We start from the raw sequence: 72,089 nt of genomic DNA on the forward strand, positions 1-72,089 counted from the left end.
TTTAAAGGGGACTATGTACTCTTTCATTCAAGCTAAGATGTGAATATTCTGACCAATATAGAGGTCACTGGAGCTCTTTGAACAGTCAACAACACACATTTCTACACGATTTTCGCCTAAATGATATACTATATTTTAGCCTTGTGTCATCTAGGAGCAACAGGGACACAAAATACTAAATCTACAACACTCTCAGGACCATAAGGATTCAAGAAATGTATAATATGCCTATACTATTTCATTGTTACAGGTCATTGTGAGCCTTAAATTAGAAGAGCAGTATTAGGCTTGTTATGGTTTGTAACCGACCTCAAACGCAACGGCACAGAGAGAATGGTTCAGAGTTAGCCAAAAGCTAGGGCGTATTTATTTACAGTCACAAGATGGAATGAAGTACAGCAATCGAACAAACAGGGAATCTGGCATGTGAAGATTGTTGCGGCTCTGCAGATACTCCCAGTAGGTAGTGGTGAGGAATTGGCTAGTGACGTTGAAGCGGCTCTGCAGATCCTCCCAGCTTTCACTCCCGGTGGAAACGGAGAGAGAGAGAAATCAGAGTTAGCCCAGCGCACACTCAGAGGCAGAGAGGTGACTGATCCAGTATAAATCCAAGTGACTTGATCTTCGGTGTACCACACACAAGTTAGAGTCCAGAGAAAAACAATACGGTAATCCACAGTGTAAATCCAACACAAAAATAGGTGAGTCCAGTACAAACAAAAACGGGATCTCTTCGGTGTTTCACAAACACACAAAAAAACTGATGAACCAAAAAGACTGTATCCAAAAACTCACCAGAGCGCAACGCGTAAAGCGGGCAGATAACGAGGCGCAGCTCCGAACGGGGAACCAGGTTCTCCACAGCGGTCTCTCCACAAAAGGTCCTGGAGAGCAAAATGACAGCAACAGCGACGGGGAAGGCAGGTATATGCAGGTGAAATTCAGAACAGTAGTACACCAAACGACCCGGCATCGAATGACAGAAGGTCAGAGTATATGAAGCCTCTGGGGAGCTGATTAGAACACACATCAGGTGCGTGATGGCAATTGATACTTGACTTAGAAGTGTGCGTTCGGCAACGGACCAATCATCACAGAATCCTCACAGTACCTTAAAGGAACGGAGCGTGTGGCGGGGAACGGACCAATCATCACAGTACTTTAAGAAGCCTGTGGTGGGGAAAGAACCAATCCTCACAGTACCCCCCCCTCCACGGGAGCCACCCGGCGACCCACTCGGCCCCGGCCTGCCCGGACGGGACCGAAGGAAGCCGGCGATCAGGGGCACTGGAGAGGGGGACAAAGACAGAGGCCCGGAGAGGGGGACCGGAGACGGGGACAGAGGACCGGCGAGGGAGGCCGGAGACGGTGCCGGAGGACCAGGCGACGTGGGGCTCATGCAGCGCGAGCCAAGGCCTGCCCAGGACCACAGGGACAAGAGGAGAGCTGGTGATGAAAAACTGGAGTCTCTCAACGTGGTTACCAGCAATGGTGAGAAGGACTGGACAGGTGCGTTGAGTGACGTCAGCCAGGCGGCGATGATCCAGCGCGAAGACCTCCAAGGGCCTCTCGAGGTCCTCAAGTGGAATGTTGGCCCGGGTGGCAAACCCAACGTCCATGAAACTCCCATCAGCACCAGAGTCAATGAGTGCACCCACCGTCGCCCGCTGGTCCGCCCAGGCTAGGGTGATGTCCGCCAGACGGTTAGGTGGTGCACGGGTGGGGGAACAGGAAAAACGGCTCACCAGGATCTCCCGGGGTCCCGGCGAGCCTGGTCTTCTTGGCCGGGTAGGGCAATTGGAGACACGGTGTCCATCCCGGCCGCAGTAGAGGCAAAGGCCGGACCTGAGCCTGGACTCCCGTTCGGCCGGGCTAAGGCGGTTGCGTCCCAGCTGCATGGGTTCCTCCTCGGTCACGGCTCGGGAGGGAAAAAACCCACCAGTCACGGAGGGGGCAGGACGGTCAGCACTGTAGAGGCGGCCGCCGGGAAAGGGAGCCCCTGAGCGGAGGTCGATGGCACAGTCGTAAGGCCGGTGAGGCGGAAAGACCTGAGCCCTGGACTTACTGAAAACCTCCTCGAGGTCGTGGTACCCGGGGGGTACGTCTGGGGGTCCCCGTCGTGCTCGCTCGCGCCTTCTCTCCCGGAGGCGTCCGTCGATGCGGATAGCGAGGCTGATCAGGCCCTCGAGAGAATCGGGCTCCTCTTGGGTCGCGAGCTGGTCCCTTACTGCGTCGTTGAGCCCCCTCAGGAAGGTGAGACGAATCGCTTGATCGTTCCAACCGCTCTCCGTTGCGGCCAGTCTGAACTCCAGCGCGTAGTCTCTGACACTGCCACTGTCCTGCCGGAAGGTGCCCAACCGAGCTCCTGGGTCCTGGCCATGGGCTGGGTGGTGAAAAACCCTGCGGAGCTCTGCCACGAAGTCTGGGTAGGAAAAACAGAAATCAGCCCCCATTGCCCAGGAGGCAGTAACCCACTGTGCTGCTTGGCCCGTGAGCAGGTTAGTCATGTAGGCTACTCGGGATCCCTCTGACGAAAAACGGCTGGGTTGATGAAGGAAGACCAACTCACATTGCATGATGAATGTGGCACAATCCTCGAAGTTACCATTGAACAGACGTGGTTCGGAGAGACGGGGCTCCCGAGGTGCGAGGTCTGCCGCGGGTGGTGAGCTGGCCGAGACTCCTGGGACAGGTGGGGTCAAAAGCAGAGTGTTTAATGATGTACGGAGAGCCTGAAGCTGGTGCAGAGCAACAGCCTGCTGATACTCCTGAGTGCCAATGGCATCCAGAATAAGCTGGACCTCGGCCCGGAGGTCCTGTAAAGCGGCCGCAGCCGCACCCAACTGTTGGGTGTGGTCGTTGACCAACTCGATCTGGACCGCCAACGCTGCCCTAACCCTCTCTGTGTCGGCTGAGGTCGTCATGGCCGGGTCGTAATGTTATGGTTTGTAACCGACCTCAAACGCAACGGCACAGAGAGAATGGTTCAGAGTTAGCCAAAAGCTAGGGCGTATTTATTTACAGTCACAAGATGGAATGAAGTACAGCAATCGAACAAACGGGGAATCTGGCATGTGAAGATTGTTGCGGCTCTGCAGATACTCCCAGTAGGTAGTGGTGAGGAATTGGTCATAAATGTATAGATGTAGCAGTACTGACTATCTGTATGTCATGTATGTCTATATGAATTGAAAATGGGGGACCCTGATGGAAACAAGACAAACGTCTTTCTCAGGTCTGCATCCCCTTAACAATTGTATGTATTGAGCCGTACTGTATTGTACCCATTCTGCAATCTGTTAAATAAAGTTTTCATTCATTCATTCACTCATTGGCTAGTGACGTTGAAGCGGCTCTGCAGATCCTCCCAGCTTTCACTCCCGGTGGAAACGGAGAGAGAGAGAAATCAGAGTTAGCCCAGCGCACACACAGAGGCAGAGAGGTGACTGATCCAGTATAAATCCAAGTGACTTGATCTTCGGTGTACCACACACAAGTTAGCAGAGTCCAGAGAAAAACAATACGGTAATCCACAGTGTAAATCCAACACAAAAATAGGTGAGTCCAGTACAAACAAAAACGCACAAACACACAAAAAAACTGATGATCCAAAAAGACTGTATCCAAAAACTCACCAGAGCGCAACGCGTAAAGCGGGCAGATAACGAGGCGCAGCTCCGAACGGGGAACCAGGTTCTCCACAGCGGTCTCTCCACAAAAGGTCCTGGAGAGCAAAATGACAGCAACAGCGACGGGGAAGGCAGGTATATGCAGGTGAAATTCAGAACAGTAGTACACAAAACGACCCGGCATCGAATGACAGAAGGTCAGAGTATATGAAGCCTCTGGGGCGCTGATTAGAACACACATCAGGTGCGTGATGGCAATTGATACTTGACTTAGAAGTGTGCGTTCGGCAACGGACCAATCATCACAGAATCCTCACAGTACCTTAAAGGAACGGAGCGTGTGGCGGGGAACAGACCAATCATCACAGTACTTTAAGAAGCCTGTGGTGGGGAAAGAACCAATCCTCACAAGGCTCCTATTAAACTATACAGAACAGCCACTATAGTCTAGAATGGAAACATAGGTCCACCTGCATAGGGTGGATTTTTTTTTCACCACCTGTTTTTTATTAATCCTTAAAGTGTCTATTGTAAGATTCTGACAGGTCGGAATAATGTCCCATGGGGTTTATTTTTTAACCCTTTATTACACCTATCCTGAACCAAAACCTGAAAAAGAAGAAAAAGAAAACAGCATAACTTTTGAAGTTAACAACATATGGAGACAAATTAAAACATTTTCCCAAACAAGTTTGACCCAAGGAATTCAGTACAATTGTTATTTTTAAGATTCAAACACATCTTGATAACATTTCAGGACAGAAAAAGCAAAAACCGCTGAAAAAAACCTATATCACATCTCTATTTCCCTTTTTACTGAAATGTAGTGCATTTGGACGAGATCGATTTAGGTTAATATTGGAAATAATATTGTAATAAAGATTGTCTCCATGCTGTTATGCCCTAAATATTATAGTTTTACATAAACAATTATATAGAGACAAATTAACACATTTCCCATGCGATTTTGATCAGTGATTTATTTATTGTTAAGGTTCAAACTATATGTTTTCATATGCACTGGATATCATGGACTGGATATCTTCTTTGTTGACAGAACATTCAAATCTTTTTTCTATTTGTATTTTGTACCCTAAACTACTAATCATCATCATCACTAAAACTATTGTCAAAGTCTATCTCTTCCTCCGCCTCATCACACTCGTACTCTCCATCCTCCTCATCTATGTTATTTTTTGCGTAATCTGCCTCCTTATCAAGAGCTTCTTGCTCTTCTGACTCCACTTTCTGGGCCAGTACCTCAACAAGAGAAGGACAGAGGGTGGGTCCAACCGTCCAGACAGGTTCTAACACCTCCTCATCCATATTTTTTTCCCAGTCCATACTTTGATCATAGGCTTTGGGCCTCTTGAGTATTGGCTGTTCTGCTTTTTTGTAGCAGGCGACTATGAAGTTGGCTCGCTGTACATGTGGGATGAGACAGACCTTGGGGGGAGGCAGGCGTTCAATGTCTACTTTGGAGTTTGCATCCAAGACTTTATCAGCACCCATCATTTTCTGCAGCATCTTGGCTCACACAGCATCAACTTACTTCATCCAACCATGGCCATCTATAATGCATGTGAAGGACTCCATCTCCTGTTGGAGCTCATCTGTTACCAGCAACAATGAGCCAAGCTGACTAAAAGTCTTCTGGAATCTAGGGTTCTTCTGCAGATTATTCAACGGATTCACCTGTCTTTTTCCTTTGAAAGCGCTGGCACAGTCATCCTCAGAAAAGTCATAGTATCCCAGTGTAGCAGGGTGGATTATCCCTGCTTCATGGGAGTGGTTGTACACGGCCACATGATAGCGGGATGCAGCAGAGCTTAGTTTAACTGGACCCCCGTCTTTAGGCCAGGAACGTCGAAATGGAGGTCGAGCAGCAGGAGCGAATGGGGCCTAGGATTCACTGACCTAGGGGTGGTACTCTGGTCATTCTTGCCCTCCAGGGCGATCAGCAGTAGCTCCCCACACACCCCCACTTCCCCAATACTTCTTTAGCCCTCCCACACCTGATGGCAGTAAGATGGATAATGTTTTTCGCTCCCCAAAGCAGTACCCTTCCTTAATGACCTGTAGAGACCTTTAACAATGAAATATGGATGAAGGTGGGGAAAGGGTTAAATAATAATAAGCATTACCCGGGCAAAAAGGGTTAGGACACGGATTCAATAACAGACACACACACAGTGCTCCCATTCCGTATCTGTTTAGTCAGAAGTCTGATTCAAGTTACAATTAAATAGTCTGATACCAGTTAATTACGCCCTAGGCACCCAGTGCTCTCGCTCTGTAACCCAGACTAAAATGCTTCCCACGTCTGGGCTAGACACAGTAACAAGACCTTCCCTTAAGGGTTTACATATACTATTCCACTACTCCAAATGTGGGGGGAGAGGGGAGAAGGGAAGGGATAAAAGGGTGTACAGAATGTGAATTTTATAACGAAAAACACACATGTTATTACACTCAAAAGAAATCAATGGTGGGCCCACATTTAACTCTTAAACCCCTATATAAAGCCGGCTGTAATGGTTGAGGCGCCTCTTTATACTGCGCTCCAGTGTGCATTCAAAGCGCTATTTATCTTCACTCTATAGCGCTTGCTCCACACAGTGCACTGTCTACCAAGCACGTCTCACACTCAGAGCACCTTGATACTTATCCAAGATGGGGGCCCAATTCTTAACACCACTAGTCCGGATGTTAAGATGGCAGATGAAGATCTCACGATAACAGCCAGCAGGACGGCGTGGAGGCTGGAATAGGTGCTGGGCCAACGGCTTGAAGATGCTGGATGGGTGTGCAGTGTAGTGGTGTCCTCTGCTGGGCTGAAGAGGGAGGTTCGTCTTGCGTGCCACTACTGTGAGGCTCGCCTATATATACAGTTACTGCGAGGTGACCACAGAGCTATCACCTGGTCCTCGGCTCTCCTAGCCGGTTATAGCCTTCACGGTGTCCACGGCTCATTAGCCACAAGCTAAAATACCGCATGTAGTTCTGAGATAACCCGTTTGGTAGCAGAGTATCTCTCTTTCTCCGGCACAATTAATACAACGCTCAGCTATCGCATGTATTTCTATAATAACCCGTTTGCAGGGCCGCCTGGGAGAAATGCGAGGCCCTGTGCGAGATTTAACGCGAGATTTTATTTTTATTTTTTTTATACAGTCAACATATTCTTAAATAATAGCGCTGCCCGAGGCGGGGCATGATACAGTCAACATATAGCAAAAGAGAGAGCGAGAGAGAGCTCCCGTTCTACAGTCAATATACAGTGTACAGAGAGAGAGAGAGAGACACATTGGAAAGAAATTGAAATGCTATTTGGCCCTAAACAGAGAGTACACAGTGGCAGAATACCTGAGCACTGTGACTGAAGATCCTTGAGCACAGCCTAGCCATCGAGAAAGGCCGCCATAGGCAGACTGTGTGTGTTAGAAAGAGAGAGAGAGAGAGAGAGAACATGTGTGTTTGTCATGTGTGTGTGTGTTAGAGAGAGACTATAGCATGTATGAGAGATTCAAAAGGACAAAGATCAACACTTAAATCCAACAAGAAGAGGGTCTATACCAGAGAAACCAAAGCAGCAAGGAGCCAATGGCCGACATCAGCTAAATAGGCTAGCCAGGTACTGTGACACCAGGCCACGTGACACACAGCTTTGGCCAACGGCCCAACGCTACCCAAACGACCATTCACACACAGCACATGTCGTATCTCCAAATGTTGTGAAGTAGCATATGTTTTGCCTGGGAAAAAACATCGTTATTAACAAAACATTCGGGAGGGGAAGGAAGGAAGAGTGGGGTAATGTCATGACATCGTACCTGCACGAGGAACGCAGGGCGAAAGGCCGCAACACAGGTCTCCACGTTGACGAAAGGCCTCTCGCTGTCGGGACAAAGCTATGGCCAGAGCCTTGTCATGGTGCAGGCCCGACTACATCTTCTGTCAAAGATGATGTCGTAGTCAGAGTGCCAGGGCCTGCTATTCTCAAGGCTAACTGATAGCATCAAACGAACGTTCCCAGCTGACGCTAAACAGCTAACTGGCTAACAGTTAGCTCAATCAGGCACCTGGCTGTATGTAGTAGCCGCATAGCTTGCTTCTGCGTTAGCTAACAGCTAACAAGCTATGCGGCTACTGTCTACATACAGCCAGGTGCTCTCACCAGGCACACACAGTTAGCTACTAGTAGTACTATATATTAGCTAGTCGACCAGTTTGGCTCCAGAGAGAGAGAAAGATAGATAGGTCAGGTCCACGGCGGGTATATAATCATAGGTTGACTCACCATAACGCAGTATCAATGAATGCGGCGCGGCGGCGCCAATGGTAAAGTTGGAAGGAGACTTGGCCCACGGTGTAATTTCTTCTTCTTCTTCTTCTTCGAGTACTTTCCGGCAGACTGGACACCTTTCGGCGTATTGCTGCCTAACAGATTTATCTGCTCACAAGTTCTCTTCTCCTTCTTTTGAAAAGACATCCACTCGCCTCGCTCCTCTGAATAGCGCTGAATTAGATAATCCCTGTACCTCGTGTAGCCTTTAGCTAAGCTAGCTACTAGCCGACATCATCATGGCTATATCCCGACTGAACCACACGTTAGCACTCAATATTATAACGTAGCTAAAGCTAACTAGCTGTCCCTGTCTTTAGCTGGGATGGCTAGCCTGACTGAACTGTCTAACATGCAACAACTTTCATCTTCAGTCCATCTGCCGAACAATGTCCTCTTCATCTTGGCTGGCATAACCTCCAATGCTGCACGCGCGAAATAGTCAGACTCTACCTTACCTGTGAAGTGGATTCCCAAGCTGTCCTGTTCTGCTCTGCTCAGAACCGGGTTGGTTAGTACTCTCTGCGTTGTGTCTATATCCCTTAAGCTCTGGGAATCACTTCTGTTCAAACTGAGCGGTGCAGGCAGACGGAATTAGGAGGAAAAAGGTTATATAACAGTTGTTTAATCAAAGTTTAAGAGTGTATACAAATTACAATAAGAATGCTATAGTTGTGATCAAAAACACTGTGCCGTAAGTGATACAACTAGACTAAAGAGAATGATAGTTGATTAGTTGTTGAAAGTCTTTGTTCTGTGCTGATAACAAAGAGTTGGTTTTTCCCTCCAAAGAGTTCCTTTGTTTGGCCGCCTGCTGCCTTGTGGATGAGATGGTAGAGAGGTCTTGTCGTGTCGGTTGGGTTGTTCAGAGTCCTTCTTCCCCCCATCACACCCCATTATATCCCCAAGGCCCAGTGCCTCGGAGTGATGACCTCATCACATTCTTTCCTCCAATGCCAGGCCGGCTTAGCTTGCATTTGAAAATAGGGGTTTGGCTTATAGGCCAAACCCCCTTCACATTAACCCAGAGAATATTTTCCCTGTATTTTTACTTAAACACATTACTTGAATACTTTGATGAACCTCAAGATATATTGATTACATAAACACAGATAATCATACTTAAACACATTACTTGTACAAATTACAATAATACAGTTTTAGTATGACTTCATAATTATTACCACAATGTAAAACACTTTTAATTATATTTTGTGTGTGTGTGTGTGTGTGTCCTCTGATTGTGTGAATGTGTGTATGTGTGTCTATGTGTGTGCATGTGTCCTCTGATTGTGTGAATGTGTGTATGTGTGTCTATGTGTGTCTGTGTGTGTGTGTGTGTGTACGTGTGTCTATGTGTGTCTATGTGTCTGTGTGTGTATGTGTGTGTGTGTGTGTGTGTGTGTGTGTGTGTGTCTGTGTGTGTGTGTGTGTATGTGAATGTGTGTGTGTGTGAGTCTATGTGTGTCTGTGTGTGTGTGTGTGTGTGTGTGTGTGTGTGTATGTATGTGAATGTGTGAATGTGTGTGTGTCACAGGAGACTCCAGCCTAATAGTCTCACATTGATGCAATCACTCCCGAAAGGGGAAGAAGATTGACTTGTTCAAACAGTTTAGGTGCATGTCCTTGTGTCCCCCAGGCCGTAAAACAGCTGATAACACTTCATGGGCGCTTTGACCCTTTTAACCTCATCACCTCATTGTGTTTGCTGGGACTTATCTGAAATCCTTCCTGTCCCACCCTAGGAACCAGATGGTTCTATTGTTATAAACATTCTACCTCAGTAAACACACATAAGTTACTACTCATAGGGGAAGATACTCCAGTCCTTCTACTCAGGAGCTGTAGAGAGCATCCTGACCGGAAACATCACTGCCTGGTATGGAAACAGCACGGCACAGGACAAGAAGGCCCTACAGAAAGTGGTGCGCTCAGCCGAGCGTACCACGGGTATTGCACTACCCCCCCTGCAGGTTCTATACAACAAGAGGTGCAAATCCAGAGCCTGCAGGATAATGAAAGACCCTCACCACCCCAATAACAGCCTGTTTCAGCTGCTGAGGTCAGGCAGACGCCTGCAAATCTCAGCTACTAGGACAGAGCGGTTTAGGCTCAGCTTCTTCCCCCAGGCCATCAGAGCCATGAACAATGTACATTGAGTGCTCAGAACATTGAACTGTCCACACACAAGCACACATGAACACACACACGACACGCACACTGTGCACGCTCACACACGAGCAGCCACTTAACACTTTAACATGAGCGGGCACACACTCATGTCGCACACACGCACACTTATGGCCAAAGGAAAGGTCACTTTAAATTAGAATAACAGGAACAGTGTATTGCACTACCAAAGCTAACTAGCATGTCACACATGCGCTGTAAATAACTATGTACAGATACCGAGATGTCACTCCATGTTACCTGCTATCTGTTACTGCACAATGTTGTTTCTTCTTTTGATTCTATTATATGTACCACTGTATTGCACATCGTTGCGGGCAAGACCACCCGCATTTCATTGTATACCTGTATGCCGTGACAATTAAAACTCTTGACTTGACTTGACTTGACTCAGATTTTAGCTTTTACAGCCGGCTATTTTAAGTGGCCCGGGACACAATCTGTTGGGATGATTCTTGTGTTGACTTACTCAGGCAGCTGTTATCCCTAAATATAATACCTTAGTTTGATTGTTGTTCCACTTTGACTGTTTCTTTAAGACTTTTACACAACAGTTTGATTAGATCTTTGATGATCTATGTTGGGATTTTACCACACCTGTAACCCCTCCCCTCATTGAAACCAATTCTGCTGCAAGCCTCAGAGCTGCCTCCAATAGTGTATCTGCAGAGCCAATAGTGTATCTGCAGAGCCGCAGAGCCAGGAACAAGTCAGACACATTCTACAAACGTGTCTAATGTGAAATATATAAGCATATAAGCAAAACTAGATTTTAGTTCTGTGATGAAAAAGGGCCTCGCGGGAAGGGGGGCCTCGCAAAAAAAAAAAAAAAAAAAAAAAATTTAATTTTTATTTTGCGAGGCCCCCCTTCCCGCGAGGCCCTGTGCGACCGCACTGCTCGCACACCCCCTGAGGCGGCCCTGCCCGTTTGATAACAGAGTATATCCCTCGCACGCTGGTTAATACGGGGCTCTCCGATGCTGACGTCCGACCACGTCTGAGTCCCACGTCGAAGAGGAAGCCACACCCCGTTGCACCTTGCAAAGGATGATCTCTTCTTCTCCCGATATCTCCTTCCCGCTCAGCCTTCCACCACCGCCCCCTGCCGGCACTTGTACTCCTGTCCCGTTATGAAACGCCCAAGTCCAGAAGAGAAGGATGAAAGGCAGCAAGTTATGAGTCAATATTCCGGGAGAGGTGATCAAAGAGACCTGCACGTTATTTGTCCATATCTGGGCAGGTATGATCAAGAGTGGACCACTGGTTACAACGTCCTTGTGAACACAGGGAATGCAAAAGATTACGTTAGCAATTCTGAATAATAACCAGACATATTCAGGTTGCTACATTTCCCCCTACTTTAAACTTGCCAAGTCCTCTGCAAGTTACACAAATGGAACACCAGTTTAAAGGGGAACTATCTTATAAATGTCCTTTTTGAGTGTTTAGCATTGTTTCCTAGCTATGTGAACTTATATTAATATGATCTATGTCTCAAAATTCTCATATTGGCGCATTCTTCCAATTCTCCTCTCACAATATTCACCCTCACTGAACTGAGTCATTTGAAAATGTAATGATTTGTGATGTCAGAAAGACACCGCTGCATGTTAATGTTGAGATACAAGATGAGCTGCACACAGTGGCTGGACCTGGACCCCAGGCTCAAAACGGCTCGAGATCTTGAGGTAGAAAAATGCTGTTTTTGAGGACTTGATTAGAAATACAAAACAATGAATAAAAATATATATATATTACAGAGGTGTTCCATAGACTCACAGGAATTGTGTAAAAGTGCCCAAATAGTGAAAGAAATAGTAAAATAGTTCCCCTTTAAATGTACACGGTCCTTAGACCAACAGTTTCACACACTCCTTCATGAATTGCAAACACTGTTCAACGAATACACTCTTTAGCACGTAGTCATGGCGATACCGGACGGGTAGCCGGCCTCTGGTGCTCCTCTGGGGCCGGGTTGGTTCGACCCCTCCAGATGACTGACTCCAGATCTGTACAAGTGAGAATCCAAGATGGCCGCTCGAGGAAGTGTGTTGTGAGGAACCTTGAGACAATCTCTTCAAAATCTTGCTAATCCTCTCTGTTCTATCGACCAAAACCTCACCAGAGGTTTTTTAGGTGTTTATTTTTAAATAGATCAAGTTGAATCTGTGAAATCTAGATTGAGACCAGACTCAGCTTTAACCAAACCAAGCCCAGCAGTGGTCCTACTTCCACCAGGCCAGACCGAGGCTGCAGCAGTGGTCCTATACATCCACCAGGCCAGGCCCATGCCTCAGTAGAGGCCCTACTTCCACCAAGCCCAGGCCTCAGCAGAGGATCTAATTCCATCAGGCCAGGCCCAGGCGTCACCATCAGGCCAGTTGTAACTGTTTAACTGTCTAGAGGGGCATTGACAATCTGATAAAATGCCACCTAAGAAAAATGAAGAAGACCTTATTTCTCTCTCAGTTGTTCGTGAGCTTTTGGACCAACAAAAGTCCTACTATAAAGATCTTATCACGCAACAAGAGAATAGTTTCAAGGGCTTTGTGCAAATGATCAATGACTCAACCAATAAGCGTATTGATGATCTGTCTAGAGAAATGCAGGAGGTTAAAAGGAGCCTTGAATACTCTCAGAGAGAAGTGGATGAATTGAAGATCACTCTTAATTCTGAGACCACTGGTGCTATTAAACACCTTCAATCCAACTCTGAGGCTCTTCAAGCTGAAAACAAACGCTGGCTGGACAAAGTTGAGTATCTAGAAAAACAGTCTAGGAGAAACAACATTGTCATTGACGGCATCCCAGAATCACCTGACGAAAATTGATCGGACTCTGAAAAGAAATTCAGAGAAATCTTAAGTGAAAAAATGAAAATTGATCAAAAGCATATAGAAATAGAACGAGCACACCGTATTGGAAGGCCATCGGCTGATGGTGATGGCAAGAGGCCACAATCTATATTAGTGAAGTTATTCAGGTATAAAGATAGACAGGAAATTCTCTCAAAAGCTAACAATCTAAAAGGCACCAACATTTATATGAATGAAGACTTCTCGGATGCTGTGCGCCAAAAACGTAAAGAACTGCTACCTCAGATGAGAGCAGCAAGAGCAAGGGGAGAATGGGCCTATCTGAAATATGATAGACTCATTGTGCAACCCAGGAGAGAACAGCAAAACAGCTCTAATAAGTAGAAGTAATAAACTGTCGCCCAAGGCTTTACTTTCTCATTTGAATGTGTGTAGTCTGAGGAACACGGTTTTCCAGTTTTGATCTTATTTTGTTTTTATCTTATTTTATTTTTATTTCTTATTTGATCTTGTTCATTTAATTAAACTAAATCATGACAATGTCACTTAAAATACCTAAAAAAGGTCTAAGACTTGCTCATTTGAATATTTGTAGCTTGAAGAATAAGGTGCATGCGCTGAGCTCTATAATGCTAGATAACAGCTTACACATAATGGCTATTTCAGAGACACACCTAGATGAAATAATAGAGGATACACCACTGAATATACAAGGATATAATATTTTTAGATTAGATAGAGACAAATATGGAGGGGGCATTGCTCTCTATGTTCAAAATCATATCCCGGCCAAAGTAAGAAAGGACTTAAGTATTACAGGGGTGGAGGCCTTATGGCTACAAGTTCACATGCCTTATTTGAAACCATTGCTGATATGCTGTTGCTATAGGCCACCAGGCTCTAGCATTGTATACTTAGACAATATATGTACAATGCTGCAGAATGTAACCGACAGAGATAATGAAATCTGTATATTAGGAGATATGAATATTGATTGGTTTTCCAGAAGTTGTACACTGAAGAAGAAACTGAATGATGCGGCCGCTGTATGTAATTTGTTTCAAATTATTGATGTACCAACAAGAATTAATAATAGTGCAGGATCAGTCTCATCGACCTGTATAGACCATTGTTTTACGAATGCCAGGGAAAATTTTTCAAAAGTTGTATCTTAGCCTGTGGGCTTCAGTGACCACAACATTATTGCGTTAACCTTAAAGATGAAGGTTCCTAAGGTAGGACCAAAAATAATTTATAAAAGAATATATAAGACATTTTCTGAGGATGAGTTTATTAATGATGTAAAAAGTTTACTCTGGAATAATGTGCTAGAGACAAGGCATACAGAGGCTGCATTAGAGACGTTTATGGAATTATTTACAGATGTCTGTGACAAACATGCTCATGTAAAGAAGCTCTCCGTCAGAGCAATCAAAACACCCTGGCTGGATCCTGAGTTGAAAAACGGCATGAAAGAAAGAGACAGACTGAAACAAGTAGCTATTGCATTAGAGAATCCAGAAGATTGGAAAGTTTAGCGCCCATTGAGAAACAAAATAACCAAAATGAATAGGCAGAAGAAAAAACATTATTATCAAACCAGATTGGAGGAGTGTAAAGGGGACAGTAAGAGACTATGGAACACATTTCATTCATTCACATTGAATGAAGCTATGGGTAGAAATAAAATGGGCAAAACGCCATAATTTATTGAGTCAGATTCATCACTAAACCATTTGACATTGCAACCCATTTCAACAACTACTTTGTTTCCAAGGTAAACACAATTAGAAATCAAATGTTGCCAATGAGTGGTAAGCTGTCAGACTCTGTAATTAAAAAACATATAATGTATGACAAGAAATGCCGATTTAAATTCAGGAGCACAAGTCCAAATGATATTGAAAAGCTCCTCCTAGCACTTAAACCAGATAAACCTTGCAGTGTTGATAATCTGAATGGAAAACTGCTACAAATGTCTGCTAAATTTGTGGCTAAGCCACTATCACATATATTTAATTTATGTTTTGAAGAGAGGGTCTTTCCACAACACAGTCACTTATAATGTGGCCCACCTGTAGCGGGGAGACACTGAGCGGGGCGGACTAGTCTGTCCAACATAGCCACTGCGGCGGATCTGCGGCGGACTAACATGTGACCTAGCTGGAGTGTGAGCAGAGGGATAAAAGGTCCTATCCTCATGTCGGAGAGTACCAAACGACTGTTGATGAGTTAGCACAAACTCGTCAGCGAGCACTGCAGCCTGAGCCAACGTACCCACTTTTTGCTCATTCAAATATGTAGCCAAACGGTCAGACAGACTACCTTTAAACTCCTCCAGCAACAGTAACTCAGACAGTGCATTAAAATCAGACACGTCACTCGCCTTACACCACCGAAAAAACAGAGACTCCTTCTCACGAGCGAACTGCCAGGCAACTTTTTGTGAGCTCGGAATTTTTGCCTATATGCCTCTGGCACTAGTTCATAGGCTCGAAGTACAGCCGTCTTGATTATGTCATAAGACAAACTGTCGCTGAGAGGGAGGGCAGACAAAATCTCCTGGGCTTTCCCAGTGAGCTTACATTGGAGCAAGAGAGCCCAGACCTCTTTAGGCCACTTTAATGAGGTAGCAACTCGCTCAAAAGCATTAAAATAGGAGTCCCCATTTATGTTACGTACCCCAGTGGGGAGACGCAACACAAGGCCACAGACAGGGTAGGTGAGATTGCAGTGACACAAAACGCAGGAGACAATTTTCAAAATAATAATATTTATTTCACAAAATTCAAATCAGCAACACAGAGAGCAAGGAGGACTTACCAGTGAGGACCAAATTAAATATCAAAAAGAAATAAAAGCCCACCCCCCCTTACAGGCGCGGACGCCCCAAAGTACAGGTGGTGGTGCTCACATCTAAAGCTGGTGTCTTTAACAGTAGGTCACCTACGTGATGCAAAATGTAGACCCAGGGTATTTTCCTGTCCTCAATGTCCCTGTGTGCAAAACAAAAGATTAATAAACAAGAAAAACAATCACCATAGGCTGGGTGACGAGGAATAAATATACACGTTAGAAACAAAACAGAAATGTACAAATACCAAACTAATGCCAAACAGGCCACAGCTCTATACAACACACAAACAGCACAAAACTATACTAAAGTCCTAAACGAACTGACAGCACAAAGTGCCAGAGCCTTCACCAGCTCTATACCAAAGACACACAAAGATGAGCTCCCACACAGACACAGACCAAGTATAGTTACCACACCACAACCAAACGAACCAGGGAGCTCCCTAACACTGAAACAAAATGGGTATATGAAGGGAGAGAGGATGTTGATTGCAGAATCAGCTTCACCTGCCGTTGCACTGGGGTGAGTTGCTGATTGACCAGCTGCTGCTGCAACTGGGACTGGGAGACACCTGAGAGTGGGATATGTTACACAGGAGGGAGACAAAACAACAACAAACAAAACATGCCTATATATACAACAGATAACATACATTACTCCCTCTATATACATACATAAGGACACCGTCCGTAACACCTCCCATGTCTGACTCCGTGTCAGACTCGTCTGTCCCTGCCAACAGGTCATCGGCCGCGGCCTCGCCTTCCGCCTGCAGCGCCCTCCTCGCCCCGTCTCCGCCGTCCTCACCGTCCTCCCCTGAGGGGTCCGATTCCACCTCTCCTCCCTTGTCAGGCACGACTTCAGCGACGACCCGAGGGGACCCGGGTGGGTTACACACCCTGGGACGCGGTTCCCGAGGACAATAGACGGCGCCTCCCACGTCTGTTTCGGAAGAGCTCCACGAGCGCGTAGGGGCCCTCCGGGGAACCCGGGCACGCCTCTCCGGATCGGACGCCGGGAAGGAACAGGTCTTGAGCTGGTCCCGATGTACAGTCCTCTCTGGGCCCCCTCCTTCGGGCCGGACAGTGAACACCGGCGTCCCCTCGTGGCTCTGTGTAACCACCAGGTATGGCGTAGGCTCCCACTTGTCCTGTATCTTATTACGACCCCTGGGTCGGTGGTTGCGCAGCAGGACGCGGTCTCCAGCCCTCACGAGCGCGCCTCTGGACTTCCGGTCATATATCCACTTGCGTCTATGAGACGCGTGCTTCGCCGTGTCTCCCGCGGCCTCCGCGGCAACCTTCAGTCTCTCGTGGTGTCCCTGGACCCATTCGTCCAAGTTCTCCGCATCGGCGTCCACGGCGTCCTAGCCCCCCAGTACGTCCCTGGGCATCCTTGCATCCCTCCCGAAGAGCAAGTAGAAGGGGGAGTACCCCGTGGAGGAGTGCACGTGGCAGTTGTACGTAAGTACCAACTCTGGCAGGTGTTCTTTCCAGTCTCGCTTCTTGTTTGCCGGCAAGCTACGCAGCATCTCGTGCATGGTCCGGTTGAACATTCCGCACTGGCCGTTCCCCTGGGGGTGGTAGGGCGTGGTACGGCTCTTCGAGATCCCGTAGAGTCTACAGAGCTCCTTGATGACACTGGACTCGAAATTTCGCCCTTGGTCGGCATGGAGCCGGGCAGGGCAGCCGTAATACACAAACCAATGCTTGATGATCGCGGCGGCGGTGGTCTTGGCGGTCTGGTCTTTGATCGGGATGGCGATGGTGAAGCGGGTAAACATATCGGTCAGCACCAGAACGTTCTCGTAGCCACCCGTCGACATCTCCAACAGGGTAAAGTCCATGGCTAGGACTTCCATGGGCGCAGTTACGTTGGTGTAGGTCATCTGGGCCTGGGACTTAGGGAATACATCCCGGGCCAGTGCACACCACTTGCACTGTCGTACCCAGCCATTCACCTCTTCTGCCATTCCGATCCAGAAGTAACTTCGCCTCATCAGGTCTATAGTCCCACACCTACCGAAGTGTCCCCCGTCATCGTGCTGGGTCTCATAGACATGTCACCGCAGTACCGTCGGCACCACCAGTTGCAGGACCTCTTCCCCGTCGCGGGGGTTGCTGACGCGTCGAAACAGCACTTGTTTGTGTAAACGGAACCGCTCCCATTGCCCGTATAACTTGCGGAGACCTGGGTCCACATCCTGCAACTGGGCTTTAGTGGGTGGGGTCCCACGGGTCACCGCCTGCCACACCGGTCCCAGTTCGGGGTCTTCCACCTGGAGTTGACGTAGTTCGTCCCAGCTGTACCCGCTGTTCCCCTTCTGCGTCATTCAACCAGCTGGGCGTTCCAACGCTGCTCCTCTGCCCCCAGATTGGCCGTGCCTAGGTACCGCAGAGGGTTGTGGTCGGTGACCACGGCGAATTGGGAGTAGAGCAGGAGGTCTCGGAACTTCTCGGTGATCGCCCACTTCAGGGCGAGGAGCTCCAGCTTGAACACGCTGTAGTTTTGGTCGTTTCTTTCGGACCCTCGTAGACCTCTGCTCGCGAAAGTGATGACGCGCTCCACGCCCTCTTGCTTCTGACTCAGCACGGCTCCCAGCCCCAAGTAGCTTCCGTCCATGGTCACTATGAAGGGGAGTCGGAGGTCCGGATAGGCCAACACCGGTGGCCTCATAAGGCACCCTCGCAGGTGGTCGAAGGCCTCCTGACACTGTGGAGTCCACTTGAAGGCCTTGTCCGTCCTTTAGCGAACCCTTTCTTCTCCTTTTCCATTAGGGCATGCAGAGGCTGCGCCACTTGGGCGAAGTGGGGCACGAACCGCCGGTAGTACGACAGGAATCCGATCACTTGTCGCACTTCTTTCGCCGAGCGTGGCGCCGGCCAGTCCTCCAGGGCCTTTACTTTGTCTGTGTCGACTTGGACACCGGCCGCAGATACAATGTGTCCCAGGAATTTCACCTCCGTCTTGAGGAGGAAACACTTCCGGGGCTTGAGTTTGAGTCCATGCTCACAGAGGCGTCCGAACACCAGGTCCAGCTTTTGGCAGTGACTCTCGAAATCCCTGGCAAACACCAACACATCGTCTAGGTAGACCAACAGGACGTCGAAGGCCAGGTCTCCTAACACCGCGGTCATTAACCGCTGGAACGTCGCCGGCGCATTGCACAGCCCGAAGGGCATACAGGTCCACTGGTAGAGGCCGAAGGGCGTCGTGACGGCCCTCTTTTCTTGGTCCTCCTCCTTCACCGCCACCTGGAAGTAGCCCGCCGTGAGGTCAAGGGAGGAGAAGACTTTGGCCTGCCCAAGGGCGTCTAGGGACTCATCTATACGGGGTAGAGGATACGCATCTCGGTGCGTCACATTGTTTAGTCGACAGTAGTCGCAACAGAATCGCACGGAGCCGTCTTTCTTGATCACTATCACTGCTGGCGACACCCATGGGCTACAGCTCTCCACTAGGACGCCCTGGTCGACCAGGTCTTGCACGTGTCGTTTCATTTCCATAAAGATGTGGGGCGGTATCCGGCGGTGTCGTTGTTTGATTGGGTGTGCGTCCCCGGTGGGGACGTAGTGAGTGACCGTGGTCGTGTAACCGTAGTCTCCGTCGTCAACGGAGAACACGTCTTGTGTTTCTCCAATACTTGGTTCAGTCGGTCCACTTGCGCCTGCGTGAGGTCTTGGAGGTTCGCTTGTACGGGCACGGCTAGCCGTCGGGTCCTCTCGTCGGCCACCGCCGGCGTCGGGTTGTCTCCGGCTTCAATCGCCGTCACCCTAAATCCTCCGTCTACTGCTTCCACGGTCACCCTCTCTTTGGGCCGTATTTGACAGGGGCAGTGGAGTTCCGCCAGTCGGGCCCGGGGCCGGAGCACGATCTCTACGTTGGTCGGGTTTAGGAGTCGCACGGGCACCCTTCCATTTAGGGCGTGCGTTACCACGTTAGCCACCATTAGGCCGGGCGGTAGCCCCTTACGTGACTGCGAGCGAGCCTGGGTCTCTACAGCAGTGACTCTCACCTATACTGCGACCATTTGCAACGTATGGTACCGAGCGTGATCACATGGAGCGCGCTGGGTCAAAAATATATCATATATGAATTTCAAAGATACCCAGCGTACAATATGGGTTTAACACAGCTTTACAGTGGGGTCTGGAAGCTCGGAGTTGCTAATAAACAGTTTAAAATATTGTTACTCGATGAGTGGTACTTACAGACCGAACGTCCATTTCCGCCGTTGGTGTCACAGCGCATGCGCACCAGGCAGCCTAATAGCGGCAGAAGAAGAAGACGCCATCTTGGCAAAGTACGTTTTGTGAGTACCACTCATCGAGTAACAATATTTTAAACTGTTTATTAGCAACTCCGAGCTTCCAGACCCCACTGTAAAGCTGTGTTAAACCCATATTGTACGCTGGGTATCTTTGAAATTCATATATGATATATTTTTGACCCAGCGCGCTCCATGTGATCACGCTCTGTACCATAAGTTGCAAATGGTCGCAGTATAGGTGAGAGTGACTGCGGTAGAGACCCAGGCTCGCTCGCAGTCACGTAAGGGGCTAGCCGGGGGGAGCTCCAGTAGCTCACCACGTACCGCGAGTGCTATTTCAGCGCCGTGGACAACCGTGCTTGTCACGGATCTGGGGCTGAGCGCGTTCGAATCCCAGACGGCAGCCGTGCCTTTCCCAGAGTGTCTTCCCCCCCATCTGAACCCTTTCAGCCTGCTTCTGTCGGTCGAACTTGACCAAGTATGAATGCGATGAAAAAGCGATAAGCGCTAAAAGAACCAGCTGACTGGTCAAAGTTTAAAAAAAAAGGGGCTAGCCGGGCGGCAGGTTGGCACTCGAGGTTGGTGCTCTCGAGCATCACGGGGAGCCGCATCCTCGCCGACGTCTCGCAGCGGCCCGGGACGACCATTTCACTGTGGGGGGGAATGACCACCGGGTCTCGGCCGGACACCTTCACGTACCCCATTTTCCCCAGGGCGGTGCACCCCTGTTCTTCCTGCGCAATGGCAGCGACGATGACCGAGTACGGTCATCCCCAGAAGTCCCTGGACGGCATCTCCCGCGGGGCTGCAGAGGGGGTCGTCTTTCACTATGAACACGCATTTCCCGGGGAACGAAAACAAAATATAGGGCCAAGTTGAGCCTTGAAGATGACATGCGTGTTGCCTTGTCAAAGACTGACAGCAATAAAGACTGTTTGCTTATTTCCTATGTTCGCTTTGTAAATTCCCAGTCACTGAGTGAAGATCTGCTGTTTTGCAAATATGTCAAAAACAGAGCGACAGCTGATGAGCTCTTCAAAATTATTGACAGTTACCTGACAGAACATGGACTGAAATGGGAGAACTGTGTGGGCTTTTGCTCTGACGGTGCGCAGGCCATGGCAGGGAAAAGGAGGGGGCTACAGGCGCTCATCAAGGGGGTCTCGCCAAACGCGCAATGGACGCACTGTAAATTCACAGAGAGGCGCCAGCGTCAAGACAGCTTAGCCCTGAGCTGAATGAGGTTTTGACAGAAGTTATAAACGTGGTAAATTTCATCAAAACCCGACCCCTGAAAGCGCGCCTGTTCTCTGCGCTGTGTGAGGAGATGGGAGCTGACCATTCTGCAGTGCTGTTTCACAGCGAGGCAAGGTGGCTCTCGCGAGGGAAGGTGTTGTCAATTTGAAAGGTCACGATATTGGTGTTATTTCAATAAATTTAAACATGGCCCATTTCATGACTATTTTGTTGGGGCAAGGGGGGGGGGGGGCCCAAGATATTTTGGTCCGCCAAAGGGGGGCCTGACAGAAAAAGTTTGAGAAGCACTGGTCTAGGGGTACCCCAACCATTTTAAGCCGGCTTTAGCTAGGATCTTTTATTTGGTAACATGGGCCCACATGTAATTTATTTTTGAGTGTAATAATTGTGTGACGTTATTGAATTTCCCATTGAACTCCTTAATATGTACCTGGGTCTTCCCCACCGCTAAGCGGGGCAGTAGAATTAATGTAATGAGCACAAGGTGCCTATTTTGGGAATAACGTTCCCCTGTATTGTGAGTGAGAGCACCCGGTGCCTAATGTGAATCTATTGCATATTAACCACATTAAGATATAACCCTGTATTTGATACTTGACCAGGTCTTATATAAAGGAGACGTAGATGGGAGCACGGTGTGTGTGTCTGTTACTATTATCATTACTATTTAACCCTTCTCCACCATATTCGTATTCCATGGTTAAAGGTCTCTGCAGGTCGTTAAGGAAGGGTACTGCTTTGGGGAGCGCAAAATCATTAGTCAACTAACAGTCACCAGGTGTGGGAGGGCTAACGGAGGTACTGGGGGAAGCTACTGCTGACCGCCCTGGAGGGCGAGGAGGACCAGAGTACCACCCCCCAGGTTAGTAAATCCTGGGCCCCATCCGCTCCTGCTGCCCGATCTCCAGTTCGACGTTCCGGGCCCAAAGACGGGGGTTCAGCTAGATTAAACTCTACTGCATCCCGCTACCAGGTGGCCGTGTACAACCACTCCCATAAAGCAGGGATAATCCACCCTGCTACATATAATAGTAATAGAGAGAGAGAGAGAGAGAGAGAGAGAGAGAGAGAGAGAGAGAGAGAGAGAGAGAGAGAGAGAGAGAGAGAGAGAGAGAGAGAGAGAGAGAGAGAGAGAGAGAGAGAGAAAGAAAGAAAGAAAGAAAGAAAGAAAGAAAGAAAGAAAGAAAGAAAGAAAGAAAGAAAGAAAGAAAGAAAGAAAGAAAGAAAGAAAGAAAGAAAGAAAGAAATAAGGAAAGAGAGATAGACAGAGAGAGACATTTATAATAATTATATTATTAATTACAGTTTTTCTCAGTCACTTTGGTGCATTTCTCACATCACTATTTACGTTTGCACAACAGTTTCTCAAAACAATTAGTACAAAGCAAGTATTCATGTCAATGAAAGTGTCAGTGTCATCAAAATGAAAAGTTCTGACATGGGTCTCATTCCCGAATTTTTTTCAAATAGTTATTCTGGAAGACTTATCTTAGAACCACTGAGACAGAATCAATGACAAGTTCATTCTGAGTCCTGAACGTGCTGGTAATATGTCTTAAGTGGCTGAAACGGTCGCACAAATGATATGATCTGGTATCTGCTTGGAGAATGGCATTCTGTCAAAGCGCGTTCCCGTTCAGGTCATTTGCATACAAAACAACGCCTCCAGAGCTCCTTATAAGGCAAAGTAATGATGCAGTGTGTGGAAATGGATGCGGAAGCGCTTTGCGAGTCTTGCGACAGGCAAACGAAACAATTACAACTTTTAAAATATATAAAAGGAGCCAAAATGTATAGTCCATTCAAAAATCTAAATCCAAGCAAAAAATCTTCCATCTTCCAAGTTATCAGTAAGAGTGTATTAGTGAACAGGGGGGGGCAGTGTGTGTATGTGTGTGTTCTATGTAGAAGCCTCGAGCAGCAGACACAACTTTGTGATAGGTCTGCGAAGAGTGGTAGTCTGTGTCTCTAAGCTTTGCACTACCACCTTGTACTCGTCAAGCTTTCCATCCATGGCTTGTGTTTTTTGGGATGGTAAACTTCATGGTGTGGGATATACCCAGTCCTTTTGCTGCTGTCCAGTGAGCCTTTTCCCACCTTTATGGCATAGCCTTTATCCAGGCTGTCGGCCACAAACTTGATGTCATCTTATGGAACTGAGGAGACTTGCTAAGCTTCCTTTTCGGGCCAAGGGCCTGCGGTTGTGCCATGCAGCGATTATTGGGAAATTCAGTGTTCTTCCTAAGTGGTAGGCCTGACTGTTTGGCTGGCTGGGGGACACGCTGTTAGGGTTTGAACCGACCTCAATCGCACCTCAGGAAGTTCAGGGTTAGCCAAATACTAGGGCGTATTTATTTACAGAGTCACAAAGGGGGTAAAGTAACAATTATGAAACAACAAGGGAGACTGCCATCGGCAGAGTTCTCTGCGGCTCTGCAGATCCTCCTGGTGATAGCAGTGGGGAATCGGTATTTGACGTTGTAGCGGCTCTGCAGATACTCCCAGCTTTAACTCGAGGTGGAAAACGGAGAGAGAGAGAGATATCAATAACAGTCCAACGAAACACAGAGGCAGTGTGGTTCCCTCCTCCCTTAGCTGTGTCCAGAACCAATGAACAGTAACAATCTTCAGTGTTCTCCACAACACACAAGTTAGCTGAGTTTAGTGCAAACAGAAATGATATCTTCAGTGTCTCTTCAAAACACACACTTCAACTGAGTCCAGTGCAAGCAAAAATGATAATCTTCGGTGTTCGTCACACACACAGACAGAATAATCCAGAGAGGTTTGGTTCCAACTCACCCAAGCGCAAACGCGTAAAGCGGGTAAACGAGGCGCAGCTCCAAACGGGGAACAAGGTTCTCATCAGCGGATCTCCACAGAAAGTCCTGGAGGGAAAGAAGACGAGGCACAGCAACGGGGAAAAAGCAGGCAAAAGCAGTTGTATTCCAAAACGACCCGACATCGATAGAAAGAAGGTCCAGGTATATAAAGCCCTCTGGGGTGCTAATCACAAACTATGACAGCTGTGTGATGGTAATTGATACTTGACCTAGAAGTGTGCGTTAGGCAACGGACCAATCATCACAGTACTTTAAGAAGCGTGTGGCGGGGAATGAACCAATCCTCACAGTACCCCCCCCTCCACGGGAGCCACCCGGCGACCCACTCGGCCCCGGCCTGCCCGGATGGGACCGAAGGAAGCCGGCGATCAGGGGCACTGGAGAGGGGGACAGAGACAGAGGCCCGGAGAGGGGGACCGGAGACGGGGACAGAGGACCGGTGAGGGAGGCGGGGACGGAGACAGAGGCCCGGAGAGGGGGCTAGAGACAGGGACACAAGGGGAACCCCGGGGCGAAGGACTGGACGCCGCCTGAAGACACTGGGCATGACAGGAGGGGCTCCACCCCCTGATGGTGCCGGAGGACCAGGCGATGTGGGGCTCATGCAGTGCGAGCCAAGGCCTGCCCAGGACTACAGGGACAAGAGGAGAGCTGGTGATGAAAAACTGGAGTCTCTCAACGTGGTTACCAGCAATGGTGAGAAGGACTGGACAGGTGCGTTGAGTGATGTCAGCCAGGCGGCGATGATCCAGCGCGAAGACCTCCAAGGGCCTCTCGAGGTCCTCAAGTGGAATGTTGGCCCGGGTGGCAAACTCAACGTCCAGGAAACTCTCATCAGCACCAGAGTCAATGAGTGCACCCACCGTCGCCCGCTGGTCCGCCCAGGCTAGGGTGACGTTCGTCAGACGGTTAGGTGGTGCACGGGTGGGGGAACAGGAAAAACGGCTCACCAGGATCTCCCGGGGTCCCGGCGAGCCTGGTCTTCTTGGCCGGGTAGGGCAATTGGAGACACGGTGTCCATCCCGGCCGCAGTAGAGGCAAAGGCCGGACCTGAGCCTGGACTCCCGTTCAGCCGGGCTAAGGCGGGTGCGTCCCAGCTGCATGGGTTCCTCCTCGGTCACAGCTCGGGAGGGAAAAACCCCACCAGTCACGGAGGGGGCAGGACGGTCAGCACTGTAGAGGCGGCTGCCGGGAAGGGAAGCCCCTGAGCGGAGGTCGATGGCACAGTCGTAAGGCCGGTGAGGCGGAAGGGCCTGAGCCCGGGACTTACTGAAAACCTCCTCGAGGTCGTGGTACCCGGGGGGTACGTCTGGGGGTCCCAGTCGTGCTTGCTCACGCCTTCTCTCCCGGAGGCGTCCGTCGATGTGGATAGCGAGGCTGATCAGGCCCTCGAGAGAATCGGGGCTCCTCTTGGGTCGCGAGCTGGTCCCTTACTGCGTCGTTGAGCCCCCTCAGGAAGGTGAGACGAAGCGTTTGATCGTTCCAACCGCTCTCCGTTGCGGCCAGTCTGAACTCCAGCGCGTAGTCTCTGACACTGCCACTGTCCTGCCGGAAGGTGCCCAACCGAGCTCCTGGGTCCTGGCCACGGGCTGGGTGGTGGAAAACCCTGCGGAGCTCTGCCACGAAGTCTGGGTAGGAAAAACAGAAATCCGCCCCCATTGCCCAGGAGGCAGTAACCCACTGTGCTGCTCGGCCCGTGAGCAGGTTAGTCATGTAGGCTACTCGGGATCCCTCTGAAGTGAATCGGCTGGGTTGATGACGAAAAACCAACTCACATTGCATGATGAATGTGGCACAATCCTCGAAGTTACCATTGAACAACCGTGGTTCGGAGAGACGGGGCTCCCGAGGTGCGGGATCAGGAGGCGCGGGGCCTGCCACGGCTGCGGATGATGCTCCGGCCGAGGCTCCCTGGGCTGTCTGCAGGCTAGCCAGAGAGCCAAGGGACTCCTGAATAGGCAGGACCTGGTCTTGGAGCTCCTGTACAGCAGCCGCAGCCGCACCTAGCTGTAGGCTGTGGTCGTTGGTTAATTCAATCTGGACCGCCAACGCTGTTCTGACCCTGTCTGTGTCGGCTGAGGTCGTCATGGTCGGGTCGTAATGTTAGGGTTTGAACCGACCTCAATCGCACGGCACAGACAGGAAGTTCAGGGTTAGCCAAATACTAGGGCGTATTTATTTACAGAGTCACAAAGGGGGTAAAGTAACAATTATGAAACAACAAGGGAGACTGCCATCGGCAGAGTTCTCTGCGGCTCTGCAGATCCTCCTGGTGATAGCAGTGGGGAATCGGTATTTGACGTTGTAGCGGCTCTGCAGATACTCCCAGCTTTAACTCGAGGTGGAAAACGGAGAGAGAGAGATATCAATAACAGTCCAACGAAACACAGAGGCAGTGTGGTTCCCTCCTCCCTTAGCTGTGTCCAGAACCAATGAACAGTAACAATCTTCAGTGTTCTCCACAACACACAAGTTAGCTGAGTTTAGTGCAGAAACAGAAATGATATCTTCAGTGTCTCTTCAAAACACACACTTCAACTGAGTCCAGTGCAAGCAAAAATGATAATCTTCTGTGTTCGTCACACACACACACAGAATAATCCAGAGGGGTTTGGTTCCAACTCACCCAAGCGCAAACGCGTAAAGCGGGTAAACGAGGCGCAGCTCCAAACGGGGAACAAGGTTCTCATCAGCGGATCTCCACAGAAAGTCCTGGAGGGAAAGAAGACGAGGCACAGCAACGGGGAAAAAGCAGGCAAAAGCAGTTGTATTCCAAAACGACCCGACATCGATAGAAAGAAGGTCCAGGTATATAAAGCCCTCTGGGGTGCTAATCACAAACTATGACAGCTGTGTGATGGTAATTGATACTTGACCTAATAATAATAATAATAATAATACATCTATTTTATATAGCGCTTTTCCAGGTGCTCAAAGACGCTTTACATGGGCAGGAGAGACAAACTATGGCAAAACAAAAAAACAGAACAAAAATAATACATGACAAAAATAAAATAACACCGACAGAATTAGAGGTCAAAAGCAAGATTGAAAAGGTGAGTTTTGAGGGCTGATTTAAAAGATGTCAGGGTGTTTGCATCACGGATATGGCTGGGGAGGGCATTCCAGAGGGAGGGGGCAGCAGCAGCGAAGGCCCTGTCGCCCCAGGTCCGGAGCCTGGTCGTGGGAGGTGTTAGGAGGTTGGCATCTGCAGACCTAAGGCGACGGGTGGGCGTGTGACGGTGGAGGAGGTCGGACAGGTAGGGAGGGGCAAGGTTGTTGAGGGCTTTGAATGTGATGAGTAGTATTTTAAAATGTATCCTGTATTTGATTGGAAGCCAGTGGAGGTCGTGGAGGACAGGGGTGATGTGATCAGAGCGACGGGTGGAGGTGAGCATGCGGGCAGCAGAGTTTTGGACATATTGGAGTTTATTGAGGATAGTGTTTGGTGAGCCGTAGAGGATGCTGTTGCAGTAATCTAGTCGTGATGATATGAATGCATGAACCAGTGTTTCAGCAGCGGAGAGTGATAGGGAGGGGCGGAGACGAGCAATGTTCCGGAGGTGGTAGAAGGCCGATTTGGTTATGTGGTTCACATGGCGGAGGAAAGAAAGGGTGGGGTCCAGGATGATGCCAAGGTTACGGACGTGAGTGGAGGGGGTGACAATTGTGCGGGAGCTTAGAGGACTGTATATAATTATCACCTTAGGGGGTGTGGTAGGATGCCTTAACTCTTAAACTAATTGTACCAAATACACAACTGAGTGAATAACTTAAAATGGAGTCACCTAAACTAGAAAGAGCGAGGAAACTGTTTGAAACATAATGCTTTTATATAAGCAAAAAAGGGAAAAAGGATACATACAAAATCTTGTTATCACATTACACAAAGCCTAATTAAATACTATTACTTAAATTTAGATGGGCGCCCAAATAGTTCTAATAAAGTGTTCTGGCCAAACGTTGCCGCGGTTACCACTGTGACAGAGGAACAATTCCCTCTGCAGGATGAGAGAGATGGAGGTGATGAGGAGTAGTAGACCGCTGCGTGTTGATGAGGGCGGGAAGACGCTGCCCGGTCCAATAGGCGCCACTAGTCTGCTCCTGCAGACCAGATGCTCCGCTGTGGTGGTCCGAGTGTCTCGCTCCGCTCCGTGGTGCTGCACGGCGCACGCCGACAGCTGCTGCAGACACGCTGGTCCCCTCTGTACCACAGGTTACTGCTATGGCTACTTCTTAGGACTAGTTGTGTCCCTTTACAGCGACACAGACCTTATCTAAATGTTCTCTGGTCTGTGTTATATATCGACTGATATGTCCAGTATAGAGCAGCTATCGAAGCATGAGCCGAAGCTACTTTAGGTATTAGCGCCGAGCTAGCTAGCTTCGGCTAACTGGTAACGATAGATGGGGAATACTATAGTCTGCTGTAATATGCTAATCCCAGACGTTTACTAAACATCAAATTAGCTGGGTACTAAAACTCACTCTCTCTTGGTGGTATAATGTCCGCTTGGTAAGCCACTTTACATACTTGGTCACCGTCAAACTATAACGTTAACGAGAGCAACGCCGTGTGTACGTCCGCTCTCTTCCGTGTCCGGTCAAGTTCAACGTCACAAGCTCATAGAGAGGAAGTGACGCAGATACGAGGGAACACTAAAACCACCTCTGGCCCACTAGATGGCAGCACCGTCATATAACCTGAGATGCAATCAATAGGCAGACAGTGTAACATTATGTGGTAAATAATAACTTAACTCCCACATATTAACTTAAAGGGGGATTATTTTAGGTCTAATTTTACCTAATTGCAGACCCTTCAGCACAGCCGCCCCCTGATTTGCGGCGCTAATCAGTACTGAGGTCTGCTGAATGTCTAGTAGTCACTCAGGCTGGTCAGAGTCAGAGTACGGGGGTAGTCGGATCAGTCGAGCCACTGGTCTGTGGTATGTTCTTCCTCCGACATCCACGATAGCCGAGCGGACTCTTCCGTCTTGCCCTTTTACCACACTCTTCACCCCTCCGGTGAGCCAGCGGGCTCGGGGAAGCGCCTGATCCACGATCATGACTGGGGTTCCTGGTTCTAGGTTGCCTCTTTCAGTGATCCACTTGCGGCGGCCTTGCAGCGATGGGAGATATTCGGTGGTGAACCTCTTCCAGAATTGGTCGGCTAGAGCCTGACTATACCTCCATTGTCTTCTGCCGATGATCTCGGTGGAGGCGTAGACCGCAAAGGGAAGGGCCGCGTCTCGCCGCCCCATCAAAAGGCTGTTGGGTGTTATGGGGTCGAGATCGGCCGCGTCGCTACTGACGTACCCCAGTGGCTTGGAATTCAGAATGGCTTCAATCTCCACCAGCACGGTGTTGAAGACCTCTGCCTTCGGAACCTGTCCTCTGAGCGCGGCTGCTAGAGCAGCCTTTACTGACTTGACCTCTCTCTCCCACGTTCCACCGAAGTGGGGTGCATTTGGAGGGTTGTAGGAGAAGGTGACCTGTTGGGAGGCCAGCTCGTCCCTCAACTCCTCACTCATCTGGTGGTAACTCTTGATGAGTTCAGCTTCTCCTCCCTTGAAATTCGTCCCATGATCAGACCATAAGGTATGGGGTCGCCCTCTCCTTCCAGTAAATCGACGGAATGACTGGAGGAAGCTGTCTGTTGTCATTTCAGCCAGCACCTCGAGATGGACGGCTCTCGTGGTGAGGCACTTGAAGATGATTCCCCATCTCTTAGCAGTTGCTCTCCCGATCTCCGCCTTGATGGTGAAGGGCCCGAAGCAGTCCATGCCCGTGTTGTGGAAGGGCGCTTCTTGGAGACGGAGGCGGCAGGATGGGAGGTCAGCCATTCGTGGCATGATGGGTTGGGCTCTGAGCTTCTGGCAGTCTGTGCATGACCGTTGGTAACGCCGCACAGCCTCCCGGCCGCGAAGTATCCAGAACCTTCTCCTGAGCTCCGCGAAGAGCCGCTCCGCTCCAGGGTGATACAATTTGGTGTCATAGTGACGAATCACCAAGTTAGTCACCGGATGCTTCGAGGGGAGTAGGATGGGGTGTTTGCTGTCCTCAGTGAGGCCCTGAGCCCGTCGTAGGCGGCCTCCGACACGTATGAGGTCTTTCTCGTCCAGTTCGGGGGCCAGTAGCCTCAGCTTGCTGTCTCTTGGTAGCTCCATCTTCCGTCCCAAGCATGCCATCTCGATCTGGAAGACCTCCCGCTGCACCCTCTGCAGCAACATGATCTCAGCTGCGGCGTAGTCGTCAGCGCTGAGAGGGGTCGGGTCTCCGGGACCGGGGTTCCGGTGGTGGAAGGTACGTACTTGGAGCTCTTCTAGGGTCTGGCAATCCTCAACCTTGGGACCGTCAGTATTTGAAGGGTCTTGGAGTCCAGTGAGGCCGCAGAAGATGGACTTCTTAAGTTCCACCTCCACCTCTGCGTTCTCCAAGTTCGGAGGAGAAGGCCAGTCTTCTTCTGGCTTGCGTAGGTAGTCGGGTCCACGGTGGTAGAGGTTGGGACGTGCCAATTCCTCGAGGGTCGCACCTCTGGTGATCACGTCCGCCGGGTTGACATCTGTCGAAACGTATCGCCAGCAGCTGATCCCCACAAGCTCTTGGATCTCTGTCACCCTTGTTCCTACGAATACTTTATATCTGCACGAAGTCGACTGGATCCACTGGATGACTGTTGTGGAGTCAGACCACATCGACACCGCGTGAAGGGGGAGGTGCAGCTCTTCCTTCAGCATCTTTCCCAACTGGGCTCCACTTAGAGCTGCGCAGAGCTCCAGCCGGGGAATGGATTGCTGCTTCTTGGGTGCAACTCTTGAGCGTGCAAGAATGAAGGAGACGTGGACTGTGTCGTCGGGCTCCACCGCGCGCAGGTACGCTACTGCACCATATGCCTTCTCAGACGCGTCACAGAATACATGAAGGGAGAGCTGGCTGCCGGTCAGACTGACGCTCGAGGGAAAGTAGCTCCTGGGAAACTCGATCTGTTGGAGGGTGGGGAGCTCTTCTTCCCACTTCTTCCACTTCGCCCCGAGTGTCTCTGGTAGGGGGTCATCCCATCCCTTCGCCTCAGTCCACAGCTCGCTGACCAGAGCCTTGGCACGAGTCGTGTAGGGGTTGATGTAACCCAACGGGTCATATTGACTCGCCAGAGTACTGTAGATCGACCTCCTGGTTACGTAATGGCGAGTTTCGATTTTCTTTTGCCGGTAACACAGGGTGTCAGACTTGAAACGCCAGAGGAGACCCAGAGTCATTTCCTGGGCATCCTCACTTGACTGGGAGAGCCAGGTCTCGCTGCTGTCAGCCTTCGCTTCGTCTGGGAGGTCTCGGACGACCTCAGGGTTGTTGGTGGCCCACTGGCGGACCTCAAAGCCAGCGGTGGCCAGGAAGGTGCGTATGTCATGCACCAGCTTGTAGGCCTCTTCCGCGGTCTCCACGCTGTGGAGGCAGTTGTCCACATAGAAACTGTGGTGGACAGCATCGGAGACTCCGGGGGGTGCGGCGCCGTCGTCGACATGAAGCTGCAGGGCGTAGGTGGCGCAACACGGGCTGCAGGTCGTCCCGAAGGGCAGCACCTCCCACTGATAGATGGACGGTTTTGGGTCGTCTGGGTTTTCTCTCCACAAAAACCTCATGAGTGGCTTATCTTCGTCGAGCAAACACACCTGATGGAACATGCGTTTGATGTCGCCACTGATGGCGGTCTTCTGTCGTCGGAAGCGCACCATGACTCCGAGGAGAGGAGGGGTCAGAGTCGGACCGGGCAGGAGATAGCGGTTGAGGTTCTGCTGGCGCACTTGAAAGCTGCAATTAAAGACCACTCTGTTCTTTCCGTTGTGCTTAACGTTATGGTGTGGAAGGTACCATGACTCGGTACTCCTTTCCGCCTCCTCAGGCTTCAGCCTCCTGACGAGTCCAGACTCTATGAGCTTGCTCATTTCTGTGGCGTAGGCGGCAGCCGTCTCGGGGTCTCTGCTGAGTCTTCTTTCAGTGCTAAGCAGACACGGCTTCGCTACTCCTGGGGGAACCTTGAAGGTCGGCATGGGCTCTCTTCTCAAGAGCGGTGTGGCGTATCTGAGGACACCGCGCACGCAGACACGCTTGGTCTTGGCTTGGAGAAGATCCATCGCTGCCTTATCTTCTTTGGAGCGAGTGTGTATCTTCTCGTTTTTGTATGGAGCAATGTCTAGCCGCCATAACCTCTGAACATTCTCCAGCAATGCCTCGTCTTCGTGCCCCGCTCCAATGAAGAGGCAGTGGGTCTGACGGGCGTTCAGATTTCTTAGACTGATGGGGCCCTGCAGGGTCCAGCCTAGCGGAGTCTCCAGGGCGACGGGACATCCGGGTGGACCCGGGATGATGTGCTTGGGTAAAGTGAGGTTCACATTATCGGAGCCGAGCAGGAGGGTGGGCTTCACCTCCATTGCAGCGTTGATCCCCAGATTACGGAGATGTGGGTACCTCTTCATGAGGGACTCCATCGGGTAGCCGTAACTGGAGAGGCACAACCCGGCAGCTGTGAATACGCGGCTCACTTTGAAGACTTCCTTCGGCCGTCCGGCCGGTGTGAGGGTGAGGGCCACACTTTCTCCTCGAATAGTGGTGCGCCCTGGTTGGATGGTGAGGAGATCTAGCTCCTCTGCGTCGCCCACGAGTCCAAGGGTGATGGCAGCCTCACGCATCAGCAGCGTGCGCTCCGAGCCATCGTCAATAACCGCGTAGGTCTCCAGAGTCTTGTCGCGGTTCCGCAGGACCACCGGCACAATCTTCAACAGCACGCGGGGAGTGCTGCCTCTCACGGGGCCCACGTAGTAGTTGCGTAGCTCTCTAGAGGGCTCATCACGGACTTCCGCCACATAAGGCTTAGCCTTGTCGTCTCTATTGTTGAGGTCGTGGAGGGCCGTGAGGTGGATCTTCCCGCACCCGCTCTGTCTGCAGGGTCCCTTGAGGGTGCAGTCCTTTGCTCTGTGCTCACGGGCGCACTTCCAGCACCGCTTATTCTCTATTATCCACTGTTTCTTTTCCTCTGTAGTCTTCTCCTTGAACACGGGACAGTTGTCTAGCCAGTGGACCTCTGTGCAGCACTGGCATGGCGGCGGAGTCTTCTTCTCTCCTTTCTTCTGGGAGGAGAAGCCTCGTTGGCCTTTCGGGGGCCCTTGGTGCTCCTTTGATGTGGTTTCATGTACGGTGGTCAGCACCCTAACGGGCCGCCCCGTTCGGTCGGACTTGTCTCGTCCACTGCCTCTCGGCTCTTCCCGCTTGGGGAGGCGGATGTGCCTCATCTCCGACTTCAGGAACTCTGAGAGCTCCATCAGGGTAGACAGTGGCTGTTGGGGGTGGAGACGCTCGTGTTCCCGTCGGAACCTCTCTTCCCTTTCCTTTGGAAGCTTCCTGACGAAGCGTTCTACGTTGGAGCCTGCATAGAGCTCAGTGCGGCCGGCGGCTCCTTGGAACGTCAGGAGGCTCACCAGAGCCTGTACCTTCAAGGAGTATGCGTCCAGGGCGTGGTCGTCCTTTATGTCTGCCATTTCTCCCAGCTCGTGGACCTCCTCCAATATGTGGTCCCACGGGCGTCCCCAGCGCTCGTCCAGGGCCTGGATAGACGAAGTATAGGGGGTGGGGGAGTATGCGTTGGCAGTGCATATGAGCTTGGCCGCAGGCAGCCTACAGTGCATAGACAGCTCGAGGAACTTCTGTTGCTCGCTGTGGTTGGCGGCGCCCAGGAGGAACTCCAGACACATCCTCATGTCATGGTACTGACTTCTAGAATTGTCTTTGAAGAATGGGATGGCGCTCCCTGGTGGGCGCTGTGGGAGCGGGTCGTACCTAGGGGCCGGTGCAGTTACGGGCCAATGTTGTTGGGATCTGGAGGTTGCTTTGTGTGTGGCGGGTAGCCGCTCACATTGAGAGCGGGGTGGCGCCTCTCTTGGTGCCGTATATTCCTCCTGCAGACGAGCCAGTCGCCTTTCCAGGTCTTCGGAGTCGGCCTTGTCCCTTCTTCGGGGTCGGGGATACGTAGCCGGGTGCTCCTCCCTTTCAGGCTGGCGGCGCTGGGGTGAGTTATTCCTAGTGGATGCTCTTGATGATTGCCTGGAGGCAGAGGCCGATTGCAGTTGGGCGGTAGCGAGCCGGGTGTACTCCAAGGCCTGGGCTGCCGCTCTATCGCGCTCCCGCTCCAGTGCTTCCGCGGCTCTTCTCTCTCTCGTTGGAGCCACTCCTCTCTTGCGAGTGCATCTTGGCGTCGTTGAGCCTCTCTTGCGAGCGCATCTTCGCGTTGTTGTTGCATGCATTGGAACATGAATTCTGTTTGGCTTGTAACGCTCCCTCTGCTTTGTGCTCTGCTGGGGGGCCTACTAGTTCTGCGAGTGTCTACGAAGAACTCTCCCGGTTGGAAGTGATTGAAGTCCTGCCTGCCGCGTGGCTCCACTCTGTCTGGGGGATTGATATCCTCTCCAGGTTGCGAGTCGTTTTCAGCGGAGTCACTCTCCTCTTCTTCTTCAGACTCATCTTGCTCATCATACTCATCTTGGTTGGCGGTATCCAGTGGCGAGAAGGTAGTTATGTCTTTACTACACGAGACTGCCACCTGGTGTCTCTTCTTCTCTTCAGGCCGCTGGGGGGTGTCAGTCGGGTCTGACTCTGTTCTCAGAGTCTGATCTAACTGCGGTGTGGCAGCAGCACCCTCTACTAGCTGGGGTGTGCCTGCCGTCTGATCTAACTGTGGTGTGGCAGCAGCACCCTCTACTAGCTGGGGTGTGCCTGCCGTCTGGGTTGTAAAGTCCCCTACTGTCCGGTCAGCTGATGTGTTTAGCATATGCTGATTGCTCTCCGAACTAGGGCTACTGGGTGTACCCAGGACACAGTCATCTAGTCGGGAGGGTAATCTACGCTCCCTAGGAGCACGTGTCTTCCCTTCAGGGAAGGGGGGGGGGGGACCCTTTGAACCTACCTCGCTCTTTTGTGACATCCTATCTGGTTTAAATCCGGCTCGAAGGACCAAATTGTGCGGGAGCTTAGAGGACTGTATATAATTATCACCTTAGGGGGTGTGGTAGGATGCCTTAACTCTTAAACTAATTGTACCAAATACACAACTGAGTGAATAACTTAAAATGGAGTCACCTAAACTAGAAAGAGCGAGGAAACTGTTTGAAACATAATGCTTTTATATAAGCAAAAAAGGGAAAAAGGATACATACAAAATCTTGTTATCACATTACACAAAGCCTAATTAAATACTATTACTTAAATTTAGATGGGCGCCCAAATAGTTCTAATAAAGTGTTCTGGCCAAACGTTGCCGCGGTTACCACTGTGACAGAGGAACAATTCCCTCTGCAGGATGAGAGAGATGGAGGTGATGAGGAGTAGTAGACCGCTGCGTGTTGATGAGGGCGGGAAGACGCTGCCCGGTCCAATAGGCGCCACTAGTCTGCTCCTGCAGACCAGATGCTCCGCTGTGGTGGTCCGAGTGTCTCGCTCCGCTCCGTGGTGCTGCACGGCGCACGCCGACAGCTGCTGCAGACACGCTGGTCCCCTCTGTACCACAGGTTACTGCTATGGCTACTTCTTAGGACTAGTTGTGTCCCTTTACAGCGACACAGACCTTATCTAAATGTTCTCTGGTCTGTGTTATATATCGACTGATATGTCCAGTATAGAGCAGCTATCGAAGCATGAGCCGAAGCTACTTTAGGTATTAGCGCCGAGCTAGCTAGCTTCGGCTAACTGGTAACGATAGATGGGGAATACTATAGTCTGCTGTAATATGCTAATCCCAGACGTTTACTAAACATCAAATTAGCTGGGTACTAAAACTCACTCTCTCTTGGTGGTATAATGTCCGCTTGGTAAGCCACTTTACATACTTGGTCACCGTCAAACTATAACGTTAACGAGAGCAACGCCGTGTGTACGTCCGCTCTCTTCCGTGTCCGGTCAAGTTCAACGTCACAAGCTCATAGAGAGGAAGTGACGCAGATACGAGGGAACACTAAAACCACCTCTGGCCCACTAGATGGCAGCACCGTCATATAACCTGAGATGCAATCAATAGGCAGACAGTGTAACATTATGTGGTAAATAATAACTTAACTCCCACATATTAACTTAAAGGGGGATTATTTTAGGTCTAATTTTACCTAATTGCAGACCCTTCAGCACAACAATGGTACCATCAATATTTAGGGTGAAATCCTGGGTGTGGCTGGTGAGGGATTTTGGACCGATAATGATGATTTCTGATTTATTGCAGTTTAGTTTAAGAAAGTTATTTTGCATCCATGTTTTGATGTCTGTGAGGCAGGTGCTGAGGGTGGAGAGAGTGGCTGGAGTGATAGTCTTGGTGGAGAGGTAGAGCTGAGTGTCGTCTGCATAACAGTGAAAACGCAGGCCATGTTGGCGGAGAATCAGACCAAGTGGAAGGATGTAGAGGATGAAGAGCAGGGGACCAAGTACTGAGCCTTGGGGGACACCATGAGTGATGGGGGCAGTGGGGGATTTGCAGTTGTTGATAGAGATGAATTGGTGCCTGTGTGAGAGGTATGATTGGAGCAAGGTGAGGGGGATTCCGGAGATGCCAACGGAGGACTGGAGACGAGTGATGAGGATGGGGTGACTGATGGTGTCAAAAGCAGCGCTGAGGTCTAGGAGAATGAGGATGGAGAGGGAACCAGAGTCGGCAGAGAGGAGTATGTTGTTGGTGATCTTTAGAAGAGCAGTTTCGGTGCTGTGTTTGGTGCGGAATCCGGATTGAAATGTATCATAAAGGTTATTGTTGTCGAGGTAGGATTTTAACCTAGAAGTGTGCGTTAGGCAACGGACCAATCATCACAGTACTTTAAGAAGCGTGTGGCGGGGAATGAACCAATCCTCACACATGCTTTAAGAAGTGGTCCCTGGACATTTCAAGCTGCTCCTCAGGGAAGCCATGCCTGCTTTGTTGCTGCAGAAGCTCATCCAACTGCAGAACCTGCTCATCCAACTGCGGCCCCTGTGTGGGTCTCGCCATCTCCAGTAATGAATGCACTGGTAACAGTCTGTTCCCTATTTTCTTTGCCGTCGACCTGTTTATGTATGTGGATTATGGTAGGATGCCTATGTGAACACACTCCACAAGTAATTTTCTGTGTGCATCCCTTGCTCATGTGTCCATATGACAGACAGCCAAAGCACACTCCTTTGCTTTTCAAGAAATCCAACTTTTCCTTTTGTGGCTTCTTGTCCAGTTCTTTGCAAAGGTCCCAATTGTGCTCTCTCTGACAGAACAGACATGGCTTGAGGACGGCTGGTGAGGGCCTTCCATTAACCCTTTTAACAGGCCAGACACTGGTAGTAAAACCACTCTTCCTCTCCCTTGGTGTACTTTCCTGATATGGAAGTGGCCCTGATGTTCTTCCTGAAGAGGTGGGTGTTTCCTTTAGGTTCCCAAACAAAGGATGTGACATGATTCTAGCTTGGTGATCAATGCAATGAACTAGATCAATAAATCTAGCTCTCCGTCCGCTTTTCTCTTGTAGGTCACATGCCAAGCCTCTCCACCTCTCTTTCATTCTGTATTCTGTAGGCTCTATACAACAAGAGGTGCAAATCCAGAGCCTGCAGGATAATGAAAGACCCCCACCACCCCAATAACAGCCTGTTCCAGCTGCTGAGGTCAGGCAGACGCCTGCGAATTCTAGAGACTAAGACGGAGAGGCTTAGGCTAAGCTTCTTCCCCCAGGCCATCAGAGCCTTGAACAATGAACATTGAGAGACACAGAAACTGAACTATCCACACACAAGTACATACACGACACGCACGCTGAGCACGCTCACACACTAGCAGCCACTTTAACACTCATGCCGCACACACGCACACTTATGGCCAGAGGAAAGGCCACTTAAAGTAGTATAACATCAGGAACAGTGTATTGCACTACTAAAGCTAACTAGCATGTCCTATATGCTCTGTAAATACTAATGTACAGATACCGAGATGGCACACCATGTACCTGTTTATTGCACTGTTTTATTGGATTCTATTAATATGTTGTACCACTGTATTTTTATTGGATTCTATTATATGTTGTACCACTGTATTGCACATCGTCGCGGGCAAGACCAGCCGCATTTCATTGTATACCTGTATGCTGTGACAATTAAAACTCTTGAATCTTGAATCTTGAATCTATGGCAATTTAGAGAGAATGGCTCTCATTGTGGTTGGGTCATCCATCTCCTCCATGTACTCAATGCTGTCCATCGTTTTACAGCATCCAGTTATAAAAACTGAATATGCTTGTAGGGCTTCAGCATCTTCAGCTTTGACTGCTGGCCAGTTGAGGGCTTTATCAATGTGAGCTGTTGCAATCTGCCATAATATTTCTTTATGAGCCTTTTGGCCTCTGTGTATCCTCTTGAAGCGTCCATATGTTGGCAGCTCCTTACCACTTCTCGGGGGTTGCCCCATGGTAAACTGCTCCAGGAAATACAGTCTGTCCTTGCAGTTTTCAGTTCTATCCTCGATACTGTGTTCGAATGCACGTATAAAGAACCCGTATTGGAATGGATCCCCTTTAAAAGTGGGACAGCTCATTCACTGAGAGACTTACACTGCATCAGGGTAAGACATTTTAAGTCATTTAGTAATATCTTTAAACTGAGACTTGATTGCTGACTTGACCAGCTGACTTGATTAAGACATTTTAAGTAATTTAGTAATATCTTTAAACTGAGACTTGATTGCTGACTTGACCAGCTGACTTGATTAAGGGGCGTGTTTAAAGCGGCCATTTTGTTTCCTTAAGTGACCCATTAAGGGCCAGGTGTTAGAAAGCACTAATTAGTGATAGGGATTTAAAGGCCTGCTGGCTTAGCGTCAGCGAAGCGTCGAGAAACGAAGAGGGACAAAGAGGAGTTTTCCTGGAGTTCTCTGCAGAGGGATCCAGGGATCCACCCAGTGCTAAGTACATCATAATCCTATCTTACACTCCACTCTGAAAAATCTCCCTTTCCCTCCCACTCTGCTATTTCTCTACTTCCTCCCTGCCACTCTTGACACCACAATGTGTCTCATATCCACAATCTGCTCCCCCAGAACAGACTCAACCCACCCACGGCAGTTTGCTAGCAACCCGGCTAATCTATCCTACCCTCCTACAGCCACTAATACACCTGTCACAGTACAGGGAGGCCTATGGAATTGTCAATCAGCAGTCAAGAAAGCTGACTTCATTACTGCCTACGCCCATAGTCAAAATCTGCAGCTCCTGGCTCTAACTGAGACCTGGATAACCCCCAATAACTCATCAACACCTGCAGCATTATCTACAAACTATAACTTCACTCACACACCTCGACCTTCCAGGCGGGGTGGAGGCACTGGCCTCATGACATCTCCTTCATGGACTACAAACGTAACACCCCTCCCAGCACTGTCACTCTCCTCTTTTGAATATCATGCAGTATCTGTCTCTAATCCTTTCAATCTCACCATTGTTACACTCTACCGCCCTCCAGGTCCGCTCGATCACTTCACAGATGAGCTGGACATGCTTCTAAGCTCCTTACCGGAAGATGGTACCCCTCTCCTTCTATTGGGCGACTTCAACCTGCCTGACTCATCTCAGTCAGTCATAGTAGTCTCCCTCCTACAATCATTTGACCTGACTCCCACTGCCATGCCTCCCACCCACAAAGCAGGCAACTCCTTGGATCTCATATTTTCACGTAACTCCAGCATCATTAACACCACGGTAACTCCCCTACATGTATCTGACCATTCCTTCATATCCTTCTCACTAACTCTCATGCTTAACCGAAAGGTCTTCACCCCAACTCAAACCGTCTCACTCAGACGCAACCTGCCCTCCCTATCCCCCTCCACCCTCTCCTCTGACATACTATCCACTCTACCTTTGAGTGACACCTTCTCTGCTCTCTCCACAGAGATGGCAACCTCCACCCTCCTCTCAGCCCTTGCAACCTCCTTCGACAAGCTCTGTCCCCTCGTTGAGAAACCTGCCCGCCGTTCCCCACCCAGTCCATGGCTGACAGATCCAGTGAGAGAACAAAGACAGGTCCTGAGAGCAGCTGAAAGGAAGTATAGAAAGTCACGCCTCACTGCTGACATCGACACATATCACAACCTCTTGTTAACATTCTCCAAAACCATTACTAATGCCAAAGCTTCTTTCTTTCACCATAGGATCGAGGCCTCTGCCAAGAATCTTCGCAAACTGCATGCTACCATGTCCTCCCTCCTCACTCCCCCCCCACCCCCCCCTCCCTCATCTTTCTCTGCCGAAGACTTTGCGATCTTCTTTGAGGAAAAAGTGGAGAACATCCGCAGCTCCTTCTCCCAACCCCCACCCATTCCAAATGCTGAATCGAGAACCTCATCCTTCACTCTGTCATCTTTCTCTCCCATTACAGAAGCCGAGACCCTGACACTGGTAACGTCGAACCGTCCGACTACATGCCAGCTGGACCGGCTACCTTCCCCACTCCTCCAGTCCATAGCACCAGACATCCTCCCATTCCTAACTGCAACCATCAACTCCTCACTCAACTCGGGGGTGGTCCCCACCTCCCTAAAACAAGCCAGAGTCACGCCCCTCATAAAAAAACCATCCCTGAACCCTACCGTCATAGGCAACTACCGTCCTGTCTCTCTTCTCTCCTTCCTTTCTAAAACACTTGAACGTGCTGTATCCAACCAACTTACTGCTTATCTCTTACAGAATGACCTCCTAGACCCTAATCAGTCAGGCTTCAGGACTGGTCACTCCACAGAGACAGCCCTCATTGCGGTCACAGAGGCACTTCACTTAGCAAAAGCGAAAGGCCTCTCCTCTGTCCTGATTCTCCTAGATCTATCTGCAGCCTTCGACACAGTCAACCACCAGATCCTCCTCGCGGCCCTCGCAGGAATGGGAGTGGCTGGCTCTGCGCTGACATGGTTGTCATCATACCTCAATGACCGCTCCTACCAAGTGTCATGGAGAGGGACCCTGTCGGCCACCCGCCCCCTGCGGACGGGTGTCCCCCAGGGCTCGGTTTTAGGACCCCTTCTCTTCTCCCTCTACACTAAATCACTGGGTAACATTATCACGTCTCATGGCTTCTCCTACCACTGTTATGCCGACGATACTCAACTCTTCCTCTCCTTCCCTCCCTCAGATATCCACGTCTCTGAGCGGATCTCGGCCTGTCTGTCCGACATCTCCGCCTGGATGACGACCAACCACCTCAAACTGAACCTAAGCAAAACAGAATTGCTCCACCTGCCGGCCAAATCCTCCCCCCTGACCGACCTTTCCATCACAGTCGAGAATGCAGCTGTGACCGCGTCCCCGACCGCCAAGAACCTTGGTGTTGTCCTCGACGACCAGTTGAACTTCTCTGCTCACATCGCAGCGACAACCAGAACCTGCCGATTCCTCCTGAGCAACGTCAGAAGGATACGCCCCTTCCTGACAAAAGAAGCCACCCAACTCCTCGTCCAATCAACAGTCATCTCCCGCCTCGACTACTGCAACGCACTGCTCGCTGGCCTCCCGGCCACTGCCACTAAGCCTCTTCAACTCATTCAGAACGCAGCGGCCCGCCTGATCTCAAACCTACCGAAGTCGGCCCATGTCACCCCACTTCTTAGGGACCTGCACTGGCTCCCCATTGCTGCACGAATCCGCTTCAAGGCCCTTGACCTAGCATACCGTGCGGCAAAGGGAACTGCTCCCGCCTACCTCCGGTCAATGGTCTCTAACTACACACCCTCAAGACCCCTACGCTCTGCATCTTCTGGCCGCCTCAGACCTACTCCTATCCAAGCTCCGGGAGGGTCATCAAAGAGAAGTCGCCTATTCTCAGTCCTTGCCCCACAATGGTGGAATGAACTACCCACCCCAGTTAGGACAGCCGAAACACGTCCAATCTTTCGCCGTCGACTAAAGACTCACTTCTTCAACCATTATCTGAATTAAAAAAAAAAAAAAAAAAAAAAAAAAAAATCTAACCCTAACTAACCATACTGTCATGCACTTGTCCTAATAAACTAACCTACACTGTAGCACTCAACACTTTGATGAACATTGTTACTCAGCTGATAGAGTTGTGCTCTTCCTGATGGCTTGTCGTACAGAACTTGTAAGTCGCTTTGGATAAAAGCGTCAGCTAAATGACTAAATGTAAATGTATGCTGAGAGGTGGTAATGATGATAGTCTTTGCTGCTTCACCAGTACTTCGGTTATACTATTCTGATGTTGCATGACGTCGACGATCCTGCGCATGTCGGGTGCTTCCCTGTATCCTTCTAGAGTGACAGCACAATCATGTCTGATGTCTCCATTTTCATACTGGCTTGCAGATCCTCCATGGCTGACCCTTAACACAATGGGGACGAACCACGGATATATACGTGTTTCGATTCCACCCGTTGTGGACAGAAGCACGGATATATCCGTGGCAAGTTGTTTTGGCTTTTATTCCATTTTAATAACCTATTCAAGGTCGCCGAGCTGCACTGCAGATGTACCCTACTCTTTGAATTCGAGAAAGTGCAATACCGGCCAGATCCTCTTAGGGGCGCTATCGCGATAATGCAGTGTGCCCTGTGGCTGAACGGAGCATTATTTTTTTCAATGGAGTTTTCAGTTAGCTGGATTCTGGATGTGCAGCATGTAGCTTGGATTACGTTTTGGATTGCGGATTTCACTATGCAATAACGGGATTTATCATCAGCCAATGGACATATCCATCTACCAGATGGCGATCGATAACGGGGAAATGCTCGGGGGGATCCAACCGGCTCATGGTAAGATCTTTTTCACGTAAATTATAGCCCGATCGAGCCTTGTTATGCTGCGATACGATATGATTGGCCTATGTGGCTACTTAGACGAACACGGTTATTGGTAATCAATAATAAGAAACGACGTCCCCCGCCCCCCCCCCCTTTCATGCATACATGCTTGAGGATCGTGCCGATCATATGCAGTTTGAGTTTTAACTGTAGCATCTGTATAACGGAAATGCCATTGGATATAACGTTAGTAGCTATTACCCCTTTATCTCTGCCTTCCAGGAAATATACTAGACCAAATGCTGTATAATGCTTATATTCACGGCACTATAAAATGAGAACGTATTGATGAAAAAATTATTTCTTTAATCCATCCAGGGACGGTTTTTGACAATGAGAATGGACAGATAGCAATACTATAAAGTATAGATTTAGCTCTACAAACAGCCCCAAGTCTGTTTACATTTGCCGGTCCTCTAGAGATTTATTAGATGCATCCCAATGTGTTAAAGCAGACATTCCTATTTGGGGCTGTTGTGACGTTTCCTTTTGTCTTACTACAGGCTCCCCTCCTATGTTGCTTGGTCTTGGGCGAACAGGGTGATATACAGTTTTTTTTAATCTTTTTTTTTTCTTCAATTTTCTGTTTTTCTCCCTGTCCCAATTTAGTCGCCGTGCCAACTGATATACAGTTTGACCACTTTCTGGTAACAGGCTGCTGTGTCTGTTCAACTGTGCAAGCTGAGCAGATGGAGTAAGAAGCTGGGACTCCATATCATACACATGTGAATTTGTGATGGGTAATGTTGTGATGACATCAGTGGAGGTGGGCATCATTGCCTCCTGAATAACCTTTTGTGAGGCTTCCTTAGACCTTTCCATTTCATTGAAATATTCGTTCATTCCATCGTCTGGTCTATTGTCCATCTCATGAGTGTTCTCATATTCTGTGAAAACGTTCAGTTTAGCACTGGTGGCTTGTATTTCAGTTTGCAGTTCCAACTGCTCCCTTTTGGCCTTTAGTTCAGCCTCCTCCTTACGGCTCCTCCCCTTTAGTTCAGCCTCCTCCTTGTCCAGTGCTTGTTTCTTTATTGTGTAAAGAATCAACACAATCATTATATCTGTGGTACTCAAGTTGGAAAATAAAGAATTACACTGCAGTGCTTTTTTCTCACATGTTCACCACTCATATTCACGTATTGACGTCTTCCTTCTGGACAACCGCTAGCTGTCAGATGTACATTCCTGTGAGTACCACAGTATTGTGATCTCAGACCACGCCCCCACTTCAGTCGATATTACCTTTTCTAGTTATGTTCCCCATTCCCGACAATGGATGCTCAACTCATCGATGTTGGCCCAAACTCCTTTCAAGGAATTCCTTGAGGCACAGATCGCCTCATTTCTAGACACCAATGACTTTCCCGAAATCTCTAGTGCACTTTATGGGAAACCTTTAAGGCATATATGCGGGGGCAGGCAATTTCTTTTATCTCCATCTTAAATAAAACAGAAAGAGCTGATCTGACTGCAACCGCAGACAATATAGCTAGGGTTGATAGTCTTTATGCCTCAGCCCCTACCCCGGCTCTTTATAAAGAATGCCTTCAACTCCAATCTAAATTCAACTTACTGTCCACAAATAAAACGCAGAAGCAGTTATTCTTGACCATATATATATATATATATATATATATATATATATATATATATATATATATATATATATATATATATATATATATATATATATATATATATATATATATATATATATATATATATATATATATATATATATATATATATATATATATAAATAAAGATATAAAGTCTTTCTCTGGTCTGCATCCCCTTAACTCATTCAGTGCCGGGAATTAGTCGGCCTCCGCACTTCTAGCACTGCCACGCTTTAAAAGATAGGAGTGCGTCACCTTGTTTGTAGAGCTATAACTATATTCTATATTATAGCTATGGATACAATACTATGGCCCATTTGACATCACCTATCTATCGTTCAATATGTGAAAAAGAATAAATGTTTCCATCCATACGTTCCCGTGTTATACCGTGGTGAATATAAGTATAGTTATAGCGTGGTCTGGGATCATTCCTGAAATGCTGAGTTATAGCTTATAGCCTAAACGTCAATTCTACTATAGACGTTGCCGTTTCTTGCCTGTCCACGCTATTATTCCGAAATCAAATCTATATCATAGGTATTATGTTCCATCATGAATGCATGAAAGGGGGGGGGGTAGTTTCTGATTATTTGATTGTCAGTAACTGCATTCGTATTGAACACTAAAAACGCTGATCAGCTGGATCGGTATAATACCATTGCAGGATCAAGATAAAATTGACGTCAGATAGTCCTTACCTGTGATCGGGAGTAGGGATGCACCAATATGAAAATTTGCCACCGATACCGATTGTTCAACTAACACAATCGGCCGATACCGATACCGATTCCGATATTTGTGGCAACACATTTTTTTTTAAATATATATATATATATATTTTTTATTTTTTTTTTTAAACTATTGTATATTTGTGTTACAAATTGTGCTCACCGATATGAACATAGGCCTCTTTACTTACTTAAAAAAAGGAAACATCAAGAAATAGCACTATCTCTCTCCCAGTATGTTCTGCAGGGCTGCATCTAGATACTAGTTCTCCCAGCATGGTCTACCTGCTGGGCTGCAGCGAGATACTATTGTCTCAACCAATGACATTTTGATTGACAGTCGATTCTGCCAATTACGTCACACACCGCTTGCACCCGCCTCTGCTGTTACCACCAATCGGCAAGCCGTATACATGTTTTACTTCGGCTTTTGTCCGCCATTGATTTTGAGTTGACAAGGTTTTCTAGAACAACAACACGGCGCGGCTGACGTTTAGCTTTTAGCTCCACAGGATGACTTAAATGAGGCATAATGATTTTACTGCAACTAATGTTATAATAAAACAAAGCCTTTATATACATGTGTCTGATTGAAAACGTTATTAACAGATTGCAGAATGGGTAAAACTCAGGGCTCTGTGAGCAACGGAAGGAACTGAGCTAGTATGAACACTTGCTACGTTCGGGTAAATAATATGCTGATGTTATTGAACGTGTAACACTAACTATATAACGTTAATGCCACAAAACGAATGCCTTGTTAATAATCATAAGTAGTAACTTTGATGCAGTAGCTTGTGTGTGTGTGTGTGGGGGGGACTGGGGACGGCATTGTGCAGGTCGCGAGTGAACTTTCTTTTGTCTTGACGATACACAAATTGATGGATATTTATCGGCTACTGCCATCGGCACATTCGAGCTTATCGGCCGATACCGATACCCGACCGATACATCGGTGCACCCCTAATCGGGAGTATTCCAAAAATAATATTCCAATTGTTTGATCGCCATCTGGTACATCCAATGTCCATTTGGTCCACGGCATAACCCACCACAACATATGGATCGAGGATATTTGACGCGCTTCAATGGAACTGGGAGAACCGCTCTCCTCGCCCGACAAGGAAAAGTGAAACCGGAGACATTTGGCCATTCCACAGGCCAAGATACAAGGTTACAAAGGGTGCTCGATACCACCGTCTAGCTGGATGCGGCCGGTATTGCACTTTGGCGACCTCAGACCCAGTCCCTATGGTAACACCAAGGTCGCTGGATGAATAATGAATACAAATATTGTAAAAAAAAGGAAAAACTATCAAATAATGTATATATACGTGGTTGGCGTTCAACGGTTGTCGGCCAAACATGTATATAATCGTTGTTGGTGGGGATTGAGTTAACAATTGTGTGTATAGGGAGGTGTAGTGGTTACGTCATTGCCGTTTTTCGTGTTCCACCCTCTGTCCAACACAATGTATTTCCCCATTGTCCATTTCTAAATCGCCTCGTTTAAAACAAATAAAGCATTAACATTGGCATGGTGTACCTTTTTGTGCTTATTCATCCACAATCTATAGCTCAACATGAAAATATTTGCAATTATTCATTAAAAAAAAACGTGAAATTTTATTTCAACCAAAAAAATTTAAACAATAATGTTAGTGATATAAGGGAACTAATTTTGTGCAAAAATGTAAAGCTTTTCAATTTCCATGCGGCAGAATTGTTACAATAGCCGATAATCCATTTTCCCAATGATAAATCCCTATACGGGTGGAACAAGTGACGTCAGACTACACCTCCGTATTGAGCCGTACTGTATTGTACCCATTCTGCAATCTGTTAATAACATTTTCAATCAATCAATCAATCAATCATAGTTACTTGTTGTCTGTGAAAAGTTGGTCAAACTACACTTCAAGTGAAAAGAACAAATATTTATTTTATTTATTTTTTACTTTATTAGTATCTTTATTGATGATTTAGATTTAGCTTCCCATGCGGTATATGAACAATAGAATGTCCAGAGTTTTGTTGTGTTAAAATGTATTAAAAGTTATGTATTATTAATAAATGAACAGAAATGAAAATGTACTTGTAATAATAATAATAAAAAAGGGAAGTGCATGTAGGCCCTTGTCAAGCCATTGTAGAAAGTATTTTGCCGCATAATCAGCCATGCCTTGGCACTCAACCCTCATCCTTAAATAGGACAGGCTCTCAGCACCTGTAGAGGGCAACACTCAAAAAACCATTAGTGCACACACAATGAATCATTTAATGAATAATTTAAATAGATTAGGATGCCACCCACCAAATATTCGCTGCATTTCAGCAAGTGATCTCTATTTTAGGTTAGGGTTAGGGATTACATCTGCAGTGAGGTTAAGGTCAGGCTTAGGTTTGTAACAAGCATGCGTAAAACAGATGTGGAGAATTGAATCAGATAAACCATCAGTATGCAATCTGTGTTCACTGTATTAGAGCTTAACAAATTGGCAAAGAAAATCAAGTCATTTACTGACCTGATGGGGAATGCACATACAGTATATACCATTATTTATTTATTTAATATATATTATAAAAAAATAAACCATGGCAATGCTGATTTTGGGCTCGTCAAGGAGTATCCAGTAAAAAAGTTACTTGTGTATAATGTTTTTTTTTCAGCCAAGCCAACTTACTAGTTGGCAGAACACCAATAAGGTATAAATAGAGTTCAAATGGTACAGGAAATATATGAACAGAATTACTTAATTGTTACTAAATACGTTACGATATTTCATGACCAAGGGGGGGTTTGGTAACTCGCTAACTTCGTTGAGTTACCTCTGATCTACTGACCAGCTTATCTGGGTTCCTTCAAGCATCAATGGACTCTGTGAGGTTCCTTGTGTTGGAAACTCAATATATTCTCTTCCACGGTCTAAATGGAGCTGTATCCAGTGTCCTGAGCACATGATCCATCTCAGAAATCCTTCACAAGCCAGCTACTCCCACCAGTGAGGGCTGGGGCCTTGTGATGCAGTCAGTAAATTGCTGGAACCCACCACCTGATAAAGATTTTTGTCCACTTTTTCCTGGGACAAATGAATGTTATTTCCATTGAGACTGAATTAGGTCAGAATTAAGGGTTTTCCTGAGGTGATGGGAGGCAGTACAATGTATCCCTGCATGGCGGACAACGTTTTTCGTTGCCACGTGATGTTTTTCTGCGTTCCTGTGGTCATCTGATGGGCCGGACTCAATGCAGGACTGTGTAGCCAAATCATATTCACCCAAAAGTAATTGTAGTCTGATTAAAAGCATCTCTTTGCCTATTCACCAATCTTGTGCGGTCAGCCCCTTCACCACCACCTGGGTGTAGACAGACACAAGCCAGAGAAGAGCCATTCTGTCCAAATGGGGGACATAGAGTGGAGTTGAGTATCAGACAATAATACTGACGCCTATGTAACGGTTGTCTTATATGTGTTAGGCTGGCTAACACCCGTTCTACTGCGTTGTGTTCTTGGGGCCCCTTGGGCGTGACGTGGTGTATCACAGTAACAGAGGAGATGTTCGGTTGTTGGCATGAAACCGCCATTTATTTCGGGTTCTCCACCTTTCAGTATGGGCGCTTGGCGCGGACTCAATGCTTACGTCACTACATGAACCGTGTGGCCTAGCCACACCTCACACAACAACCTAGCATACCAAACCTGCTAGCATGAAACGTGAATGACATGAATTACAACCAAATATAATAATGAATTGACATTTTAGAAATACACACACCCGTACAAAATAGTTGGCAAGAATACCACAAGAAGAATATCGTCACCGTACAATTCCCACTTCTGTCGACATTAGTCAAGTCTGTCGGCAAATAACATTGAATTGATTATCTGTGACCAACTAAAATATCCAATTGTGCATCGAAACTAACCAAACCATTCGTAACAACAATACTGAGTTAACATTAATAATTTTCTAACATTCTATTCTTATTCTGAATATATACAACATAATAATATACACAAAGTGCCGCACTATAGACAGACATGTACCTTTCAGTATGGGCGCTTGGCGCGGACTGAATCAAACTGGAACAGTGAAACTCTAACAGCACGCTATCTAAATGAACCGGAAGGCAAAGCTCTTGACCGTGAACTTTCTTAAGGAGGAATAAGCCATAGATTCCAAGTCAATAGGCTACTTATATGACTTGATGACTATGAACAGATACTGACATTGCCAATCTCTCTCTCTGGCTCTCTATTATTTAGCCTTAATGTTGCTACTTTTTTCCTACTACTTTTTCATGACTAAATATGATTTCCTAACTATTACTTTTTAAATTGACTTTATAGTAAATTCAAAGCAAACGAGAAGTAGAAAATAACTTCTGCCATGGTCTCCATGGCAACACTCTTTATCCACTAGGAACAGGTGGTCATCCACTGATTCTCTACAGTATACAAGCAATGTTATTTATATGTCAATAACCTCTCTGTAAACACTATTCCCAATTAATAATTTATGGGAGACACTGGAATAGCATCTAAAGCTTCATTATCTGCCAGTATAATACATCTGGAAAGCTCGGTTGATTGTTATGTTAGTAGTAACCTTGTGGGCCATCTGTAACAGCTATGCCATATCATTTTATGGGAGACAACCCAGCTGCCATAGAGAGATGATGTTAGTGGTGATAAGGAATGACCTTGGCCTCTAGGAGATGAGTGTACAAAAATCATGCAAGAAAAGCAACGAGAGAGACACTTTCCACTATATAGACATTTACATATAATTGCAAACTAGTACAAAACTTGTTATTGAGAGCTATACAGCGTGAATAGTTTCAATTCAACACAAGATAATTTTCCGTAGTTATATATATATATATATATATATATTATATCTGTACTATAAACTGTTGATATATAAAGACTAGTAAGACTTCTTTTACCTTGATGTTTCTGATGTGTTATTGTGGTGACGTATGCTGTCAGCTTGCATCAGGAAATGTTATATATGTTTTATCAGGCAGTGGTGGCAAGTGTGCTTTTCTATGCCGCTGTCTGCTGGGGTGGCAATACCACGGCCAGGGATGACCCCGTTTTATTGATTTATTTATTTATTATTATTACTGGTAGATCTGATGTACTTTAATTGTAATCATGTGCTTATTTTTTTTATTCATGATGCAGACATAGTTGGTGGACAAAACTGTCATTGTCTGTATTTGTCCAGTAGTCAGTAGTCAGTAGGCTAGTGACACAGCTAGCACAAGTTGTATTCTCCGATGCTTAATAAATAATCTAAGTCCTCGTCCGAGACACTGCCTCCGACTCCAACCTTTAAGCACTATCTATCTATCTATCTATCTATCTATCTATCTATCTATCTATCTATCTATCTATCTATCTATCTATCTATCTATCTATCTATCTATCTATCTATCTATCTATCTATCTATCTATCTATCTATCTATCTATCTATCTATCTATCTATCTATCTATCTATCTATCTATCTATCTATCTATCTATCTATCTATCTATCTATCTATCTATCTATCTATCTATCTATCTATCTATCTATCTATCCATCTATCTATCTATCTATCTAAAAGCTATATATAAAAAGAACAGGCAAAGGCAAGACAGCCATATGACCAAGGTCACAATAACACCTGTGAGACGTTACAGCGGAGACGTCAAGGTAAGAAAAGGTTTAAACTAAGGCTGTCAAAGTTAACGCACGATTACAGTTTTTCTCAATTGCTTTGGTGCATTTCTCTGATCATAATTAAAGTTCTCATAACAGTTAGTGCATTGAACAATTAGTACAAACTGCAAAACCTTAGTTGATAACCTGCAGAAGTGTGTCACTTGCTCAAAATGGATAGTTCATTCCTCAAAAGCAAGTATTCATGTCAATGAAAGTGTCACTGTCATCTAAATGAAAAGTCCTGACACCATTGTTTATGAACAAGATAGTCAAATGGCTTTGTCATGTTTTCATTATGACAGATCACTCTTTAAGTGTTTTCCAATGCAAAAAAGTCAGATATTGGTGACACTACCTGAAAATACTCAAGACAGCACTATACACTATTTGCACAGCCATTTGAAATCTACAGTTACACATTACTGTACACACTGTACACATTGTAATATTCCCTCCTTGTTGGTCTGGGACATCAATGGTTGCTCTCTGTCCAATGGGATTTCTTCCACGTGGTCTACCTTTTGCCAGATTGAAACCCGCCTCATCAACGTATAATGTGTGCAGCGGTTCCCTGGTACACGCTTTATCCCAGAAGAGAGAGAGATAAAAACTATAAACTTTTCCTGTGTAACATAATGCATTTTGGACAACATATTGTACAGTATGAACTGGCATGTAAGTGTACTGCATGGTACTACACAAAGTAACCAGTTTACAGCACTGAACATTAGAGTATATGCATAGAACACATAAATGTTTTACTTGTGCATACTGGTAGCGGATCTCCTTCACTCTGTTTCAGTCAAATGGCTACTCATTTGTCAATTGTACTACAATTGTTTCATGCAGCACATTTATTTTACACTGAGCACTCTGTCAATTGTAGCCACTGAAACGGATTCAATATTCCCAAAGATATTGTCATCCTCTATGTTGCAGCAGTAGACTGTCATAGACAGGTAGTGCCGAGGGGCTGAGTGGAGGAGTTCAAACAATTGACGCGCATAGTGAAATAACTCTGTTCCACGTCCAGGAAATACTTTTGAGGCTTTTATTCTTTCGCTTCATGAGACAAACAAAATACGATTTGCGCTTTGCGTTATTGCGGTCAAAAGAAAATATGCTCTCCTAACCAGGGTTAGAAATTAACATTTTTTTTCAAGGGCTTTTTTTGCCCCCCTTAATTGATTTTCGGGGGCTTTTTTTTGTATTTCGGGGGCACAACATTTTTATAATGAAAATTAACATAAAGATTATAAAACATTGTTGACACTATTTTTTACAGTCTTCGTCCCTATGTTTGATAACGTAATGTTAATGTCTCCATATATAGGGCTCTACGCTAACCTTTTTCCCAAGGAGCACATGTGCTCCTAAATAAAATGTTAATAAATAAAATCTAAATACAAATTTAGGAGCACACAGAAATTTAGGAGCACAGTGACAATTGTTCAAGTAACACACACACACACACGCACACAGTGTGTGACATCATGGCTTGGTTTCATGTTTTGAGGTACCTTCAATTATCTGTAAATAATACATACATACTCTTATCTAAATAGATTAAATATTATTGTCCCTGAGGGCAAGTTGTGTTGTTGTCTTGATATATCTACAAATAGCAGACGAATAACCGGTTGCCTCTGGATCAATGAATGTCTAATATTCAATAATATTATTAGATATTTTATTTTTAACATCCCTAATTCCAACAGTCAAGAGGCTTGTTTCAAATTGATGAAAAACCCCACACACGCAACGTTTGTGAGTATAGGCTCTGGCCAGATCGATCAATGAAATACGTTGCGCGCTCAGCGCTGTGGAATGAAGGAAATGCGCATCGGGATCGGATTTGGATGTTACAAATTGGAGTTGTGTTACAAATGGAACGGTCTTTCCCCGCCGAACACAAGTTACTTAACGTTACACAGGTCGCGCTATGCAGATGCTTAGCTTGCTAACGTTAAGATAGCAGTGTAATGCTTGATGAGAGCAGAGCGCTCTGTCTGTGTTCGCACCTCTCAAGTGCCTGGAAGCATCTCCCTGTAACACGCAGCGGGCCCCGCCTCCCTCCTCCTTGGAACAAACATTCCACCCAAAAACTGAATTTCAGTCCAGTTTCAATCTGAACTATTAACAGCGGAGCTGTTTTGTAATCTTCACAATCACTCGTCTGTCTCGCACACTGCAAGTAAATGATTTTTCCGGTTTGCACACACACATATTATTAGGAGCAAATACGAGGGAAATGCTCGCACTGTAGAGCATATATATAATTATATATATAATTAGTAAACTGTCGGGGGCTTTTTTTGCCCCCCTTAACTGATAGTCGAGGGCATTTGGTAAATTTTCGAGGGCATTTTGCCCCAAGCCCCCGTTAATTTCGAACCCTGCTCCTAACTCTCACCCCCTCTCTCCGTGAACTGTCAACCTCTGTGAACTGTCAAACACCGAGAACTGTCAGACGTGAAAAGGTGAATGAAATTCCATAAAACACTCCCATTAGCGCCACACCCCCGTGAGCACGCCCACCACCTAAAGTGACAGTACAACTAATAATACAACACAAATAGAATACTGAAAGATAATAAAGAGACCTCCATTACGGCGCCTACATACCGGCCCCTAATTATTCAAATATAATAATTACACAATTGTAAATTATGTAGGTGCCTACAAGAAAAAACATTCAATATAAGGCACAATTATTCAAACAATTAGTTATTTTTCGTTACCGGCCCCTAATTACTCAAACAATATTTGTTTTGGTTACCGGCCCCTAATTATTCACATGAAATAACTACACAATTGTAAATTATGTAGGAGCCTACAAGAAAAACATTAAATATAAGGCACAATCATTCAAACAATAGTCTTCTTTTTTCGATTTTTTTTATAATTTTCTCGCAAATGTCCTTTTCTTCTTTCTTAATTGTATCCTAGGGCCAGAGGTTACTAGCACATAGCCTTAAGGAGGGATCTTTATGATAGATTGGTCAGTCAAGTCAGAAAAAACAAAAAACTGTAATCCAAAGTGGCAAAGTAGTTTATGAGTGTATATCTCCATGTATCAGTCTATGAGTGTATATCTCCATGTATCAGTCTATGGGTGTATATCTATGCATCAGTCTATGGGTGTATATCTATGCATCAGTCTATGGGTGTATATCTATGCATCAGTCTATGGGTGTATATCTATGCATCAGTCTATGGGTGTATATCTATGCATCAGTCTATGGGTGTATATCTATGCATCAGTCTATGGGTGTATATCTATGCATCAATCTATGGGATTCAACGAATATGAACATCTGATGTCCTCATGGCTCTTCTGCTTCCTGATGAAGTTCAATTTCTGACGTTCTCACGGCTCTCTCTTTTCTTTTCACCTCTCTTTCCTGTTGAAGGCAAACCTTCTGTCCTTGAGCCGGCCCCGCTTCATCTTCCTTGGACCCCTCTTCGTTTCAATTTGGCCCTTATAGCCACGGGGCATTTCAGAAGTAGTGTCATCGTTTGCTCTGTCCCTAGAGTCAGTCGTGTATGAATCTTCAACTGGCCATTTCGATTTTGGACTCGCCAGTGCTTCCTTCTTTGATTCTCTTTCAGCTCTGAATTTCTTTCCTGTATCAAAGTTGTCCTTCGATTTTTCCTGGGACACAGGCTTGAAATCCATGTGATGGTCCTCAGAATTGTTGCTTTCAAACTTAATGTTATGGTCTACGTTTCTGTTGCGCCGCCTCTCTCTCTTGGAAGCAACAGAATCGTCTGTTCGCTCTTCTTTCTTTTCCAATTTTCGGTTCAAATCCTCTTGTAGCTCTTTCTCTGAAGTGGCAGCTTGTCTGTCCTCTGCTGGGTTTGATTTGTCTCTTGCCAAACTCCCGTTCTTTGGACGATTCTGGTTGTCCAATTTTCTTCCGAGAGGTCCGTTCACAGTCCAACCCAACACAGTTTTGAATGCGTATGGACCCTCGTCCACACTCCGTATAACTCGCCAAGGCTCCAATGCCTTGGGAACGTTGGCTCCTATCAACAGGTCAATCCCAGAGTCAATCTCAGAAATGTAAACATGTTCCAAGTGAGGCCATCTTTGAAGGTCTTTCTGTCTTGGAATGTTGCCTCTGTGGACTGGCATGCTTTCCTGTGTGTAAATGTCAGGCAGCTCACAAAACAAGTCACTGTCTAGTGCAGCCACTTCCAGATCAGAAACAATGTGGCTTCTAACCACTTTCTCCTGGCCCATAGTCCGAAGGAGAATGCTTGTTCTTCTTCCGGTGACGTTCAGCTTGCTCATCAGCCTCTCAGTGCAGAAAGATGCTGAGCTACCGGGATCCAGGAAGGCATAGGTAATCATTGTAACATGTCCTTTTTTAGATTTGACCTGTACTGGTACTATAGAGAGTGTACAGTCCTGCTCACCGGCCCCTGTAAGACCACTGGATTGTACAGAGATCGAAGCACTGCCCATTGCTGTCTCCGATTCTCTTTTGGCTGGCCTTTGATCTGTTCCTTTCTCTCTTTGGTGGATATGAAGTATGCTAGGGTGTCTGATATTGCATATTTTGCAATAGAGGCGTTGCCTACATTCTTTACTTATGTGCCCAATGCACAAACAGCCAAAACACACATTATGATCCTTCAAGAAGTCAATCTTCTCGCTATGCACCTTCCTTTCCAATAGAAAGCACATATCCAATGTGTGTCCACCTCCACAGAAACCAACAAGACCTTGTACCAGATGAACTTCTCTCCATCTTTGTTCCAGGTTCTTCTTTCCTTTCAATTGTTGCAATGGTGGTAGCATAGCTACTTTCCTTTGCCCTTGTATATGGTTGATTGCTGGACTTCCTCACATCCTTAGGTGCTGCTGCTGATGGTGTGTCCTGTATATTGCCAAACACTGGATCACTTGCAATTTTCACCTGTCGTTCAACGAAGTCAACAATGTCAGGAAATCTAGCTCTATGGCCACGCCTTTCCTGCTGGTCACAGGCCACAGTTCTCCATATGTCCCTGTGCTTGTAAGGTAATTTTCTAATGATGGCTAGCATGTTGGCAGACATGTCCAACTCGTACATCATTTCCACTTCTTCCATGGCGTTGCAGCATCTTCTCAAAAAGAGGCTGTATGCTTGCAGAGCTTTGACATCTTCTGATTTTATTGGTGGCCATGAAAGAGCCTTTCCCATGTAGGCAGAAGCAATTCTATGTCCATTCCCAAAGTGCTCATGTAGCAAAGCCTTAGCTTTCACATACCCTCGGTCATGAGCCATATGCTGACATCTTCTGACAAGCTCACGAGGCTGCCCCCTAGTGAACTGTTCAAGGAAGTACAAGCAGTCCATATGGTTGTCAATCTTCTGTTCAATACTGTGCTCGAATGACCTTATGAAGGTGTGATAATGTAAAGGGTCACCATCGTAAATTTGAATGTCTCTTTTAGGCAAGAATGAAAGAGACTGTTGTTGAACTAGCAAAGCTGTTATTTCATTTTGTTTCTCTAAAACAGTGATTATGTTACTGCTGCTGATTGATTGTTGTGGTGTAGGGTGAATGCTTTGGTGCTGAATCCGTGGCTGTGCTTGAGTGCACTGTAATGTCCTTTGTCCCTTGACCCCTGTGTGTCTTGACAATTCGGGTTGTGGTTGTAGATCCTGAGCTGTGGTTGTAGCGGTTTGTGCTTCAGCACTGAGTGTTTGAACATTCCTTTGTCCTCTTCGGAAATAAGAGCTCATGCCATTAGATTCGACAGACATATTAGTTGAAATACGAGATCCTCCAGAGTCTCTTAGCACATTGACTTTAGCTGCTGCTGAAGCTATTTCCATTTCAAGTTCGAGTTGCTCCTTTTTCTTTCTTATTTCCTCCTTTTTCTTTCTTAGCTGTTCCTCTTGCTCTTCTTCCTCTTTTCTTCTTTGCTCCTTTTGCTTTCTTAGCTGTTCCTCTTGCTTTCTTAGCTGCTCCTCTTGCTCTTCTTCCTCCGTTCTTAATTGCACCCTTTTCTTTCTTAGCAGCTCCTCTTGTTCTTCTTCCTCTTGCTCTATTGCATGCTTATCCTTTAATAGCCTTTGTTTTGCAATTAGAGCGGCCATGTCAGATTCAGCTTTGCGTGCGGAAGACGTGGTTGAGATGTTAGACCTAGGCCCAACAGAGCTTCGATTGGCTGAACCTCTGCTTCCAGAATTTGACACACTGTCACTTGGTTTGATTGCATCATCAGCTTCAATTACATCACAGTGTTCATCAGGTATTTCAACAGGTGTTACTTGCTGTGTTACAGGTATGGGGAAATCATGTACACAAACATTGGCGCTTGTACTGTATTTTTGTCTCCCAGTTTCAGAAAGCCACTGCCTACATCATCCATGAATCCCTTTTTGCATTTTAATATTGTTTCAAACCATTCGTTTTGTTTTTCCTGTTCCTCTTCAGAAATTAAAGAAATTACAGATTTGTGTAACAGAGTGGTATCTTCAACCATTTGATTAAAATGTTCCAATTCAGACTGCACCTGTGAAGCATTGTCATTATCTTCCATAAGCTGCTTTAATACCTTCATATGACCTTTCATTTTGCGAACATTTGCGTGACGTTCATTATGAAGTGTTTCCAATTTATAGGCCATGCCTTTGGCAGTGGGTTTAATTTCTTTTTTTTGACCATCCGTTTTTGAGCCATTAGTATCAACACTTGATCCTCCTGACGCCATTCTTCAATAGCTCAAGTGCAATTATTCATTAATCCACAGTCCTCTTTAATGAACAATCAATCCATTAATCAATTAGCTGCCGCTTAGGCCGTGCAATGTCCATGAGCGCAAGACGACGCAGCCAGTCCCCAATGGACGAGCAGAGTAACTCATTCACACTGTTTTTGTTTTTTTTAAACACGAAAGGCTTCACAGTTGAATAAAACAAGTTACTTAGCTTTCTATTGCTGGTCTGGTCTGCGACGTGTCAGGCCTTCTGAAGTGATGGCGCTCCTCCAATGCAGCGATGATTCAGGCGTCCCAATGATGCCCTCAAGATCAGCATCCCCGAAGCGACTCGAGGAATCCGTAATGTCAATATAGTTGATTTCCTTTTATCAACGCTTTTGTTTGCTTGCTTAATTTCTTTTGACTATGTTGCGGCAGTAGACTGTCATAGACAGGTAGTGCCGAGGGGCTGAGTGGAGGAGTTCAAACAATTGATGCGCATCGTGAAATAACTCCGTTCCACGTCCAGGAAATACTTTTGAGGCTTTTATTCTTTCGCTTCATGAGACCAGTGATGCCGGTAACGCGTTACTAAGTAACGCGTTATTGTAATCTGATTACTTTCCCCCGAAAATAGTAATCTAACGCGTTAATCTTTAAAAGCCAGTAATCTGATTGCAGTTACTTGTCCAAGTGGCTGTGCATTACTATTTCGTTACTATCTCATCATAAATTCATAATGCAGGCGGAATGCAGTATTTTATTTCGTTTTCGACAGTCAAAAATACATTTTGAGCTGTTTTTCTTTTGGGAGTGACGTAGTGTGGCAGTGAAAGGGTTACACAAGAATGTGTCCCGCGGGCCGCGGCGTGACTGGACACTCTGTCTGTGAGTGACTCTGCTTTGGTACAATCACATTCCCCATCCACAGTCTGCGAATCAGAGGCAGAGTAGGGCGGGTCTTCACAGCACGTCATGTGACATATGCGCCAATCGTGTGACAGCAGGGCTCCGTCGTCGGAGAATTCCACCCCAAAACGCTTGGCAAAATTAAAAGTGAGTTTCTGTTCAGACTTCCATCCCAAAACGCTCGTCAGTCACTACTTCACGTTCATATGCGGAGGAAACAAAATACTGTCTACCGCTAAAAACAGCACATCCAATTGCATTGAAAGCATCTGGAATCACAACACTAGCCGACGCTTCGACTAGTAGGTACAGGAGGACTCGGAGGCCAGCCAAACAGCAAAAGAGAGAGATTGTTTCTTTCCCTTTTGATTAATGTATATTTGATGGTGGCAGAGCAAAAGCTCTTATTTGCCAGATTTACAGTTAATTTACATGTTAAAGAGAGACTGATTGTATGTTTATAGAGAGACATTTATAAAAACAATTTAATAGTTACAGTTGATATAATTGAATAGTTCAGCCTGCATTTGTTAGATGTGAATGGATACACTGGTTTTGTAAAACCACTGGCTGGCTGCTCTAATGCTGTGAGCATCATAGACTGTTGCTTTACCATACTTGATGGTACAGAAGCTGAAGCACTAGTTTAACAATTTACGTTATGTGCAGAGAAACAAGTTAAAAATAATTTATGCACTTTCAATAAAGCGTTTAAAAAAAACGGTTGGGGGAACGACGACGACTTCGTAACCTAGTTACTTTCAAAGTAACTAAGTTACTCTGATAATCAAGTAATCAGTAAAGTAACTTGGATTACTTTTTAAAGGAGTAATCAATAATCAGTAATCGGATTACTTTTACAAGTAATCTGTGGCATCACTGCATGAGACAAACAAAATACGATTTGCGATTTGCACTTTGCGTTATTGCGGTCAAAAGAAAATATGCTCTCCTAACTCTCACCCCCTCTCTCCGTGAACTGTCAACCTCTGTGAACTGTCAAACACCGCAAACTGTCAGACGTGAAAAGGTGAATGAAATTCCATAAAACACTCCCATTAGCGCCACACCCCTGTGAGCACGCCCACCACCTAAAGTGACAGTACAACTAATAATACAACACAAATAGAATACTGAAAGATAATAAAGAGACCTCCATTACGGCGCCTACACTCTATAACAGCGATTTGTATCTCTGTCAACCTTATGGCATTGTTTGCAATCACCATTGCACAAATGGCTTCCTCTTGTTGTGGAGTAAAAAGGGGCCCTCTTCCACCTCTGCGAGGTTGTCTTGCAATCCTATGTGGTGCAGAGTAAAATTACAGTAATGTACAGCAAACATGAGATATACTGCTTTACAGTAACCCATATTACTGTAGTGTACAATAACAGTGCTTCCCACTTGTAAAATAATGCAGTACAGTACCATACTGTAAATATGGCAAATATTTACTGTAACACTACTGTACACTACAATACAGTAAATCTGTGCTGCAGTAAAGCTGTCTAAATGTAAAATGTAAAAAGTGACAAGTTCTTGTCCCACTGCAAGCTTCATGTATGACACAATGACTCAATCAATGAAATGAGGACTATTAGTTTTATAGGGAATGACTGACATAATAATAATAATAATAATAACTTTATTTGTATAGCACTTTTCATACAGAGGTTGCAGTTCAAAGTGCTTCACAACAGTAAAAAATACAGGCATAAGCGAGCATAAAAAGATAGACAGGTAGAATCACAGTGTTTCACATTAGGATCTAGCATCCCAATAGGCTCTCCGCTTACAGTTTTCAGTAACACAAATAGTAAAAATAGTTTAAAATGATTCAGTTTAAAAATAGTAAAATAAAAATAAAATAAAATAAAATAAAAATTATAAAATAGAACGGACATAGAAAATACAGGCATGAGCGAGCATAGCAAGATATGGCAAGTGACAACAATGCATAAAGTTTACAGACAATCCATGCTGATTGATCTGCCATAAGCAAGTGAAAGTTTACAGACAATCCATGCTGATTGATCTGCCATAAGCAAGTGAAAAGTTTACAGACAATCCATGCTGATTGATCTGCCATAAGCAAGTGAAGATTACAGTCTGTTCTAACAAACCAAACTGCCATGTATTAAAGTTTAGAGACAATCCATGCTGATTGATCTGCCATAAGCATAAGATTACAGTCTGTTCTAACAAACCAAACTGCCATGTATTAAAGTTTACAGACAATCCATGCTGATTGATCTGCCATAAGCATAGTGTTTCACATTAGGATCTAGCATCCTAATAGGCTCTCTATTCAGTAATTAAAAAGTGCAATAACCGACGGACATAAAAAATACAGGCATGAGCGAGCATAGCAAATAATAAGAATAGTTTAAAATGATTCAGTTTAAAAATAGTCATCAGTAAGAGGTAAAAAGTGCAATAACCGACACATGAATTTGATAGGCAGTGTAAAAGAGTAGGCAGGGTAAGAATAAATACAAGTTGTGTCAGGATATCCCTGATGTTTCCTCTTGCCACTAGGTGGTAGCAGATATCTATCAGTGAAATGCCTGAGCAAAGAGATAGGTCTTTTAAAGATGTCTAGCGAGTTGGCTTCCCTGATGTTTTGGGGTAGTTTGTTCCATAGTTTTGGGGCATAGTTGATAAAGGCTGCATTACCGATCCTCTTTTGACTGCTTCTGGGAGCCTCTAGTAGTCCAGCAGCTGATGATCGCAGTGTTCTTGCTGGTGTGTAATTTATTAGAGTGTTGGCGATGTAGCTAGGTCCCTGTCCATTTAGAGCTTTGTATGTAAGGAGAAGGACCTTAAAGTCAATTCTAAATGTTACAGGAAGCCAGTGTAAAGCGGCTAAGACTGGACTAATGTGCTCTCTCCTTTTGGTTCTAGTTAGCAGTCGGGCTGCAGAGTTTTGGATTAGCTGAAGCCTCTCTGTGGTTTTCTTAGGGAGACCTGTGAAAAGTGCATTACAGTAGTCTAACCGGCTAGATATGAATGCATGAATTAGCTTCTCAGCATCGTTCTGATTAATAAATGGTCGTACTTTTGCTATATTTCTGAGATGGAAGAACGATGTTTTCGTCACTTTGCTAATATGAGAATTGAAGTTCAGTTCTGAATCTATGACAACCCCAAGACTAGTGACCTCAGATTTGATCCAAGGGGTTAGTCCCCCCAGGTTCTTTATTAATGTTTCTTTTTTAGTTTTGGAGCCGATAATTAGAATTTCAGTTTTGTTCTCGTTTAGTTTCAGGAAGTTCTTACTCATCCATTTATTTATTGCCAGTAAGCAGTCTGTAATGGAGCTAATCGCTGTATCATTTGGTTCAGCAGATATGTACAGTTGTGTATCATCCGCATAGCTATGGAAATCTACATTATGTTCTCTGATGATATCACCCAGCGGTAACATGTAAAGGGAGAAGAGTAAAGGACCTAAGCAACTCCCTTGTGCAACTCCATAGTTGTTGTCGTATATATCAGACATGTGATCTCCTAGTTTAACATAGAATTTCCTCCCTCTGATGTATGTTTTAAACCAGCCTAGCACATGGTCTGAGAAACCGACATGGTTTTCAAGACGATCGATTAGAATATCGTGATCGATTGTATCAAATGCTGCACTGAGATCTAACAGGATAAGGATGGAGATCTTATTCTCGTCAGAGTTTAGTCTGAGGTCACTGATTATTTTGGTGAGGGCAGTTTCAGTGCTATGATATTTTCTGAATCCTGACTGAAATTCTTCTAAGATGTTGTTTTCTTCAAGAAAGGAATTTATTTGAACTGAAACTATCTTTTCAAGTACTTTAATAATGAATGGTAGGTTGGATATTGGACGATAATTTGCCATTTCATTACTATCCAAGTTAGGTTTTTTTAGTAATGGCTTTACAACTGCTGTTTTAAAGGCATCTGGGAAAATACCAGTCCTAAGGGAAGTGTTTATGATATCTAGCACAGGGCTTGAAACACTATTAAATACCCGTTTGAAGAAAGCTGTAGGTATAGGGTCAATGTCTGAGGTGGAGGAGTTACATTCTGAGACAGTTTTGCAGAGTACATCTAATGTGATGCATGTGAAACTTCTCATGGTTACATTGCACGGTTTGCCGCAATCAACTTTATTTCCATCATGAGTAATGCTGGCCCTGATCAAGGTTATTTTGTTGTTAAAGAATAGTGCAAGTTCTTCACACTTAACCGTTGATGACTGAGGAGGTGTATGGGCAGTGTTGAGTAGTACATTAATAGTGGAAAAGAGGATTCTGGAGTTTCCAGCATTTTCTGTAATGATTTTAGAGAAGTAATCTTTCCTTGCTAAGCGGATGGTTTTATTATAAGCAGTTAAAGCATCTTTGTATATATCACAGCATATGGTGGTTTTTGTTTTTCTCCATTTTCGCTCCGCTGCACGACATTTCCTTTTTTCTTCGTTGACCGTATTATAGTTTAACCAGGGCGAGGCTCTAGTTTTCTTCTCTTTCGTTTTTAATGGGGCGACAGAATTTAATATAGATGACATTGCATCATTGAGATTTTCTACCATTTCATTTAGAGAGCTGTCATGATTGTGTGGTTCATGTAGTCTGATAAGATCAATGAACTTTGATTCAGCTTTGTCGTTTAGGAGCCTCTTTTTAACTATGATTTCTTTTTTTGTTTTAGTAAGGGTTATTTGAGTATCAAAAAATATACAGTGATGGTCGGAGAGAGGTAATTCAGTTATTGAGATATTTGTTATGCTTAGCCCGGTTGTTGTTATAACTAAGTCTAGTGTATTCCCAAGCCGGTGAGTTGCATTTGTTATATGCTGTATTAGGTCAAAGCTATCCAGTAGATTTTTTAGTTCCATAGTTTTGGAGTCTGTTTTCTTATTAAAATGGATGTTCAGGTCTCCATTTAGGATCACCTTATCATATCCGGTAACACATAGTGAGATCAGTTCAGAGAGCTCCTGTATAAATACTGGTGAGTGTCTAGGCGGCAGTGGCGGCCGGTGGGTACTTCGCCACTAGGGGCGCTATACCAAACATTTTGCAAAATGCAAACATGTACAGTACAGTACCACGCAACACTCATGGCAAGACGTGAGCGATTCGACTCACGCTCACGGCAATGAATCGGCTCTTATGAACGAGTCGCTCAGCTGTTACTACAACAACACACAACCAGTCAAATAAAGTATAGTCTAGACTCTAATTCACAACTTGAAACACAATATATAACGACGTGGAATCGATTCGTTACACAATCAGACCTATTATATACCAAGAATAACTTCAGTATGAGTACAGGGCTGTACACATATTTTGCATATTGTTAAACGAGCCAAGGCTAGCTATTAAACTATCGATATGAATCGAAAATCTGGGACCCTGATGTAAACAAGACAAACGTCTTTCTCTGGTCTGCATCCCCTTAACAATTGTGTGTATTGAGCCGTACTGTATTGTACCCATTCTGCAATCTGTTAATAAAGTTCTCATTCATTCATTCATTCAAACATAGACGATATTGAACAAGCCATAATCCACGTATTTTCAATCCGAGAGAGCTGCAGTAGTTAAATCAATGAGCCATCGACATAGTCAGTGTGGTAAGTAACGTTATTATTGCATCCAAGATTGATACACGGCTGGCTAGGCAGTTGGTAGTCATAGTCTTGTGTTATAAAATAAATAAACAATCAGCAATGTCTCGCTTCATGAATGGCCAGCAGTAGTACTGCTCCTAAAAAAAACTATTTACAAACGTTAACGTTAAGCACAGAGAGAGAGAGAGAGAGAGAGAGAGAGAGAGAGAGAGAGAGAGATTCACTGTTTAGTTGAAACGTCCAGGGCAGGAGAGCTTGATAAACGTGTATAATCCGCCATATAGCTTGTTAGCCAAGTGTTAGCTGAGCTCGTTAGCACAACACTCAACAAGTACATTCCTTTGTCCATTTCCGCTCGAACAGACTGCAAACTACCTGGCGTTCTATCGCCATGCTCTAAGACAAACTCTAACCTTAACCAACTTTGAAAGAGTGCCTAAGCTTAACAGTCTAAAGAACTTGCAGTCACGGCACGCTCGTCTAAGACAAACAGCTGCATGCATCTCACAACAACACAACTATCTCCACCGACCAACCTAGGACCAACCTAGGAACCAAGCTAGAAGCTAGAATTGGAACATTAGAAATTGGATTCGGCCAATCAGAGATCGTCTCTGTGAAATTCTGCCATGGAAAAAAATACTGGCGTCGGCCAATCAGAGAGCGTCTCCGCGAAATGCGGCTATGGAAATTCTTCACGGAAGTTCATGCTGCTGCCTAGACCGCTTCAAATCGCGCTCGGATTCCAACATAATAGTCATATTTCAACGCACAACGCCGTATGCACTGATTGGCTGTGACGGAGACAGCGATCAAACTGTGACGCGCACTCAGAGCGCTATCGCTTCTAGCCCGGGCGAGAAATACAAAAAAATTTAAAAAAACGTCACTTCCTGCTCATGAAAACGATGTTTTTTTAATTTAGATAATAACGTTATATTGTGCATTGGAAATACAAACATACTTAAAATGAGTAAATATTATTCATTTTAAACATGTTTATATTATTTATAGGGCTATAAAACACAAAAACGAAAAAGTTTTATTGTCTTCTTGTTATGGTTTGTAACCGACCCCAATCGCACAACACAAGACAGGTATGGTGGTTTGCCAAGAAACAGATATTTATTGTGAACAGGGAAAAAGGGCACTGTCCCTTTAAGGGAGAAAACACAAAACACTGGAATAACACAAGAGGGGAAGGTAAAGTGCCTTTAAGAGGCGGGCAGGAAAAGGGAACACCTTGGGAAAGTAAGGGAACGCCTAAGGGAAGGTTAAGGGAACGCCTTGGGACAGAGGAACTAGAGACTAGGTAAACCAGGGACAAGGAGAACTAGGGAGAGAGGACTAGGGACTAGGAGAGCTAGGGATAGAGGACTAGGGACTAGGAGAACTAGGGATAGAGGACTAGGGACTAGGAGAACTAGGGATAGAGGACTAGGGACTAGGAGAACTAGGGACAGAGGACTAGGGACTAGGAGAACTAGGGATAGAGGACTAGGGACTAGGAGAACTAGGGATAGAGGACTAGGGACAAGGAACTGAGGCCCGCGGAGGCGGGCTGGGGTACAGGGAGGAACTGGGGACTGGTGGGAAAACATCTGGGCCGCTCTGCAGGACAGAGGAGAGAGTTAATGCACAAAAGGGAAAAAACAGAGCAGGTGCAGAACAGTCCAAATAACAAAAGTGAACAAAGTAATAATATCTTCGTGTGACAAACACACAGGGGGAGATGTAAAGTCCAAAAATACTATTCTAAGTGAGAACCAAAAACAGAGGCATTACGCTGGGAGATGAAATGTCCAAACTAACTAACAGAGGCAATACGCTGGGAGATGAAATGTCCAAACTAACTAACAGAGGCAATACGCTGGGAGAGTGACATCACAATCAAAACTCACCCAGGCGTATGCGTAAAGGTACAGGAACAGCAGCGGGAACGGGGGCAAGAGGCACTACGCTGAGTGAGTGACATCACAATCAAAACTCACCCAGGCGTATGCGTAAAGGTACAGGGACAGCAACGGGGCGAGGGCATCGCCACCGGGTGGCTGGCTGTCCGAGCCGAGGGCAGAGTGGTGCTGGAACAGGCGGCGGTGGCGAAGGTGTCGTCACCGGGTAGCCGACTGTCGGAGCCGAGGACAGAGTGGTGCTGGAACAGGCGGCGGTGGCGAAGGTGTCGTCACCGGGTAGCCGACTGTCGGAGCCGAGGAACAGAGTGGTGCGCCACTGCTTGAGTGCGCACCGGAACCGAGAGACGCGTCGGGGTGCGTCTGCGAGGAGGAGTGTGCCAAGCACGAAGGTCTAGAAGATGCGCGTTGCGCGCTGGTCTGGAGAGCGTGCCAAGCTCGAGGGTTCTTGGAAGATGCGCGTTGCGCGCTGGTCTGGAGAGCGTGCCAAGCTCGAGCGTCCTTGGAAGATGCGCGTTGCGCGCTGGTCTGGAGAGCGTGCCAAGCTCGAGGGTTCTTGGAAGATGCGCGTTGCGCGCTGGTCTGGAGAGCGTGCCAAGCTCGAGCGTCCTTGGAAGATGCGCGTTGCGCGCTGGTCTGGAGAGCGTGCCAAGCTCGAGGGTTCTTGGAAGATGCGCGTTGCGCGCTGGTCTGGAGAGCGTGCCAAGCTCGAGCGTCCTTGGAAGATGCGCGTTGCGCGCTGAGGACTGGAGAGCGTCTGCGCTGGTCTGGATGTGCGTCAGGACGAACAGCTGCGCGGGGGTCTGCAGTGGAACGCTGGGGTGCCTCCCGTGGAAGTACAGGGAGCGCAGACCAGTCTCCCCCACAGGCAACGGCGACAGCTGGCGAAGGCTGGAGCAAACATCTCGACGCCGGAGAATGGAACAGCATAGGCAGACAGAGGATCTCCCGAAAGAGTCTAGATGTTTAGAGAATATGACTCGGCAAGTATACAACACGACCCCACGCCAAAACGAGGGGAAGCGCCCTGGTATTTAAAGCCCACAGGGGGACTAATTAGCCTGCCACCACAGGTGCGAGAGATAATAGAATATCAAACAGGTGTGGCCACTAAGGGTAAGGAACGAGAGGGTGGGGGCTAGAGAGAGTGAGTAGGGAATTCCTAACAGTAGGCTTAAAGAAGACAGAGAATAGGGAATTCCTAACAGTAGGCTTAAAGAAGACAGAGAAAAGGTAGTGAGCAGCAGGCAAAACCTCACAGTATCCCCCCCTCCAACGGGAGCCACCCGGCGACCCAAAACAAATACAGACAGAGTGGCAGGGGGCAAAACAAGACAAAAACAAAGGCACTGGCCAAGCCAGCAGGGGAAGCCACCACAAGAGTGGGGCTAGCAAAAGAAACAGGGTCGCCGAGGGGTAACTAGGGTAGCAGAGGGGCAACTGGTCTAGAGGAACTGGGTCTAGAGAACTAGTCTAGCGAACTGGGCAAGAGAACTGGTCTAGAGAACTGGTCTAGAGGAACTGGTCTAGAGGAACTGGGACTAGAGAACTGGGCTAGAGAACTGGTCTAGAGAAACTGGGTCCAGGGAAACTGGGTCTAGAGAAACTGGGTCTAGAGGAACTGAGGGGCAAGCAAGGTAGCAAAGGGGTAACCATGGTAGCACCGGGAAAGGGCTAGCAGAGGGAAGGTTAGCTGCCAGGGCACTGATAGCTACAGGGCCTATGCTAGCTGTACTGCTACATCAACATAGAGGCTGCGCTAGCTGCCGGAGCTAGGCTGGCAGACAGGGCTGGACCAGCATGAGAGCACAAGCTAGCTGGAAGGACAGTCCTAGCTGTGTGAGAAAAACTGACCTTGCTAGCTGAAAGGGCAGTCCTAGCAGTGGGATAACCTACACAAAAAAGTGGAGGCCATGCAGAGGGACCGGGTTAGCTGCTTGGGCCTGGCTAGCTACAGGGCCTATGCCAGCTGCAAGGCTGCATAAACATAGAGGCTGTGCTAACAGCCGGGGCCAAGCTAGCAGACCGGGGCCATGCAGAGGGAAACTGGGTTAGCCGCCAGGGCATGGCTAGCTACAGGGCCTATGCCAGCAGCAAGGGCTGCATAAACATAGAGGCTGTGCTAGCAGCCGGGGCTAAGCTAGCAGACAGGGGCTCTGCTGAGGGACTGGGTTAGCTGCCAGGGCATGGCTAGCTACAGGGGGGTCAAACAGGGCAAAACGGGAAGCAAACAGGGGAGCTAACCGGGGAGACTAACAAGCTAAACAGGGGAGTAACAGGCTAACAAGGGAGCTAAACAGGACTAACAGGGAAGCTAAACAGGGCTAACAGGGGAGCTAGAGGGGAGACTAACAAGCTAACAGGGGAGCTAACAGGGCTAACAGGGGAGCTAGAGGGAACAAGAAAAAAAAGGCAAACTCAACATACACCGTCTGTGCTGGCTGGGGTCGTCGATCTGGTGGGGTCGTACTGTTATGGTTTGTAACCGACCCCAATCGCACAACACAAGACAGGTATGGTGGTTTGCCAAGAAACAGATATTTATTGTGAACAGGGAAAAAGGGCACTGTCCCTTTAAGGGAGAAAACACAAAACACTGGAATAACACAAGAGGGGAAGGTAAAGTGCCTTTAAGAGGCGGGCAGGAAAAGGGAACACCTTGGGAAAGTAAGGGAACGCCTAAGGGAAGGTTAAGGGAACGCCTTGGGACAGAGGAACTAGAGACTAGGTAAACCAGGGACAAGGAGAACTAGGGAGAGAGGACTAGGGACTAGGAGAGCTAGGGATAGAGGACTAGGGACTAGGAGAACTAGGGATAGAGGACTAGGGACTAGGAGAACTAGGGATAGAGGACTAGGGACTAGGAGAACTAGGGACAGAGGACTAGGGACTAGGAGAACTAGGGATAGAGGACTAGGGACTAGGAGAACTAGGGATAGAGGACTAGGGACAAGGAACTGAGGCCCGCGGAGGCGGGCTGGGGTACAGGGAGGAACTGGGGACTGGTGGGAAAACATCTGGGCCGCTCTGCAGGACAGAGGAGAGAGTTAATGCACAAAAGGGAAAAAACAGAGCAGGTGCAGAACAGTCCAAATAACAAAAGTGAACAAAGTAATAATATCTTCGTGTGACAAACACACAGGGGGAGATGTAAAGTCCAAAAATACTATTCTAAGTGAGAACCAAAAACAGAGGCATTACGCTGGGAGATGAAATGTCCAAACTAACTAACAGAGGCAATACGCTGGGAGATGAAATGTCCAAACTAACTAACAGAGGCAATACGCTGGGAGAGTGACATCACAATCAAAACTCACCCAGGCGTATGCGTAAAGGTACAGGAACAGCAGCGGGAACGGGGGCAAGAGGCACTACGCTGAGTGAGTGACATCACAATCAAAACTCACCCAGGCGTATGCGTAAAGGTACAGGGACAGCAACGGGGCGAGGGCATCGCCACCGGGTGGCTGGCTGTCCGAGCCGAGGGCAGAGTGGTGCTGGAACAGGCGGCGGTGGCGAAGGTGTCGTCACCGGGTAGCCGACTGTCGGAGCCGAGGACAGAGTGGTGCTGGAACAGGCGGCGGTGGCGAAGGTGTCGTCACCGGGTAGCCGACTGTCGGAGCCGAGGAACAGAGTGGTGCGCCACTGCTTGAGTGCGCACCGGAACCGAGAGACGCGTCGGGGTGCGTCTGCGAGGAGGAGTGTGCCAAGCACGAAGGTCTAGAAGATGCGCGTTGCGCGCTGGTCTGGAGAGCGTGCCAAGCTCGAGGGTTCTTGGAAGATGCGCGTTGCGCGCTGGTCTGGAGAGCGTGCCAAGCTCGAGCGTCCTTGGAAGATGCGCGTTGCGCGCTGGTCTGGAGAGCGTGCCAAGCTCGAGGGTTCTTGGAAGATGCGCGTTGCGCGCTGGTCTGGAGAGCGTGCCAAGCTCGAGCGTCCTTGGAAGATGCGCGTTGCGCGCTGGTCTGGAGAGCGTGCCAAGCTCGAGGGTTCTTGGAAGATGCGCGTTGCGCGCTGGTCTGGAGAGCGTGCCAAGCTCGAGCGTCCTTGGAAGATGCGCGTTGCGCGCTGAGGACTGGAGAGCGTCTGCGCTGGTCTGGATGTGCGTCAGGACGAACAGCTGCGCGGGGGTCTGCAGTGGAACGCTGGGGTGCCTCCCGTGGAAGTACAGGGAGCGCAGACCAGTCTCCCCCACAGGCAACGGCGACAGCTGGCGAAGGCTGGAGCAAACATCTCGACGCCGGAGAATGGAACAGCATAGGCAGACAGAGGATCTCCCGAAAGAGTCTAGATGTTTAGAGAATATGACTCGGCAAGTATACAACACGACCCCACGCCAAAACGAGGGGAAGCGCCCTGGTATTTAAAGCCCACAGGGGGACTAATTAGCCTGCCACCACAGGTTCGAGAGATAATAGAATATCAAACAGGTGTGGCCACTAAGGGTAAGGAACGAGAGGGTGGGGGCTAGAGAGAGTGAGTAGGGAATTCCTAACAGTAGGCTTAAAGAAGACAGAGAATAGGGAATTCCTAACAGTAGGCTTAAAGAAGACAGAGAAAAGGTAGTGAGCAGCAGGCAAAACCTCACACTTCTTCTGTGATTTAACAGCAGCTGGCCAGCAGGTGGGTCGGCGCCCTTGCGCCCCTAGTGGCGAGCCGCCACTGCTAGGCGGGCGGTATATTGTGACAATAATAGTTGATTCTGTTTTTAGTTCAATGGCAAGATATTCCATTGACATGAACTCGCCTAGTTCTGTGATTCTAAACAAGAGTTTTGAGGAGAAGATTGCTGCAACTCCTCCGCCCCTTTTATTTTTTCTGGGTATTTGAAAAAAGTTATAGTCTGGTGGACAAGCTTCTATCATTATTGATGTAGCTGTGTCATTATTTAGCCATGTCTCTACTAGGCAGATGCAATCTAAGTTATTTTCTTTAATCAGATCATTTACTAAGAAAGTTTTATTATTCAGTGATCTGACATTTAGGAAAGCTAATTTTATTTGTTGGACTTCTTTAGAGGAGGTCTGCTTTGGCTTGACCGTGATGGCCCTGAGGTTAATAGCAGGTAAACGCATTGATGGTGTATATTTTTCACCATGCCATTGGCTGGTTAGGATTACTTGTATGTTTTGAGAGATGGCATGGCAATTGTGCTATTCTGCACCGTACTGACTGTACTGTGCTTTCGGGGACATTGGCTGACATAAGCAAATGATAATGTTATAAAACAGCAGAGAATTGTATGAAAGCAATTGATGCATGTCCAAAAGCATTTGCAATTTGTTCGGAGGAATGAGAAACTGCTACTATGATGTGCACAAATGACAAAATGTTGTGGAGGTTGAACTAACAGTTATGAGAACTTTAATTCTGATCAGAGAAATGCACCAAAGCAATTGAGAAAAACTGTAAGGTAGATTTAGAACAGATACAAAATATGTGATTATTTTGCGATTAATCGCGAGTTAACTATGGACAATCATGCGATTAATCATATTCAATATTTTAATTGATTGACAGCTTTAGTTTAAACCTCTGAGACCCACATAGACCTATTATTGTCTTTTTTAGGAGGGGGGACAGGATCTTTAGATTCTTTGCACAGATCTGGTGCAAAATGTAACCAAATAACCATACATTCCCTGAATGGACTAGGCCTCTAGTTTGTGAATCACATGAGGCTGTGATTATCTTAGAGGTCACAATAGGTCATTTTATACAGTGAGTTCAAGTGTCAAAAGATGGTCTTACTACAATTGACTGATGTGGGGAGTAGGGACTAACATCATCACATATGAATACAATTGGGCTCATTGAACCTACAAGATTTAATATCCAATTA

The sequence above is a fragment of the Notolepis coatsorum genome, assembly GCF_963971535.1.
Source record: "Notolepis coatsorum genome assembly, chromosome: 19".
Classification (NCBI taxonomy): Eukaryota; Metazoa; Chordata; class Actinopteri; order Aulopiformes; family Paralepididae; genus Notolepis; species Notolepis coatsorum.